At 45.0% G+C, this 71,802-nt stretch overlaps 1 protein-coding gene, 1 long non-coding RNA gene and 1 other non-coding gene across 4 annotated transcripts; 2 read left to right on the forward strand and 1 right to left on the reverse strand.

Moving 5' to 3' along the window:
* Positions 1–23,499: 23,499 nt before the first annotated feature.
* Positions 23,500–56,350, reverse strand: GATA6 (GATA binding protein 6). The gene is made up of 7 exons (XM_030810107.1): positions 56,088–56,350; positions 53,483–54,654; positions 48,622–48,788; positions 44,222–44,347; positions 42,945–43,032; positions 42,746–42,849; positions 23,500–24,825 (listed from the first exon to the last, which is right to left on the reverse strand). The coding sequence occupies exons 2-7, from the start codon at positions 54,615–54,617 to the stop codon at positions 24,658–24,660; spliced, it is 1,788 nt and encodes a 595-aa protein (XP_030665967.1). The 5' UTR covers positions 54,618–54,654; positions 56,088–56,350; the 3' UTR covers positions 23,500–24,657.
* LOC115834873 lies at positions 45,587–45,691 on the forward strand. Its single transcript, XR_004029874.1, has one exon. It is a non-coding gene; the product is annotated as a U6 spliceosomal RNA (small nuclear RNA).
* Positions 56,351–57,296: 946 nt separating the features above from the next.
* LOC105739637 lies at positions 57,297–58,838 on the forward strand. 2 transcript variants are annotated; one of them, XR_004029575.1, is made up of 3 exons: positions 57,391–57,454; positions 57,945–58,144; positions 58,440–58,838. It is a non-coding gene; the product is annotated as an uncharacterized LOC105739637 (long non-coding RNA). The 2 variants fall into 2 exon arrangements; XR_001115588.2 differs by having other exon boundaries at positions 57,297–58,144.
* Positions 58,839–71,802: the final 12,964 nt, after the last annotated feature.

A 71,802-nucleotide genomic window follows, 5' to 3' on the forward strand; every position in this document is an offset into this window, starting at 1 on the left:
CACAGCTCGCTGAGGGTACTGTGGTTTCACCAGGTTTCCTCATTATTTGGAAAAGACCTGAGCTTGCCCTTGCTAAGTTGAACTATTTCACTTGGCCTTATTTTTCTGGTTATTTTATTTCTTAAAACTTAGCACCAGCTGAGCTTGGTCGCTCACGCCTGTAATGCTAGCAACTTGAGAGACTAAAGCTGGCGGATAACTTGAGGCCAGGAGTTCAAGATCAGCCTAGGTGACACAGCAAGACCTCATCTCTAAATAAAAAAAAAGAAAAAAACAATTAGCCAGCTATGGTGGTGCGCACCTGTAATCCCAGCTGCTCTGGGGGCTGTAGCGAACCTGGAAAGTCAAGACTGCAGACCGCAGTGAGTAATGAGCACACCGTTGCACTCCAGCCTATGCAACACACCCAAAATCTAAAAAATAAATAAAATAAAAAACTTAGCACTTATTTTTATTATAGATAAAAACAAGAAAGCTTTATTGAGGTGCTTGGCAGAAACAGCACAGCCCAGAGGAAAAAATGGCCCTATTGGTTTCTACCACCCTGATCCTGAATCCCATGTGACACACAGGGTTAGTGTTCTCTCTTTATGGCTAACAAGTTTTGCTGACCTAGTCGTATTTAGGCAGGACAAGTAAGGCCTCAGGCTTAGGAAGCCAGATGCCTGGGGATTTGTAAGGGAGAGCCCCGGGAGCCTTCCCACGTTGCCCACCTGCACAGAGCTGTGTGCCCTTAATCAAGTCACTTCACTCACTGAATCCTTCTTTCTGCATTAACTGGAGGATGATTGACACCCAGCCTGTCTTCTTAATACCATCACCCATCCATTGACCAGACACTGTCTTGAGAATCAAATGAGATAGCAGAAAAGGTTTTTTTTAAAGCCTTTTACCTATGCTACAGAATAGTGTTAAATAAACCAAACACACACACACACACACACATTTAAGAGGAAGTGGAGGGCGTTTCAGGCATATTAACTGCCCCAGGGACTGACAATGAGAACATAAAGTCCCTATAAGCCAAGGTCCAGGGCTGTCCTGTGTTAGCAGAGCCCTTGAAAGAGCTACCACAGGTCCCAACCATCTATTTAAGAACAAAGGGGAAAACGCAACCCGGAAAACCAGAGAGAAGAGAAAAAATAAATAAATAAGAAACCAGGAGTACTGGTGCTTCTGAGGGCAGGCGGAAAGCACAGCCTTAGCCCTGGGGCTTTGATGACATCAGCACTGGCCAGAAAGGAGCTCAGAACATCTCCCTGCCCCTCCCACGGGTTCCAACCCCGCAGCTGCTCACCGCCAGCAGGGCCGGCACCTGAGTCACCCACTTGTCAACGCCCTGGGTTTCCCTTGGACTCCTCGCCCGCCGGGGCTGCCAGATGATGAGATCATAGCACTTGACAAAACCCTCCCTTTCAAAAGCACTTTTATCCAAATGATTTTTTAAAAAAAGAATGTAACAGGCATTATCTTACTAGCTGTCCCATCTTCGGCAAGGCCCACGGCCTGAATACATTAAGGTGTATTCAGGTTTGAATACATCTTATTTTTTAGCGCAGTCTTAGGTTCATAGCAAAATTGGGCAGAAAGTACGGAGCTCTCACAGACCCCTTGTTCCCCCAACACGCACAGCCCCACCCACTATCCGCATCCCCACATCCTGCACCAGAGTGCTACATTGGTTACAATCCAAAGTCCATAGTCCATATTAGGGCTCACCTTTGGTGTTGTACATCCTATGACATATTCAGTTTTCAAGGAGAGAAACAGGCAACAAGGGTTCAGAAATGCACACCCTCTCAGCAGAGCAAGGACTTCACTCTCCCCAACGAGGACAGCCTTCTCTCCATCCTTAGTGTGATGCTTTCCTTCTTCAACCATAAAGCAAGGGAACACTTGATAAGTATTAACGTGGGGAGAAAGTTTTTTCTAAAGCAGACTCATCTAAACTAATGCTTCTCAAACTTTTATTGAATACAAATCCCTTGAGAGTCTTGTTAAATCCAGATTTTGCTTGAATAGGTCTGGGACAGAGCCTGAGCTGCTCCAACAAGCTCCCAGAGGGTACCCACGCTGCAGGTGATCAGACCATATTTTGAGGAGCAAGGCTCTGTTTTAAAGGAGTGACCACAGGGAGTGGGAGCTTTCAAGTGAGTGGATTGGGCCAAATCATACCTCTGCCAATGGCTGAATCTAAAACAATGTGATGATCAAACCTACCTTGCAGGACTCAAGAGGGCAATGAATGCAAAGTTCAGTTCTGAGGTGGCACTCAATGACCTGAGCGTAACTACTGTTATTGTCCTTTTTGTTACTATTAGTATTATTATTATTTAGGCAGAGTCTCACTCTGTTGCCCAGGCTGGAGTGCAGTGGTATGATCTCAGCTCACTGCAGCCTCCACCTCCCAGGTTCCAGCAATTCTTATGCCTCAGCCTCCCCAGTGTCTGGGATTACAGGCATGTGCCACCACGCCCAGCTAATTTTTGTATTTTTAGTAGAGATGGGGTTTTGCCATGTTGGCCAGGCTGGTCTTGAACTCCTGACCTCAAGTGATCCACCCGCCTTGGCCTCCCAAAGTGCTGGTATTACAGGCATGAGCCACCACATCTGGCCTGTTACTATTATTATTATCACTATTCTTCACTCTTCTTCTTGTTTTTGTACTTGCCCAGGTGAGAGTACAGTGGCACAATCAAGGCTACTGAAGCCTCAACCTCCCAGGCTCAAGTGATCCTCCCACTTCAACCTCCTGAGGAGCTGGGACTACAGGTGTGTGCCACCATGCCTGGCTAGTTTTTTTAAATTTTTTATGGAGACAGGATCTCCCTATATTGCCCACTCTAGTCTCAAACTCCTGGCCTTAAGTGATCCTCCCACCTCAGCCTCCCAAAGTCCTGGGATTACAGGTGTGACCACCATGCCCAGCTTCATTATTCTTATATCTGATTTTGATCAGTTTTCCTTTACCCATCTTTGTCTCAAAAAGCATATTATCTACTTTTGGATAATTTTACATTAAATTTTACATTAATTTTACATAATCTTACAAAGAATACCTCATAAAACCAGATTAGCTTGTAAGGTCTAGGCTGTGAAATTTAAAAAAAAATAGATTAGCATATGAGTTCATTGAATCATGTAGACCAAAATTTTAAATACATCCAAAATCTTTTCTTTTACTCTGCTTTTGAGGAAAAGCAAAAGACAGGGTTCTCCTCCTGCCTCTGATCTCCTCCCTCAAGGCCCTGATCTGTACTTCAGCCTTTCCTGTCTGGCTTCACATGCATTCACTTCAGTAACTCATGTTAGATCTGGACAGAACCTTCAGAGCTCCCAGCCCATCTTCCTCATTTTAATAAGATATTTGAGGCCCAGGAAGATTAGATTATTTGCCCAAAGTGATAGTTATGTTTTTTGGAGCCAGGAAAAGTTATGTTTATATCAGTTTCTTTAAGAAAGGTTTGCACATAATAAAAGACAACCTTCATATACATGGGGGAGTGTGAGGGGAAGAATGATGTATAACTGCACACCCCTAAATCATGTGCAGATAGAAAGTCAACCTTCTAGATTAGTGGTTTCCAGAATGTGGGATTCCACAAGCCAGAAAAAAAGAAAGAACTTTTAGTTGAAGATTTTACCAACTTCTGGCTTTGTCAAGAGAGAAATTTTTTTTTGTAATTACAATTCACTAGACCATCATCCCATAAAAGAAAACCTAATAGCAAAAAGAGAGAGACAGTGAATGGGCATAATCCCAGAATAAAAGGCATTATTATCACTGTATCTTTATGAGAAGCTGAATTATATCTCCTTATTTTTCTCATTTTATTACAAACCAGCAATCAGAAGCAATTCCTTGTTCTTAACCTACTTTGCATTACATGTGCCTTTGAGAATCTGATGAAAGCAATGAATCTTTCCTCAGAAAAATGCACAGACCTACATACATACAAAATATTATCTCACACCAATCAGAATGATTATTAAAAAGTCAAAAAATAACAGACACTGGTGAGGTTGCAGAGAAAAGGGAACACTTATACACTGTTGGTGGGAGTGTAAATTAGTTCAGCCATTGTGGAAAACAGTATGGCAATTCCTGAAAGAGCAAAAAACAGAACTACCATTCAACCCAGTAATCCCATTATGGGGTATGTACCCAGAGGAACATAAACCATTCTACCATAAAGACACATGCATGCATATGTTCACTGCAGCACTATTCACAATAGCAAAGACATGGAATCAACCTAAATGCCCATCAATGACAGATTGGATAAAGGAAATGTGGTACATATACACCATGGAATACTATGCAGCCATAAAGAAGAACAAGATTATGTCCTTTGCACGGACATGAATGGAGTTGGAGGCCATTATCCTTAGCAAACTAATGTAGGAAGAGAAAAGCAAATACTGCATGTTCTGACTTGTAAGTGGAAGCCAAATGATGAGAACACATGAATATAAAGAGGGGAACAGCAGACACTGGGGCCTCTTTGAGGGTGGAGGGTGGGAGGAGGGAGAGGAGCAGAAAAAATAACTACTGGGTACTAGGCCTAGTACCCGAGTGACGAAATAATCTATGCAACGAACCCTCATGACATGAGTTTACCTATAAAACAAACCTGCACTGTACCCCTGAACCTAAAATAAAACTTTAAAAATGAAATGTAATAAAAATTTTACAAGTAAGTCCACACATTTGCAGGCCCAAGGTCAAGATCACCTGCTATTAGCTGATGACTTAGTCTCTGCCTGACTAGTGACTTCACCCTCTGGTCATCCTTAATGGTTCTGAGGTCCTGTGCAAGCTAGAAAAGACTCAGAATCTAGCTGAGCAACAGAGCAAGATCCCATCTCTGAAAAAAAAAAGTTAAAAATAAGAAAAATAAGCTAGGCATGAACCTGTGTCTCAACAACTCTGCAGGCTGAGATGAGGATAGATCACTTGAATCTAGGAGTTTCAGGTTTCAGTGAGCTATGATTGCGCCACTGTACTCCAGCCTGGGCGACAAAGCAGGACCTTGTCTCTAGGGGGAAAAAAGTAAAAAGACTCAGAAGATGGTCCCACATTCAGGGCCTGAAGCTCTCGGGATTAGTCTTCTGTAAAGTGGCATGAATCTTCATAAACGAGAATAAGAAGGAGCTTCTTCTCCTTTGCCCAGACCTTGACCATCAGTGATACTGCCAAATCCAAAAAGATCCTCCAAAGCCCCAAGCCCAGAAGCTCATCTGGGTTCAAGACCAAAAAGCTCCACCTGGTGGTGTCAGATCATGGGAATTCTGGGCAATAAGCCTGGGAAGAGGGAGGGGCTGCTGTGAAACCTGGCAAGGGAGACGGTTCATCGGATCTCACACAGTTCCTCTCCAGGCTCCGCCAAAGAGGCAGGAAAAGGTAGCCGAGATGAAAGTTGGCTCAGGTCCAGCTTAGTGAGCGATGATGTAAAAATGGGGTGGAAGGTACCTAAAAATCCTGGTCCAAAAAAAGCCTGGTGACATCCAGAAAATGATGAGTTGGCAGGTACACACAAACCATGATATATGTGCATGACAACATCATCACAGCTTGCTTCTGAGTAACAAGCAAAGATGTAAGATGCTTCTTGACTTTCAGCTGCCGGCAGACACTCAGGACAGCTCAGCAAGGCTTCTCAGCAGCATCTGTCTTAAGACAATCTCAGCCAGGAGAGGTGGCTCACCCCTGTAATCCCAGCATTTTGGGAGGCTGAGGCGGGCAGATCGCTTGAGCTCAGGAGTTTGAGACCAACCTGGGCAACATGGCAAAACCCCATCTCCACAAAAAAATACAAAAAAAAAAAAAAAAATTGGCCGGGGTGGTGGTGCATGCCTGTAGTCCCAACCACTTGGGGAGCTGAAGTGGGAAGATCACTTGAGCCCAGGAAGTCGAGGCCTCAGGGAGCCAAGATCACACCACTGCACCCCAGCCTGGGTGACAAAGTGAGACTGTCTCAGAAAAAAAAAAAAAAAAAAAAAAGACAATAAAGACAATCTCCATCTACGCCTACCTGTACCATCCAGCTACCCACCCCAGCTGTGGTTCCCAAGGTCATCATGCAGAACATAGGAAATCGTTCCACAATATCCCTCTGGAAGAGAGGCCAGAGAAAGAAGAAGGAAGATCTTCCTTGCCTTCAGTGCCTGTATATTAAAAAGAAGAAAATCAAATTTGCAACCTACCTATCCCTTCCTCATTCCCACCCCATAAAATACTGTAGAGTAGTTTATAGTATACCTTACTGTACATCTTAGCTGTGTTACAAATGGATGCAGTTGCTCTTTCCTTAAGTCTGTACCGATGCCTGGCTCTAATATCTACAGCATTTAGGAAGAATGGGGTAGGCTAAACAGATGTTATTAACAGGAACAGGTCTCCCTGGGTGCATTAACAACCCTTTTTTTGCAGACAAAAGCTGAGGAAAATCCTTAATAGTTTCAGGGCTGGGAAAAGGCAAATGATAGGGTGTTAGGGAAGTAGGGAATCCTTCAAGTCATTAAAACCAATTCTTTTCTCAAGAATGCCAAAAAAGGTGCTAATTTGCCATATTTAAATGTAGATGAATGGTAAATTCAGACATTTGGCAGTGGATTAGATAGCCATAGGTACCTGAAAATGGCCCCTTCAGCCCCACAGGGGTTTTAAGATTGTGGTAGTGCTTTATTTCTTAAACTGGGTGGTGAGGACCTGAGGATTTGTGTTCTTTTTGAGACACGGTCTCACTCTGTTGCCCAGGCTGGAGTGCAGTGGCACAATCATGGCTCACAGCAGCCTTGAACTCCTCGGCTCAAGCGATTCTCCCACCTCAGCCTCCCAAGTAGCAGGGACTACAGGCATATGCCACCATGCCCAGCTAATTTTTGTGTTTTTTTGTAGAGACAAGGTTTTGCCATGTTGGTCAGGCTGCATTATTATTCTTTAAACTGTACATATGTAAGATAAATCTTCTGCTTTGTTTGTGTGTCTCATTAAAATAAAAATATTTAATTTTAAAAGTCTCCATTCCCATTGCCAACTCTACTCCAAGTTAGTAGGACGAGACTTCTGGATCGGATTTGAAAGTGTCACTCTTTTGGCCAGGCACAGTGGCTCACGCCTGTAATCACAGCACTTTTGGAGGCCGAGGCGGGTGGATCACGATGTCAAGAGATAGAGACCATCCTGGCCAACATGGTGAAACCCCGTCCCTACTGAAAATACAAAAATTAGCCAAGCGTAGTGGCGCCCACCTGTAATCCCAGCTACTCTGGAGGCTGAGGCAGGAGAATTGCTTGAACCTGGGAGGTGGAGGTTGCAGTGAGCCAAGATCATGCCACTGCACTCCAGCCTGGGACAGAGCGAGACTCTGTCTCAAAAAAAAAAAAAGTACCTCTTCTTGTCTCTGTCCCTTTAGGTCTCTTCCTCTGTGTTTCTTTCCTTTGTTTGGCTTCCTGTTTCCTGACTCTGCTGGAATGTGAGCAGCAAACCTCCAAGAACACAATCTGTGAACAGCTCTCGCCTGCCACAGAACTTAGGCCCGCCTCAGCCTCCGTGTGTTCAGGAGTGAGACTGGCCAGAGACTCCCTTCCCTCCATGGCCCGAAGGGAGGGACAGACAAGATGAACAGAACAGAGCCCTCCCTCCTTGGGACCCACCACCAGAGGTCTGGGTCGCAGACATAAAGCTGTTTGACTCCGTTTCAAGAGCCCAAGGACAGTCAACAAATGACAATCTATTCCAGCCCTGCCCAGCACTAAGAGGGGTGACAGGGAGCAGGTTCTCCAGAAATAGCCTGCTCGAGTTCTCTGTAGTGCTTGCTCTTTTTTTTTTTTTTTGAGACAGAGCCTCGCTCTGTTGCCCAGACTGGAGTGCAGTGGCACGATCTCAGCTCAATGCAACCTCTGCCTCCTGGGTTCAAGCGATTTCCGGCTAATTTTTGTATTTTTAGTAGAGACAGGGTTTCACCGTGTTGGCCAGGCTGGTCTTGAATTCCTGACCTGAAGTGATCCGCCCGCCTCGGCCTCCCAAAGTGCTAGGATTACAGACATGAGCCACAACGCGCAGCCCGCTCTTTTTCATTCTCTCTTCTCTCAACACAAATGTCAGCAATCAGTTCTAAAAGCTGCTTGAGCTTGATAGGTAAGGAAGCATCCAGTGCAGGGAAAAGGCCCCGAGTAAGGCAAAAAACAAACTCACCTTCCACTCTGGAAAAGAAGAGCAGGAACCCGAGACCCCCAGCCCTTGGTTAAAATCAGCCCTGCTGGAAACAGCTTTGTTGAGTCCATGTGAAAGTGGAGCTGAGACAAGTGGCTGTGTGAGCTCAGCTGGTGTGGAGGAATCCACTTAGAGGAGATGAGGCTAAGGGCATGCATGCCACCAAGTGCCAGCTGCAGGTATTTGGGGAGTATCAATTAAAATAGCATGTAGAGGCCAGGCACGGTGGCTTATGTCTGTAATCTCAGCATCTTGGGAGGCTGAGGTGGGAGGGTCCCTTGAGTCCAGGAGTTTGAGACCAGCCTGGGCTACATAGCAAGATCCTGTCTCTACAAAAAAATTAAAAATTAGCTGGGCATCATAGTGCAAATCTGTAGTCCCAGTTACTTGGGAGGAGGCTGAGGTGGGAGGATGGTTTGTGTCAGGGAGGTCAAGGCTGCAGTGAGCCTTAATCACATCACTGCACTCCAGCCTGGATGACAGAACAAGACACTGTTTCACAAAGTAATAATAATAAAACAAAGAGGGGCACACATCCTCAGGACCTCCTGAGGCTATGTCATAGGCAAAAAAAAAATAGATAAAAAGAAAAAAGAATGTAGATGTTAGTAAAGTAACCTCCAGCCAGCCATAATTGAAGGAAAGAATAAGTTAGAGAACCCATCTTCTTTGAAATGCAAAGTAGTTTAAAGAAACTGGTTAATGGTGATTAACAGCCATTGAGGGTTTGAATGAAACCCAGTGAAATGACAGAGTGAGTATTTTCTGCTCCAGCACGAATGATGTAAAAAGGATGGTCAGACCCTCCCTTGGGCTCACTGCTGCTGGAGGGCAGGTGTGGGTCAGTCTCACCTCCTGAGCAACACAGCCACCTCCTCTGCTGTCTTCTCCTCTTTATTTATTCATTCATTCAAATCAGAGATGGGGTCTCTCTCCGATGCCCAGACTGGCCTTGAACTCCTGGGCTCAAACAACCCTCCTGCCTTAGCCTCCTTGGGATTATAGACGTGAGCCACCACACTCGGCTTGCATTTTTTTGTTTGTTTTGTTGTGGTGGTGGTGGTGGGTTTTTTTTGTTTGTTGTTGTTGTTTGTTTGTTTTGTTTTGTTTTGAGACAGAGTCTCGCTCTGTTGCCAAGGCTGGAGTACAATGGCGCGATCTCGGCTCACTGCAACCTCTGCCTCCTGGGTCCAAGCAATTGTCCTGCCTCAGCTTCCCGAGTAGCTGGGATTACAGGAGCCTGCCACCACGCCCGGCTAATTTTTTGTATTTTTAGTAGAGACAGGGTTTTTCACCATGCTGGCCAGGCTGGTCTCGAACTTTCAACCTCAGGCGATCCACCCGCCTCTGCCTCCCAAAGTGTTGGGATTACAGGCGTGAGCCACCACTACCGGCCTGCTTTTTTTTTTTAATTAAAAAATATTTAATTGACAAAGATTGACTAATTCAAGATGTACCACATGATGATTTGATGTATGTATACGTGGTATGATCACGGCCACAATCAAATCAGCGCCTCCGCCAGCACCCACGCTGCCGCATGCTGTCTTCCGCAGCTGGAAGAGCTTTTCTCAGCTACCAATAGAGGCCTATTTTGGTTACTTCCTTAGAAGTTACCATTATTTCTATCATTAGTGGTATTCTAAGTCTTTTGAAATCAAGTAGCATTTCAATTCATTTTTTTTCAAGATCCAAGATTTGAGGCCTTGGAGAGACAGTGACAGGGATTAAAACCCCAGATTAACTCACTCAAAGATGTTGACTTCAACCCTAGTAAATTCATCTCCACTCTGACTCCTCCGAAAGTTGTTCTCAACCGAAGTTTCTATTTTTAATAACTTCCGTTGGTAAGATACTTGAGGGGGGAAAAAAAACAATATTTCCCGTAATGATTCATCACTTCTTCCTGAAAGGGAAGAACTGTTGATTCCTAGAGTACAGAACTGTCTGTTTTAAAAGCAAAGCGAAGCACTTCACAGCCTAACCCCCTTCTGTTGGATGGGACACACTCAGATGGTAATCACATCCATCTGATGTGATTAAAAAAAAAAAAAAAGCAGTAAGTTTCTTGACATCACTGGAAGAGAGCCTCTTGCCTCAAACTTCCTAGTGGCATTACAGTGCTCCAGGACTCCACACACAGTCCAAAGGAAGAGAACAAAAAATACCTCATTTTTATTTCAAGTTTACTCTATTAAGCCTTATGCTTGGCAGTTCACATATATGTCATTTAACAACTCTGGGAGATATCCCATTACTCCAATTCTACAGATAAATAAACTGAGTCTCAGAGAAATTAAAAATTATGACCATGGTTGCACAGCTGACAAGTAGAAAAGCCAGGATTTAAGTCCAGGTCTGTATTATTGCAAAGCCTTGGTTCTTTCCAATATACTCTGGAGTCCTCTAAACTACAAGACAGTTAATGGAGAGGGTGGGTGTACCTATCGTCACCCAGGAGCTTCTGTAGTGCAAATGTCTTTTTAATGATATATAAATTTTTAAAATATGTTTTAATCCAAAAAAACATGTATTGAGCACTCACTAGATGAATGACATCGCAGTGATTAAAAGAAAAAAAAGCATCTGGTCAATAAACACATGATGTCAATTTCTTTTCTTTTCTTTTTTTTTTTTTTTTTTTTGAGACGGAGTCTCACTCTGTCTCCCAGGCTGGAGTGCAATGGCACAATCTCAGCTCACTGCAACCTCTGCCTCCTGAGTTCAAGTGATTCTCCTGCCTTGTCCTCCCCAGTAGCTGGCACTACAGGCATGTGCCACCATGCCCAGCTAATTTTTGTATTTTAGTAGAGACGGGGTTTCACCATGTTGGCCAGGCTGGTCTCGAACTCCTGACCTCAGGTGATCCACCTGCCTCAGCCTCCCAAAGTGCTGGGATTACAGGTGTCAGCCACCACACCCAGCATTGTCAATTTTTTAAAGTTAATGTTGTTTGAAACTATAAAGCCATTTCCAAAAAAGTGAAGCAATCATAAGCTGTAAATTCCTAACAAGTCTCTGCAAAGCTAGTGGTAAAACAAAAGGAGCTGAGAAGCTGTTTAAAAGCAAGAAGGGAACTTAAGGTACATCAAGTCCAAATGCTCCTCTTTATAGACAATAAACTGAGACCCAGAAGAGCCCATGACTTGCCCAGGGTCATACAATTCAACCATGACAGAGCTGAGCCCAGAGCCAAGCCAGTGGGAGTGGTCAGCTCCAGGACTTCAGCAGAGGCACCCTCTACGTAACTTCCCCAAGAACCCTCAGAGAGGCCTCCAGAAATAACATAGAATTCCGATCCTGAGGGAGTTCTAACAGAGATCCCTATGGCCCCCGGCAAGCTTCGTCATCACAATGTCCTTTTCAATTAAGCTCTCTAACTTTGGACTGAGGCCCAGCTGCTAAGGATCAGTGGCCAAGCGTGTGGAGAGTGATAGTTAATTTTATGTGTCAACTTAGCTAGGCTCTGGTTGCCTAGTTGTTTGATCAAACACCACCGCTTGGTGCAGTGGCTCAAGCCTGTAATCCCAGCACTTTGGGAGGCTGAGGTGGGAGAATGGCTTGAAGAATTAGATACCAGCCTGGGCAACATAACAAGACTGTGTCTCAAAACAAAACAAATTAGGCCGGACGTGGTGGCTCATGCCTGTAATCCCAGCACTTTGGGACACTGAGGTGGGCAGATCACTTCAGGCCAGGAGTTGGAGACCAGCCTGATCAACATGGTGAAACCCCGTCTCTACTAGAAATCCAAAAAAATTAGCCAGGTGTGCTAGCACACACCTGTAGTCCCAGCTACTTGGGAGGCTGAGGCAGGGGAATCGCTTGAATCTGGGAGGCAGAGGTTGCAGTGAGCCGAGATCCCACCACTGCACTCCAGCCTGGGTGACAGAGCAAGACTCCGTCTCAACAACAACAACAAAGAAAATTAGCTGAGCATGGCGGCACAGGCCTGTACTTAAGAGCTACTTAAGAGGCTGAAGCAGAAGATCCCTGAGCCCAGGAATTGAAGCTACATTGAATTATGATGGTACCACTGTACTCCAGCCTGGGCAACAGAGCAAGACCCCAACTTTAAACAAAAAAAATCGAACACCAGTCTGGATGTCACTGTGAAGGTATTTTTCAGATGGGACTAACACTGAAATCAGTGGACTTGAAGCTGATTGTCCTCCATCATGTGTGTGGGCCTCACCCAATCAATAGAAGTTCCTAAAAGAGTAAAGATTGAAGTTACCCCCAAAAGAAATTATTTTCCCAGCCTGGCCAACATGGTGAAACTCCGTGCAAAAATCACCCAGGCATGGTGGCAGGTACCTGTAATCCCAGCTACTCGGGAGGCTGAGGCAGGAGAATCACTTGAACCCAGGAGGCGGAGTTTGCAGTGAGCTGAGATCAAGCCACTGCACTCCAACCTGGGTGACAGAGTGAGACTCAGTCTCAAAAAAAAAAAAAAAAAAAGGAATTATTTTCAAGACTGCGTCATAAAAACCCTGCCTGCATTTCCAGACTCCTGCCCTGTGGAATTCAGACTCAAGACCAACATCAGCTCTCACCTGAGTCACCAGCTTACTGGCCTGCTCTACAGATTTCAGACTTGCCAGCCCTCACAATCACATCATGAGCCAATTCCTTAAAACAAATCTCTCTCTGTCTCTCTCACTCTCTCTCTCTCTCTCTGTCTCTCTCTGTCTTTCTCTCTCTTTCTCTCTATATATATACACACACATATATATGTATATATGCAAGGATATATATAAAATCCAAAATCCAATATATGGATTATATATTTATATATCCTATTGGTTCTGTTTCCCTGGAGAACCCTAACACGTGGAGCATGAATGGATGGTGTGACTTTAGGCTGAAAATGGGAAGTAGAAAGCAGATAAATTAGTGAGTGCCCATCTTGTGAAAGGCACTATGCTAGCATCATGTTCCAGGGTACAAACTCTGCCCCTACCCTCAAAAAGAAGAAGTTGAATAAGGCTTCAAGGCTGAAGACTGGCATACAAGGTGGATTATGTCACCCTCCTTTCTGAGATAAGAGCATTGCGGCCTTGAGTTTCCAGAACTTGTTCAAGCCTCAGAGCTGCTGTGTGGAGCCAAGATTCAAACCCCCATTTGCATGACTCTGAAGGCACAGTGTTTCCATTTCACCACAGCCCTGATTTATCTATGATGTCTCTGGAGTCAAAGGGGGAGAAGGCTTCAGGTAAGATGGAGAGGGCCACAATGTCAAATGCTTCTAAGAGGTCAAGGAAAGAAGGTTGGATGGTGCTGGGGACGGGGGAGAAGTCTTCAGGTAAGATGGAGAGGGCCACAATGTCAAATGCTTCTAAGAGGTCAAGGAAAGAAGGTTGGATGGTGCTGGGGACAGGGGAGAAAAGCTCCATCTGCTGCCCCAATTCAAGATATAAACAACTGAAGGCTTCCCATGGTCAGTTCCAAAATAAAGGTATCTCTGACCCATTTAGAAAGAAAAGGAGGCACCTTCTGAAATTTCTCTTGGAAGGACTCAACTGGAAATCATGCCTAGTGATATCAAAGAGTCAGAAATTTTTTTTGGAGACTCAAGTGATCGGCAAAATGTAAATGGAAGAATAGGGTAAACAAAGCCACAAAGAAGGAAGTCCTGGTAAAAGTACAAAGAATAATAAGAATATAAGAAACAATGGGCCGGGTGCGGTGGCTCACACCTGTAATCCCAACACTTTGGGAGGCCCAGGCGGGTGAATCACCTGAGGTCAGGAGTTCGAGACCAGCCTGGCCAATGTGATGAACCCCCATCTCTACTAAAAATACAAAAATTAGCCAGGCGTGATAGCGCATGCCTATAGTCCCAGGTACTCGGGAGGCTGAGGCAAGAGAATCACCTGAACCCGGGAGGTGGAGGTTGCAGTGAGCCGAGATAGCACCAGCCTGGGTGACACAGTGAGACTGCATGGCAAAAAAGAGAAAAAAAAGAATATAAGAAAGAATGAACAGAATGTTGAATTACAGAAATGTTAAATATTATTAAATCTATGCCAATGTATTCCACACAGACCAATTTGTATTTGGTATGCCATTATAAATTATAAGTAACATGCAACCGGTGTTCCCAGGATGATTTTCCATGGATAAGAAGCCATGTGTTCTTGGTATATGGGTCCTCTGAATTAGCTATAGTGGGTTCACAAAGTTTATTCAAATGGAGTCATCACTCTTTCCTGCCAGCCCAGCTACTGGTCATTGCCCAGCTGATTAGAGCCAGAGGTCTCCCCTCTGCCAGATTCAACAAGAGGGAGCATGAAGAATGCAGTCTCTTATTTAAAAGCTGTGAAGCCTGCAAAAACTTTGCCAAGTGTATCTGTCCATTTGGTGATAACTGATCTCCAGTGGCTCAGAAAGGGCGGTTGTTTGGGTTAGCAAGTGTAGGTGTCTGTCCTGATTTTCTGCTCTCGCGATGCTTCCATTTACTTCAGCAAATGTGGCCTGGTGATTCACTGGAGACCAATGGTCATGTGGGCTACTCCCTGGAGGGAACTCAGAGGTGGTGTTTGGAGACACATGCAATCTTTGAAAACCCATAGTGGCCCAAGTCTCAGTATCTTGTTAATTCCTAAACCAATTAATGAAGCATTACTCAGAGTAAAAAGAAGTTATGGCCTCTGCCAAAGTCCAAGCTTTTGCTTACAGTGTTTAGTTCTTGCATTTCCTTCAGTGACCTCTCAGCCTAGCCCACAGCACCAGGGTCATGGATCCCCGAGCCTGGAAACCTGAGCTCTATATTGACCAACCACAACCCAACCTCTCTGAGACTCAGTTTCCTCAGCTGGACCTCAGTCAAGTCTCTTCCATCTCTAAAGTTATATGAATCGATGATTTAAGTGAATAAATGCAGTGTGAGGTACCTAGATTTCCTTAATCAGACAACACCATGAAAAGTGTTTCCACCAACACCTGAACCACCAGCGGTACAAATAGAAACTGCATATTCTCTCAGAAAACACAAGAGAATCGACTGAAAAAAATATGGGAATTTTCAGTGGTTCTGGGAAAGAGGCTTACTATACTCTTAATGAACATGACAATCCATTAGAATAGTTAAACTAACATCAAAAAGTATTGAGCACCTGAGAATAAACAACCAGAAACATGCCCAAGATCTATAGGAAAAAAAGGTTAAAATGCTTATGAGAGACACAGAAAAAAAAATTTAACAAAACAAAAAGACATACTTCATCTTGGACAGGAAGACTTAACAAAATTAAGATATTAATTCTCCCTAAGCTAATCTAAAATTTTAATACTATTCCAATAAAAATACCAACAGGATTTTTTTGAAAAGGAACAAGATGATTCTTAAGTTTGTATGGAAAAACAAGTAAGCAAGAATAGTGATCAAATTCTTATTTAAAAAATAGGATTAATGAAAAGGAGCTGGCCTTCTAAACAGTAAAATACATGCAAAGTATAGTCATGCACCACACAATGACATTTTGGTCAGAAATGGACTGCATATATATGAAGGTGGTCCCAGAAAATGATAATACTGTATTTTTACTGTACGTTATCTAAGTCTGGATATGTTTAGATACATAAATACTTACGATTGTGTTACAATTGCATACAGTATTCAGTAGAGTCACATGCTGTACAAGTTTGTAGCCCAGGAGCCATAGGCTATATCATTATAGCCTAGGTATGTGGTAGGCTAAACCATCTAAATTTATGTAACCACACTCTATGATGTTCACACAATGATGAAATTGCCCGATGTAGTTTGCAGAAAGTATTCTTGTCATTAAGTGAGGCATGCTTATATAATAATCAAAGAAATATATATGAGATTGATACATATATAAACATATCATTAGTACAAAATAGAAAACCCAGAAATAGCCGGGCACGGTGGCTCACGCTTGTAATCCCAGCACTTTGGGAGGCCGAGGCGGGTGGATCATGAGGTCAGGAGATCGAGACCATGGTGAAACCCCGTCTCTATTAAAAATACAAAAAAAAAATTAGCCGGGCGTGGTGGCGGGCGCCTGTAGTCTCAGCTACTCGGAGAGGCTGAGGCAGGAGAATGGCATGAACCCAGGAGGCGGAGCTTGCAGTGAGCCGAGATCGCGCCACTGCACTCCAGCCTGGGTGACAGAGCCAGACTCCGTCTCAAAAAAAAAAAAAAAGAAAACCCAGAAATAGACCCAAATGTATAAGTAAATTTATATTAAATATATATCCACATAAGAATGTATAAAAGAATACATATACATATGAGAATTTATATAATTTTAACTTTCTATTTTCAATCAGTGGGAGGGAAATGGATTATTCAGGAAATGATGCTGTGACAATAAGGTTGCCATTTGGACAAATGTTGAATATATACTCTACATGTTACAACAACCAACAACAAAAGTTCCAGATTAAAAAACAATGCAAACCTCAAAAATAAAACCATAAAAATACTAGAAGAAAACGCGGGATTTTTAAAAAATCATCTTAATGGTGGGGAAGGCCTTCCTAATATTATACAAAACTCCAAAGTCATAAAAGAAAAGACCAATAATTTGAATTACTTTATAAAAGAAAAGATCATCATGACTTTTTAAAAAGTATAAACAAAGTAAAACAAAAAACCAGAATATATGTATATATTTCAAGTATATTTCAGACAAAGGGCTGCTTTCCTTAACGTGCAAAGAACTTCTCAAATCAATGAGACTGATAACCCAATAGAAAAAATAAGTAAAGAAAATGGACAGAGATGGGCAAAAAGTTCACATAAAAGGAATTACACATGGCTCCTAATCACAGGAAAAGATGTTCGACTTCACTCACAATAAGATAAATGCAAAACAAAACTCAGAGAATCAAGACTAACAAGATCAGAATGTTTGACACCAGACTTGTGTGACAAAGAAAAAACACTCTTGTCCATTGCTGGTGGGAGTACAAATTGGGGAAACCTCTGTGAGAGCAATTTGGCAATATCTTTCAAAATGAAAAGTAGATACACTTGAGTCAGTAATGCTACTTCCAGAAATTCATTTTACAGGTATATTTGCACCTGCGTGAAGTGACACAGATAAGGGATATTAATTGCAGCATTACTCAAAAAAACCAAAGGCTGGAAACAAATGTACTTAAATATGGCACTGATTAAATAATGACCTACCCAGATATGCTAAGTGAAAAAAGCAAAATGCAAAGCAATGTGTATAGTGTGCTACCCTATATGTCAAAAAACTGGAATATATTGTGTGTCCCTAGTCAATGCACACAATCTATGCAAGAAATAAGAAGTTATGGCTAGGTGCAGTGGCTCACGCCTGTAATCTCAGCACTTCGGGAGGCCTAGCTGGCAGATCACTTGCGGTCAGGAGTTCAAGACCAGCCTGACCAACATGGAGAAGCCCCATCTCTACTAAAAATACAAAAATTAGCTGGGTGTAGCGGTGCACGCCTGTAGTCCCAGCTACTGGGGAGGCTGAAGCAGGAGAATCACTGGAACCTGGCAGATGGAGGTTGCAGTGAGCCAAAATCATGCCACTGCACTCCAGTCTGGGCGACTGAGGGAGACTCTAGAAAAAAAAAAAAAAAAAGGAAGGAAGGAAAAGAAAGAAAGGAAAGAAATGAAGGAAAGGAAGATGAAGGAGGAGGAGGAGAAGGAGAAAAAGAAAAGAAAAAGAAAAGAAAAGAAAAGAAAGAAGGAAAGGAAAGAAAAGGAAAGGAAAGAAAGAAAGAGAAAAAGAAGGAAGTAACATCTGGGAGAGGAACTGACTGACTGAGGTAGAGGGGTGAAAAGGACAATTTTTTTTAGTGCATTCTAACTTGCAACTTTGTGATTTTGTACTAGCCAAGAAATTTTAATTAATGCAAAGGCCAAAATTGCAGCTTCCAAGACAAGACCTGCAGAATCCAGTTCTCTGGGGGAGTTATGGACTCTGTGATTTTCACAAGCCCTGTGTGTGATTCTCGTGCACATGGGAGTTGGAGAACCCCTGACACAGAGCATCCTTGGCAATGCACACTTATCAAAATAATAATAGCAACAATGATGTAAGCAGTAATGAACACTTATTTAAAAAGATAAAGCCCAAGACACCACTGCCAAGATCTTGTGCAAGTTTTCCTGAAAAAAACTCTTTGGCACAGCTAAGCACAGAGATTTTACACCACAACAAGGTATTCCTTGTTCCCTCTGGTGTTCAGTTTTAACCACTGTTCATCATTTCACCAGCTTTTTTACACTTTACAAAATTCTTTACCCTAATCTTTTGAGCTAGATAAGAGCATAATAAGCTGCACTTGAAGTTACAAGAAAAGGGGAAGGGACTCACTCCAAAAATAGAACGATACCTCTAAACTTTCCAGCTAACAACTAGGCACTCTCTTGTATGTTCTAAAGAAACAACTAACTGTGAGAAATATGCATGTTTACTCAGTTTCTTCAACCTAGGCATACCTGTGTTGCAAATGATACTTGTGTATTTCTGAGATGCGAGGGGAGAAAGAAAAAGCATAGCCTCTGCTCTCAGACAGTGATGGCTTCCCTCTGTGTTCTTCTATTTCTTCACCTTTATTTTTTATTTTATTTTATTTATTTTATTTTATTTTATTTTATTTTATTTTATTTTATATTTTATTTTTTGAGACAGAGTCTTACTCTGTTGCCCAGGCTGGAGTCGAGTGGCACGATCTTGGCTCACTGCAACCTCTGCCTCCCAGGTTCAAGTGATTCTCCTGCCCCAGCCTCCCAAGTAGCTGGGATTACAGGCATGCACTATAACGCCCGGCTAACTTTTGTATTTTTAGTAGAGACGGGGTTTCACCATGTTGGCCAGGCTGGTCTTGAACTCCTGACCTCAGGTGATCCACCCGCCTAAGCCTCCCAAAATGCTGGGATTACAGATGTGGGCCGCCGTGCCTGTCCTTTTTTTTTGCCTTTAAATCAAGATGAAAAGACAACATGATGTAGTGATTAGGAGCATGTGCTCTGGAGCCACATTGCAGGGGTTCAAATCCTAGCTCTGCCACAGTGCAAACTTGGGCAAGTGACTTAACTTCTCTGTGCCTCCGTAGACACATCCCTAAGATGGAATAGTACCACCCCATTTACTTGGTATGAGGATTAGATAAATGGGTATATGTGAAGCATTTTGCATAGAAAATGGCACATATTCCTATATAAATATGTGTTATTCCTATCTCAGACCAGTCTTGGAGCATTAAAGAAATCGAATTCACAAAAGTAAGGGTAAAAACCCTAGAAGAGAGTGATGAGACAGAGAGGAAAACTCTGTAGTAGCTAAAGAGAAGACACAGAAGGCAAACAACAATGAAATGTTGATTGTTTCCAAGAAATAGAAAACCAACTATAAGATATTGAAGCAATGGGCCAAGCAAAGCAAAGCTGTTTTTTCCTTGTTCTGTGGACTGCTCCAATGCCAGACTTTTCCATTTTCCGGTCTGGATTCGTATCGCTGTCTCAGTTTCATATGGGGGACGCAGACCAAAAAGTTTGGTGTTAGGGAGAAGTGGCAGCCCTTACTAAGCCCCTGGGTTCATGAATATGACTGCAACTCTCACCCTCTATGGCCTAAGGTTATGGGAGGACTTGGCCTCCAGAGATCAGATCTGAGGTGGGGAGGAGACAGGAAGAGAGGAGACTGTAAATCTACCAGCCTCCTTACTCACAGAGGGTCCCTGCGAGCCCCTCAAACTCAGCCACAGACCTGCCATCACCTCGCATACAGTCTGCCCATGGGACTGTGGGATGTAAACGCAGATGGAAGGGACCTTCTAGACCCCAAATGCCAGATGATCTCGCCATTTTTTGGCTACTGAGATCCAGAGAGAGCAAACAACTTGCCCCAAAGCTATAGGATATGTAGATGATTATTTTGACAGACAGACCACTGATAACTGAAATATAAGCACCTCTCCTCATTAAACATTTTTAATCACTATATCTTAGTCATTTTTTAAATGTTCTTTCTTTAAAAACAAAAAAGGTACCAAGCAAAATAAGTATCTCTTGAGCCAAAATACTGACATCAACTGTGTAATGGTTACTTCCCTGTGACAGCTACCAGGAGGCAAGAGCAGTGAAGCACCCGTCATCACGCTGGTTCCCTAGTGCAGACTTGGAATATGCTGGAGAATATTCGGAGGAGCACGGGTGCTTGCCCTGACATGAGTCTCAGAGGTGCAGACACGCACCTGCAACATCCTAACTTTCCTTAGAAGCAATTTGGAGCTATCAACCACAGTATATTTATCCAAAGTCCCTATAAACTAAGACTCTCTGGCATCCTTTATCTTGAAGTTGAAACAACCGAAAACACCCTTTGACTCCTCTTCTGCCTGTCCTACTGATGTCTGTCACCTTCTCTTGCCTGATGCCAGCCCCACCAGAAGGTCATAAGCGAAGTGGCCTTCTCAGAATGCAGCTGCTGAAGGCTCAGCCACACAGAATCCATCCAGGGACCTCACGCGGCCAGAGCTGTAGGTACCACGTTTTTTTCCCACAGACCCTGTTCTGAAAGATTTGGTCTAGCAAGTTTATTAATATGTTTCCCATTTAAAATAATCAAAGCATATCTGACTGCCAATTAAAGCTCCCAAGCAACAGAAGATAACTAGTATTGCCACACTGACTTGCTAGTATTTCAACCCAGAAACAAAATGCATTTTAGCCAGGTGCAGTGGCTCACGCCTATAATACTAGCACTTTGGGAGGCTGAAGTGGAAGGATCACTTGAGTCCAGAAAGTTGAGGCTGCAAGTGAGCTATGATTGTGCCACTGCTCTCCAGCCTGGGTGACACAGCCAGACTTTGTCTCAAAGAAAAAAAGAAAGAAAGGAGGGGCGGGGGGAGGGAGAGAGAGAAAGAAAGAGAAACAAGGAAGGAAGGAAGGAAGGAAGGAAGGAAGGAAGGAAGGAAGGAAGGAAGGAGGAGGAGGAAGAAGAAAGAAAGAAAGAAGAAAGAAAGAAAGAAGAAAGAAAGAAGAAAGAAAGAAGAAAGAAAGAAAGAAAGAAAGAGAAAGGAGACAGAAAGAGAAAGAGAAAAAAGAGGAAGGAAGGAAGGGGGAGAGAAAGAGAGAGAAAGAAGGAAAGAAAGAAAGAAGAAAGAAAGAAAGAAAGAAAGAAAGAAAGAAAGAAAGAAAGAAAGAAAGAAAGAAAGAGAAAGAAAAAAAAGCGTCTTAATAAGCCAGCACTGCCTGATTCTGAAAATATTTGCTTCTGCCTACCACCTTTCTCCCCACTACACTGCTCCAACCTGAACGCACCCTGGAATCTGGCACAGCACTGAAGACTCGCTGGGTTGCCCTCCCAGCAAAGCAGCCAATTTATCTATGATCTGAAATTACATCAAATTTCCAAGGACTGTGAAAAACATTTCCCATGAGCAAGAAGTTAATTTATTTGCACTGGGAAATGAATGGTTCCCTTTGCTTTCCTGACCCTCCCATAGGCACCAGGAAACAACATTAAGTGACCCTGAAGAGAGACCCCAGACAGAGCCTTCACTTATTTAAGATGGCCTCAAATCAGCCATGTGTGACAGAGGACATAAATTCTACAGCCCACGATATAAGATCTGGGGATTCTTTAAGCGGAGGTACAGCATCTATTTGAATGCAGTCCCTTTTGAGAAATGATTGGGTCATGTTCAGTTTCACATGTCATACTTTGGGAGAGGAGTGCTGAAACTGTATTTGGAGCAAATTTAACAAACTTCTTTATGCAATCATAGGTAAGAAAGTAATCATTTAAAAACAGATAGTGGAGTTCATTGTGTTAGGACAGGCTACAAGAAGCCCCCTCTGTCTTCTGCCCACTGTAATTTGTTTCATAAAAACTAGAATTCTTTTTAGAATTGGAAGGAGCAATATTTGAGATTATCCCAGAAAAAGGGTCACTTGGAAGCCCCAAAAAGAAAAATTCATTTTCCAATCAAACCATATTAATTTGAACAACTCCCAACCCACCAAAAAGCACTCAAAGTAATGAGAACCATAAAAGGAGGGAGGAAAACAGACATCAGTTCGTGGGGATAATAATTTTCTTCTGTTGTCAGAACAGGCTTGTTCTATTATAAAACAATCAGCTCTCATGCATCCTCCCTCCATTTCTGCAACCCCCTGGATTAGAGGGAGTCTCTCATTTCACTCTTCTTGGCCTTGTTGAAGTAGCACAGGTGACCCACAGGACATCAGACTCTTATAGACCATAAACTTCTGATATTCCAGGTAGTCAGACATTATTCAAAGGACCTATGTTGTCAATCTTGCCACTCTTTCAAAGTCAAGTTAGTACTTAATGTGTGCCAGGTATTGTGCTAAGCACTTGGCATGGACTATCTCACTTAATCCTGTGATTTATATACTATTTGCCTTTATTTTATATTAGAAAGATGAGAGCTGGATAACTTGCCCAAGGTCACAGGATAACTTATCCACGGCCAAGCAGGGACTTGAAGCCTAGCGATCTGCCTGTATACCCAACACTCTTAACCATTGTTCTGGCCCACCTTATGATATCAGGGTGCATGTAGGCCTTACTGAATTCCCCAGAAACACACACACACACACACACACTGGCTATGGACACTGTCCCTCAATAGAGCAGCATTCACCAGGACTAAGGAAGACATTCCTTCTCTTGAAAGATTCAGACTGAACCCCATAGAATGACTGTAATAAGTGCATGAAAAGTAAAAAATACTGTACACTCAGGGAGCCACAGTTAAAGGCCATCATTCTGTATTGTGAAACAGCCTCCTGATTTCCTGAAATCCACTCAACAATGAAGAAAATATAAAGAGGCCGTTGGAATCATTTCTACCTATCTTCTGATGGGGGTAACGTCTGCAACCTCGGGTGAGCTTTGAGACTTCAAGGCACGTTGCAAAAGGAAAAAAACTGAAAGGAAATCGCTCTGTTCGTGGGCCAGAATATATTTCATTTACAAAGAAAAAAAAATATGAACTTTCTAGAATGTTTTTAAGCATTGATACCAAAACAAAATGCTTATCATCTCAAATATAATACTGGGTTCTTCCCACTTATAAAAACTGTTCCCAATGCACATGGAGTGGTAACTAACCCCATATGTCAACTTCAAATAAGCCAAGGTATAAAAGATACAAAACAGCTCCAAAAGGACTATGCTTTGAAAGGAAGACCTTAAAGCATTTTGCAAACTTCACGTGCACTTGTTTTATATGAATATCTATAGTCACATACAGCATAAAAAGAAAGCTTTGAAAAGGGAAGGAACTCACTGTACAGAAGACAAAACAATACGCTTTTTATTTTTAAAACTCTGGTGAAATAGGTTTCCATAGGACATCCCATTCAAAAAAAAATTAATGTAAACCAACCTGCCTGTGGGTTAGTCACACTATACAGACTTCATCAGAGTGTTTACAGATACCTAGAGTATTTACAAATGCTGTCCGTTAGGTAGTAAAGTGTTGTTGCAATTTTTCCAGCACATATTCCACAGTAAAATAAAGGGGGTATATTGGTGTTCTTGTATAAAAATTCTTAACAAATAGAGAAAGGCAATTTTCCTGAGAGAAGATTTGTTCTTGAAATATTTTTCTTTAACAATTGGAAATATAGAAATGGGATGTAGTTGTAAAAGAAGCTTAAGAATGTCTAAGTTAACATTTTTCTTTTAAATTATTTTAAGTACCATTAAGTTAAAATGTTTACATTCATTATAAAAAATGCTGTTAAATCTTATGCAAATGATTTAACACTGATTGCTGCAACGCAAATTGCACTTTTTAAAAAAATTATTGTATACATGGAAGAAAAATATCTTGTTTGCTACCCTGTTTACAAATTCCGACTGACTTCAGATCAGCCACACAATATGAACTTTGAGAAACATCAGTCACAGTGTATGTTAAAGTTACAATGCAGTCTTGCAAACTGAGTAATATTTTTGACAAGAGACCCCATGAACCGACTCAGCCTCCAGAGATGTGTACCAAATGGCCTCAAGTGATCTTCTCCATGAATGCACATGAAATCTGGATGTGGAAAAGGTATGAAGAAATTCTGGAACAACCAAAATTGATCAGAAGAAGCACATGATTTTGGAAAAAATGCAAAATCTTTTTTAAAAAATCTCTCTCAATATTCCTTAGCAGGCAAGTCCCGGGTCCTAGTCCTGGCTTCTGGAAGTGGAGCAGGGTCCGCCCCGGAGACGGGCTGGCTGGAGTGGCCCAACGCGCCCAGTTGCACTGGCCCTTCCCTTCCATCTTCTCTCACTCTTCAGCAAGCCTCTTGGGAAAAACATCTCTTTCAAAATAAAGGCACGAGAATCACGTTCTGTCAGCGCAGTCGCCACTGTCTGGACTGCTGCACAAAAGCAGACACGAGTGGAGTGAGGCCCGCGGCGGAGCCCTCCCTGCCTCCTGGCGGCGTGGGCTCAGGCCAGGGCCAGGGCGCACCAGGAATCCTGTCGCACGGAGGATGTGACTTCGGCCGGCGAGGCCAGACTGACGCCTATGTAGAGCCCATCTTGACCCGAATACTTGAGCTCGCTGTTTTCGGGATTGGTGCTCTCTCCCGCGCCAGTCATCACTGGGGCACCCGCCTGGCAGAAGAGGGCGACACAGAGGAGAGACGAGAAGGTAAGAGGAGGTTACAATCCTGCTAGTGAAATACATGGGAGCTAATGAACGGGTCTGTGCAGCCAGGGCCAGAGCTGCTTCTGGGCAGACCCAGGGCAGGGGAAATGAGGCCGGCATTACTATACCCTGCCCCCAGCAAGTGGGGGCTTTTCTCTGCATTGCACACAGTGCCACTGACCTGACCCTGGCCACTGAAGCCTTGGAAACTTTAGAACTCAGGGCAGGAGCCACTGGCAAGATGCAAAGCTGTACAAAAGGAAGGGGAACTGAAGAAATCCTATTTGTAAAAAGTGCCAAGCTCTAAGACCTCTGACTGTGAAACAAACCTCACTGTGTGGGTGAATAGGCATTAATGATGCACACACAACCTCATCATTTCCAAAGAGAAAATGCAGAGCACAGCACGCACGCGCGCACACACACACACACACACACACACACACACCTCTAACAAGGCTTAACCAGTGATGGTAGTCTTTTTAGAAAAGCTGCACAGTTCAACATTCCCTGATAAGCGAAATCTTTGAGCACTGACTTCATGGAAAATAAACCTATGCATATACAGGTTTTAAAATCTACCTCATTTACCTTAATTCTCTACAAGAACAGTTATAACGTGGTCTGAAGCAGACCACGCTATAAAGAAAATGCTAACATCCTCTAGCTGCCATGATCATGGCAATGATTTCTTTCTTTCTTTTTTTTTTTGAAACAGAGTCTCACTGTCTCCCAGGCTGGAGTACAGTGGCGTGATCTCAGCTCAGCGCAACCTCCATCTCCTGGGTTCAAGTGATTCTCCTGCCTCAGCCTCCCGAGTAGCTGGGACTACAGGCACCTGCCACCAAGCCCGACTAATTTTTGTATTTTTAGTAGAGAGGGGTTTCAGTATGTTGGCCGGGCTGGTCTCAAATTCCTGACCTTAAGTGATCCGCCTGCCTGGGCCTCCCAGAGTGCTGGGATTACAGGCGTGAGCCACTGTGCCCGGCCACAATGATTTCTTGAAGCACAAGTTCACCTTTCCCCTGTTCCACCCATTCCTCCCATTCACATGAAAAAGGCCAAATAGGAAACATCATATAATTTAGCAAAATCAAACCAAAATAACTAAAATCTGTTTAGACAACAGTTTGAATAAATTTGCTTTTGAGAAGCTTTTGGAAAAATTTCGCCATAATCATGTACTTTTTAATATCACCTTTTTCCTTCTAAAAGTTCAGGAGCTCTCATTCCTTCCAAGCTTTCAGGGCTCCATTCTATAAATTACCAGATACTTGTTATTTGACAGAGGTAGGACATTGTGTACTTTTCAAAGAATTTCTTTTTTACATACATAATCCCATTAAATCCTTAAAATGGCCATTTCTCTGGCACCTGACACAGGCGGAACAGAAAGTGTGCCGAGCCTCCACGGCCTGCAAGTGAATGAGGTCCAACTCTACTTGTTTTCCAACAAGATCTGGTTTGCTCTCAACCCTCACCATAAGGGTAATGAGGCTGGGAGGCAGGACTGCAGGCGAGCAAGCCCTCTGAGTCTAAGCACCCAAACTTCCTTCCTCCCAACCAGACAGACCAAACCCAACCCCTCCACAGTTAACCACTCCTTCCCTTTCCCAGCAGAAATGAGGTTTTATGAAAATCCAGCAACAACACTGGCCCCACACCCAAACTTTTGTTTACATAACACAAATGTAAAGACTTAAACTGAGGGTTTAGGTGCATTAAAAAGCAAATTTCACAAAATCAGTGAGATGTCTAAAGCTTCAGATGGATTCTTGTGGCAATTCTGAAAGAGCTAAAATAATCCTGTCCAACGAACTGAATGCCATAAACTTGGTTATACTTATAAACATAGTGATTAACTTTAGCCCTTAATTCCAGAGACTCCACTAGAAGCAAATCCAGTGTGGATCCAGATTGAACCCTCAAAGAAATAAGCAAAAAGATGATATTCAATTACAAAAGAATTATTTATTTAAAAAGGAACTATTAGAGTGAGCTTCCTTATAATGATATATGTCACATCCGACTTTGCATGGATTTTCTTATTCGAAAACAGGCACATCAGCATATGCCTCTGACTAAATCTGACTTCACCGCAACAAGTGTTATTTTCTGAAATGGACAGGGTTCCTGAACTGGCCCAGGAAATAGCCCATCTCAAATGGCAGGGAAGTGCCAAGACAGCAGAGGGGTCTGTCATCACCACCACCACAGCCAGCAACAAGAAACATAAGCAGGCTGGGTACGGTGGCTCATGCCTTTAATCCCAACACTTTGGGAAGCCGAGGAGGGAGGATCACTTAAGCCCAGGAGTTTGAGACCAGCCTGGGCAACATAGGGAGACCCCATCTCTACAAAAAATACAAAAGCTAGCTGGGCATGTAGTCCCAGCTATTTGGGGAGCTGAGGTGGAAGAATTGCTTGAGTCCAGGTGATGAAGGCTGCAGTGAGCTATGATTGCATCACTGCACTTCAGCCTAAGGGACAGAGCAAGACCCTGTCTCTAAAAAGTAAAAATTAAAAAAAAAAAGAAAAGAAAAAAAGAAATATTGGCAAAGCAACAACTGACAGCCAGACACTAGACCAGGAGCCTGAAAGATAGTCAACTGCCCCAGGAGCTCCCAGGCTTTGTGAGGAGCCAAGATCCATACACATTAGAAAGTCGACTGTTGGCTGCTTATCATGAATGACAAATGAGTGGCTGAGACAGGAAGGTAGACCAAGAGTCAGAAAAGGAATAGCAGAGGGCAAGGACTCCTGGGCAAGGAACCAAAGGCAGCCCGCACAGGAGTATGAGGAGGAGGGGAAGCAGCTTGGACTCTCAAGTCCTGTCCTGATTCAGTCCCCTGCTGAGTGCAGTCCCCCCCGAGCCTCCTCTGTGCCCGGGTCCTCACATTTCCCACCTCAGGGATGGTTGTGACAATTAAATGAGCTATTGTTTGTAAAAGGGAAGGCAAGGTGCCTTGCCATGTTAAACATTCCACAAAGGGAAGCTATTGTTATTGGCGAGAGAAGGATGTTCAAAATGGGAGTCAGGACGGATGAAGAGAGGCGGTCACCTGGCCTGTTCAGAAGAAAAGCCAGCTGAAAAACAGAAGGATGAAGCAAAAGAGTGAACAGACTATGTGGGAGAGGTAAACCAGAAGCCTGACATACAGCTTTGTGTGCCTCAGTTTCCACACCTATAAAGTGGGATAAAAAGAGGCACCTATGTCATAAGGTTATTGCAAGAATTAAATTGGCTAGGCCAGGCGCGGTGGCCCACGCCTGTAATCTCAGCACTTTGGGAGGCAGGTGGATCACCTTAGGTCAGGAGTTTGAGACCAGCCTGACCAACATGGTGAAACCTCGTCTCTACTGATACAAAAAAATTAGCCGAGCAAGGTGGAGGGAGCATGCTTGTAATCCCAGCTACTCAGAAGGCTGAGGCAGGTTGCAGTGAGCCGAGATTACATCGTTGCACTCCAGTCTGGGCAACAAGACTGAAACTCCATCTCAAAAAAAAAAAAAAAAAAAAAAAAAAAAAAAAAAAGAATTAAATTGGCTAATATATGTAAAGCCCTTGTAACAGTTGTCTGAGAACAGTAAAGATTATGTCAGTATAAGCTACTCTTGTTATCTAATTATTACTGTTAAGGTTAAGAGGCTTGGATCTAATTTATTCTCCTCATTCTATCCTTCAGCCCAAGCAAGTTACCCCATCACCAGGCAGGGGCAGAAGCAGTGGGAACACAGTCAGAGCTCAAAGGGAAACACCTCCAGAATGACCCTATTCAAACTGTCATTGACAGTTCTTCACAAAAATAAATCAAAGTGTTCTGTAGCCATTCAAAAGTCTCATGACTCTTTCTCTTTTTTCCTTTTTTTTTTTTTTTTTTTTTTTGAGATAGGGCCTTGCTCTGTCATCCAGGCTGGAGTGCACTGGGTGTGATCTCGGCTCACTACACCCTCCGCCTCCTGGGCTGAAGAGATCCTCCTATCTCAGCCTCTCGAATAGCTGGGACCACAAGCATGTGCCACCATGCCCAGCTAATTTTTGTATTTTTTGTAGAGATGGGGTTTCACCATGTTGCCCAGGCTGTTCTCAAACTCCTGAGCTCAAGGGATCCACCTGCCTCAGCCTCCCAAAGTGCTGGGATCACAGGCATGAGCTACCACACCTGGTGACTCATTGACTCTTTTTTCAACAACCCACATTAAAGAAACATTAACACCCTGAATGTTATTCTTACACCTGCATAACAACCCCAAAAGCAATTGGCGAAAATAACCTGTCTTTTTTTCAGACAAAATGTTAAGCTATTTGGCAGGCCAAGAGTCCTGCTATCAAAGGGCAGACAGACCTCAAATCCCACGAGTGATGCACTCCTAAAAATAAATCTGCTCATTTGCAATTAAAAGCAATAGCTGAGCCTGTCAGAAAAAAAAATGGGGCAAGTACTTGTGCCCAATGCTTGGTAGCCTTATTTTATGTGTAGATATAATAATATTTAAACATGAAACACTGCAAAGAAAGGCCCATGTTACATACATGATAACACCAGTGCCTTCACTCATGCCTGGCGGGGCTAAATTCTGGTACACCCACCTTACAGAAGGCAGTTAGCTGCAATGTCAAGAGCCAGCCAGAAGTTTAGGCCCTACTTCGCCCTGTAATTTCACTTCTGGAAATGTATTATAAGGAAATAATTCAAAAGAAGGGAAAGGCTCTGCAAAGGAAGCCAACCGTTGCAAGGTTACTTCTAATAGTAGAAACTATAGAAACAATCTAATGTCTAATAATATGGGAACGGTTTAGAAAAGCAGGGCACATCCGCTCAGTGAACTATTATGCAATTATTAAAAATAATAAGATCATGTAGCAAAATGGAAAAAATCCCGTAATACCATGTTAAGTGAAAAACAGCAAGATATGAATTACACGTCATAACTGCAATTTATCCATGCACATGTGTAAGTATTATAAAGGTCCCCTGGGAGGAGGGGAGAAACAGGGGACTAGCTGAGAGGGCCAAGTCTATTAGCCATCTATACCTTTCTTTGAATATTTTTCTTTGAATACTTAAATTGAATTGCATAGTAAATCTATTTAGGTTGGTGCCAAAGTAAGTGCAGTTTTTGGCATTGAAAGTAATGACAAAACCCACAATTACTTTTGCACCAACCTAATAACTTTGGGGATGAATAGAAGACATGAGTACCAGAAACACAAGGCACTTGAGGGACAAGCCAACTTTGATTGGGATCAGAAAGTGGCTTGAAAAAATAGGAGGGAACCAGAGTTGGGGCACTAACAGGAGGGCAGGTCAGAAGGGCCCAATCTGCCCCTGAAATCATCTCCCTGCCACCTGGCATAGGCCAGGGCCTGGCCAGCCACGCACATGTGAATCTCACAGTTCTATACAAGTTAAAACAACCAACACTTCAGCTCCATGCATTAGTGTAACTTCAGCTCTCAAAACCAATATTCTCTCACTCTGTCGCCCAGGCTGGAGTGCAGTGGCGTGATCTTGGCTCACTGCAACCTCCGCCTCCTGAGTTCAAGTGATTCTCCTGCCTCAGTCTCCAGAGTAGCTGGGATTACAGGTGCCCACCACTACACCCTGCTAATTTTTGTATTTTTAGTAGAGTTAGGGTTTCACCATATTGGCCAGGCTGGTCTCAAACTCCTGACCTCAAGTGATCCGCCCGCCTCGACCTCCCAAAGTACTGGGATTACAGGCATGAGCCACCGTGCCCGGCCTCTAAACCAATATTCTAAAAGCAGAAGGCGTTCAGAGTTGGCACAGCGACTCTTCTTAAGAAGCCTGGCTTTGTCCTGTTATTGTTCATCTTTTAAGTCCCTTTCCCTCACTGATGATAGTCAAGAGCTGCCTACTGAGAATCAATACAATGTGTGTGTGTGGGGCGGGGTGGGGGGAGAACAGGTGGTGGGGGGGGAAATCAGAGAAAAATGTACTATGATCCTGGACCTAATACACACACATACAAACACACGTATAAATTTCAATTGGTTAATATATTTTCCCACTAATAATTCAACCCTTCAAAGGACTTTAGTTCAGATAGCAGACATCACAACCCAGCAAAAGCAGGCACTTCACTAACCTAGAGCAACCTAAACAAACGTTCCTGAACAAAAGGGAGGGAGAGCTCCGGAATGCCCACAGCTCAACCATCCTCCCTCCTTTCGGCAGGCAGCACAGGCCAGGCGGAGGTCCCTGTTCCCTCCCTGATCAAAGTGCAAGGAGGGTGGAGCAGAAATCGGCTCTGTGTTTCCATTCAAGGCTTATCTGCTCTCCACCCTCCCACAGACAACTGAAAATGGAGGCACTTCCTGTTGAAAGAATGTGTTATCAGGGCCAGACCCAGCCTGGGCTTAGCACTGAAAGCTGGCCGGGTTAAGGTGGGAGACAGGCAGAGCAGCTGGGCTGGAAAACTCCCTCTAAAAGGAGTAAATGACTTCAGGGAGACCTTGGGCTGCTACAGACTGGGACATGGAAAATATCCGCTAGCCTGAGAAGTAGCCACAGTTCATCTTTAGATCACCTGGAATTTTTTTTTTTTTTTTCCTGTGAGGAGCCTTCACTCATTTTTGGGCACATATCTGAAAAGTCAAAGATTTCTGATTGGATCAACTCATGGAAACAAATGCCCAGCAGTGTCTCTCTTTGTTTGCCTTCATTTCGCACATCCCATAATGGGGAGGGCAAGAGACAGCTTCTGATGGGAAGGCAACACAGCCGAGAAAAGGAAACCCTGAAAGGGCGTGCCTTTTCCAAAGAAAAACATGGGTTCTTCGGCTTGTGGATTATGTGCATAAATTTCCTTTGAGGAAGAAAACCAGAGAGGAGTGTACAGGGCATGCTCTATCTTCCTTGCTGGAATCTCTCTTCATGCAGTCTCGGTCTGAAGAAAGAAAACACTGCACCCCAGGCAGGCTGAAGGACGACTGTGTGATCCTTCCCAGAGCAGAAGACTTTGATGGTGATCACATGCCTCCTTCACTGCAAGGCAGACTTTCGGCTCCCCCAGCCTCTGATCCGTCCTTCCTACACATCTGAGTGAGATTGTGCTTACGGCTTTTTCTTGTGTGAGGGGAAGCCAGCCGTCCCTCACTGCCAAAGCTCTTCTCTGCTTTTGTAACCTCTAGGTTAGACTCCTGTGGTGCTTTATAGCTGCCTTCCTCAAAAGAGGAATTAAAAACTTTGTATAAATTCCAACAAAGGAGAAATGCTTTCCTGCAAATCGTAACTTCCACTATATAAACTACGATCATTTCAGTTTGGCTGGACGTAACAGAGGACCAGATACAAAGTGACAATAATAGTTTAGAAGGTGACACATGAAAGACACATGAACACACACAGGTTCTGTCTCCACCAGGACATGTGAAAACCAATCACAATGAAACTCTTGAATTCTTAACAGCTTAATAAAACAAAAGAACATGGACACCTTTTCTCTAGAGAGAGAGTCACCATCACCTCAACTGATGACCTAACTATTCAGCAGAATAGTTTTGTATATTTAATTCAGCAAACAAATTCCTTACTGGAAATTTCACCGGCTGCTCCCCCACTCTGCCCCAACCCCTACCCCTCTCGCCCCTTCTAGGCCTGAGTAGGCAAGGTTATAGCCACACCAGGGGATGCTGCCCTTTGCAAGAAGACGAAAGCAATTCTATGCACATAATCTATTCTGGACAAAAGAGCAAATTGCTTTATGTATCTGTGCACACTCAATAGCAAGCATGTTGTGGTGAAGAAAGGCGCCAAACTTTATAAGTACTCTGGGATTATCACCAAAATACTGATGTACAAATATAAATTGCAAGGGAGAGGGTTTGTCCGACAACTTGAAGTCAATGAGGACCCTAAAGAAAAAGCTTATCTTCTAAATGAATCAGAATGAATTACACTATTCTCATCTTCAAATTAAGTGGGACAGAATCCTGAGGCAAGATTTAAAACCTGGTGAATTATGATCTTAATTTTTTATAACAAAACTGACTTTTCAGGAGATGGATGAGCATCTTAATCTCTCCATCTTAATTACAGAAAACATACCAAGAAGCATTTACAATGCACTTAAACCACCAAAAGCATTAGGAAAGTACTAAGTATCAGAAGGAATAAAAAATTTGCTATCAGTGAAATACAAATCTCTAAAATGTGGTTACTTTCTTAACACAATAACTCTACATCTCTAAATTTCCCCATTAAGAAAGTGAGGATCTTATTCTAATATCTTGGGATGAAAAAAAATGCCACACAAATAAAGCTGATCACTATTAACTTCCAAGATCCGTATTTAAGTAGTGCTATTCTTCTTAAACTTCAAAGAGGTCTCCAGGCATCTCCCACTCACTCTACACAATACTCCTAAGGACCAGATGGTAGGAATTACTTTTCCCCTTTAGTGGAAGGAGGAAAACAGAGGCTTTACAGAACCTTGGCAGCTTGCTATACTCACACAGACAGAGCTGGAGCTAGCGCCTGGCTGCTGGAATCTGTTTCCTCCCAGCTGCTAATCCGTGAACCCCCAGAATAAACTTTTGACCATATTCAGGCTTCACCACGAATCAAGCAACTAAATTTAATGAGAGCTTTAAATGTAAAATACTTGTGTTTAATAAAATAAAAATATGGTTCTGCAGCATGTGGCTCAGCTCTGGTGAAACCGTGCCAGGCCAACAACCAAAACAGGCAGCACACCATCAAGTTGGATCATGATTTAAGCATCGTCAGATGTTGACTTGGAACCATTTACTCATAAGACCCCAACAGGACATTAAAATCAATGCCTAGTTATGTATTTGCTCAAATCATTCTTAAAATATGAGGTCAATAAAATAATGTCTTTGTGCTCAGTCTCACAAATTCTGAGTACTGGGCCTTTAAAAAAGCCTGATGTGATGGGTAGCTGAGTGGTAAATTGTCGCATTGCCAACACCTGTCTTTGGAGATGCTTTTTTAAATTATTAAAATTTCAGAGAAAATTAACAGGTAGGTCTAAACATGAACAGAACTAACAGACTGTACTTAATGCATATCCACTGGATCTTCATACTGCTAGTAACTCTTCTGGCAGACACCCATGAAATGCATAATAAATTACTTTTGTTCCAGTAAAGGAATTCGTTTTCTTCGAAGATTCATTTAGCAATAACCTTTCAGAGCAATCTAAGCCAGATTTCTTAAATTTGGCCATGTTTTCCCGTAACATTATTTCATGTTTTCTGACAATTTTGTATATTCTTATAGAGGCGTGCAGAGGGGGTGGGAGAAAACTGCAAAGAATCTGTAATTTGCAAAGAAAAGCTGTGTTCTGGGATGAGGCTATAAGAAATGGTGAATAACTTCTGCCCACACTTATTCTTTATCCAGTATTCTGGCTATCAGACAGTGATAATGAGTCACTTATTAAATAAACCACAATTCTGTGATAAATTATGTGGACATATGTTACAAACTTAAAGCTTTACTGTTTCCTAATGTACAAAGCCATTGGATATTGATGTGGCACACAACGCATTTTTAAACCACTTCTTACGATCCTCCCTGTCATACACACACACACACACACACACACACGAGATTTAAAAAAAAAAAAAAAAGGAAGTCTAGAAAAAGCCTTGAGATCAGAAAGAAAGTATGCAAATCCGCATGCTTGAACATTCCCTGCCGGGGTGACGTGTGACTTTCACGCGAAGGCCAATGTGGTCAGACAAGAACGTGAGTTATTAGAAGGGGCTGTGAACGTAGAAAGAAAGGGAGCCTGGCACATAGGGAGCACGAAGATAAAATGCCAACAAAATATTTATGTTCATGGCTTGTAGCATGTGGCAAGTGGGATATTAATAACTGTGATGATTGGTCAACTCCCTGGGAGTGGTAACAGCCCTGGACTGGGAGGCAGGAGACGTCGGTTCCAGTCCCGGCTTCAACACTGGCTTGTTTTGTGACCTTAAGGAGTCACTCTGGATCTTGGTTTATAAATGAGGCAATAATAATACCTAACCACACAACTCTCTCACAGACCCTTTGGGAGATTAATGATTTTTTAACTCCTTTGCTACTCATTTAGAAAAGAGTGCTTTGGACGACAGACTCTGAAAAAAAAATAGGCAATTGACTATTAAGAAATGCTTTTTCAGTAATTTCTTCATAAACATTCACTGAAGACAATTTTAACATTCTGAAAAGTTCCAAAACTTAGCATTTGCTTATGTATGGATTTAAATCGCAGCATTAGAAGGATTTCAGTACGGCAATCTTGTGTTTCTCTTAAAAGAACCTTGTTATAACCACATTAGGTATGTCAACAAAAGTAATTTTTACTACTTTTTTTTAACTTAATGTTACCCAACTGCCATATTCTTAGTACCATTATACATTTGATTTCTAAGTATAACATTGATAAGAAAATTTGCATTAAGTGCCTTAAATACATTCTTGGTCAAGAGCAAATAACTTCTCTCACACTGTTTTCCCACCTGTTTCAGTGGGAGGATATGTGATGCTAAAATTATTAATCAAAGTTAGTCAAATTTCTTTAAGTAAACATTCTTTCTTCTCTCTAAAGATTTCAAAAAACTGGACTAATATCGCATATTAATCTAAGACGCTGTAGTGGCAACATTAACCGCATCAGCCAGACCTGCGGCCAACGGGAAACCATGCTTCTCAATTTGACACGTGACCTTGGAACTGTTCTTTACCTTCTGCGTCTCACTTAGAAGGAGGAGTAAAAAATAAAATGTATCTAAAGCACCTGGCACATAAAAGGTACCTGATAGAAACTAATTTCCTGCCTCCCTATGTTCACTATCTTATAAGTGAGCAGTATAGGAAAGGGAAAAACTTCCTCAAAGCAAGAGCACTATGAGAAAATCGAAGACCAATCCACCACGTTTGGCTCTCGAGTTCTCTAGAAGCTCTGTGGCATATTCAAGTTAAAAATGAAGCACTAATTTTCTGCTCCAGCCCCAGCAGGCTCTTGCATCAGAGCTCGCCTTCACAGGTTCCGCTGAGCAACTTAACAGTATAAGCACAACATAAGTCCTTCACAAATGTTCCTTTCAGCTCTTTCACAGGAAACTATAATTTTGTGACCAACCATAGTGCATAGTAAATCAAAAATAATTCCATTACTTGAAGAAAAAGACGGTGGAGTGTAAATCTGCTAATAAAGAATCCCCCCTCCACTGGAAAATGCATAGTAAGCTACAGGACCTACTAAGGTGTTTTTCTATTTCCACCACAGGATGCAAATATTATATATGAAATAAAATCTATGAAAACAATTTAAGATATTTACCTGCCTAAGCTTTCTTCAGAGGCCTTATAGAGCACATCAAATAATCTTAACTTGAGTCAGTCCCTAGATCACTGCTGTTGGCCACAAGCACTTATGGGTGCTTAACTCCTTCAAATGACCACGCAGCTCAGGAGTGACTACAGTAGGGAAATAGGTCTAGCTAAGCACACAGCGTCCCAGAAGCACACAGGGGACAGGAATGATGACGCCTATTTACTAGCAAGAAACAGACCAAAAGAGTGGTTAAGGCCCACCCATCCAGGCCCAGATGCAGCCGGCGAGGAACCTAAGTCTCTATCTCTCAGTCTATTGTCCACCTCTCTTTGTGGAAGTTGTATATCACCAGCAATGCCCCACAAAGGGGAGGAAACACATTTCCTATCCCTAATACACCATGTCTAATATGTTTCCATTAGAAGAGGTAACCAGGCAGCCACTCCAACCATCCTGCCTCCAGAATCCCTGGAGGCAGAGAAATTACAGTGCAGGCCTAAAGAAGGTCAGCGCATAGAATCAGCTGGCAGGAGATGTTTTTCCTCCCTAATTGTGAGGAGGAAACTCTGCTTGTAAACTTGACAAGCAGGAGCATGCTACATTTGTTTACATCAATTACCAAAATACAGAACCCTTCAGTAAGAAGGTACTAATTGTTGGACTCCAGTGTACAGACAGAAAACACATTTGTCACCGAAGCAGGATTTAAATAAAGTTCATCACATCATTTGGGCCCTGACGTTGATCTGAAATATTTTCAAGTATCTACTTTCTACCCGTTCTACCAGCCTCACTTCCTGCCTTTGGCTTCTTACACCTTACACTCCAGCCACAGTGAACTATTTCCCTTCCGCTCCAAAGATTCCTATGCCTTCTTCTTTCCTGGATACCTCTATCCCAATTTTTCCCCTGCAAAAATCCCAACTAATTTTAATTTCCTCTACTCTGTGAAGCCATCTCCAACTCTAGTTATCACTCCTTTAAAGCACATCCAAATCTGAGCAGTAGTAAGATCTACGTCTATACCTGTCTCTCTCCACCCACCCCTACCACCTCCATGTTTTAAACAATTCCAGATGTGGCACTTTGTTGTACTCAAATGGAACAAAGACCAGTAAAGCAAGGGCTGGCCATATATATTTCTCTCTCCATTTAACTTCAACACTTTAAGTTTAATGATGATTTCAATATTATATTGGTAGTTTTAATATTAACTTAAATAGGGTTTACATTTTTTTCATTTTATTTTAAAAATAGAAATAGAGACAGGAATCTTGCTATGTTGCCCAGGCTGATCTCAAACTCTTGGTCTCAAATGATCCTCCAGCCTCAGCCTCCCAAAGAACTGGGATTACAGGCGTGAGCCACTGCACCTGGCCCAATTTTTTTTTTTTTTTTTTTTTTTTGAGACGGAGTCTCGCTCTGTCGCCCAGGCTGGAGTGCAGTGGCGCAATCTCGGCTCACTGCAGGCTCCGCCTCCCGGGTTCACGCCATTCTCCTGCCTCAGCCTCTCTGAGTAGCTGGGACTACAGGCGCCCACCACCACGCCCGGCTAATTTTTTTTTTTTTGTAGTTTTAGTAGAGACGGAGTTTCACCGTGGTCTCCTGACCTCGTGATCCGCCCACCTCGGCCTCCCAAAGTGCTGGGATTACAAGCGTGAGCCACCGCGCCCGGCCGACTGGCCCAATTTTTAAAGTAATTATTTACAGAAACTATTGTTAGGCAGGCAAAATATGTTCAGTGACTCCTTGTTCTCAGACATTGTCTTATTGCTAATTTCTTTTTTTTCTGCAGCTGCCATTTTCAGATATTATTGCTAATTTCATCTCCAAATTAATCCCTCCTATTACAAAAGAAATTAAGAAAAAATATTTTTATCTACAAGATTTGGGGATTGAGCTCCAGTTTTACAAATTTTGAGTTATAGGAGGAGAAATAGGAGGAGTAGGACCATATGTGGACTACTTATTAAATCTTATTGCAGAAATAGAACATTACCATGTTTCTTTCCTAAATAACAACCAAAAAAAAAAAAAACTATAAAATACAATTCAGTCAATAAACAGAATTCAAGAAAAAAAAGATTTTAGTATTCTTACAATCCATAGAGAATTAAAGCCAAAGAAAATCTTTTTTTTTTTCTCCTGAGACAGTTTCGTTCTTGTTGCCCAGACTGGGGTGCAATGGTGCAGTCTCAGCTTACTGCGACCTGCAACTCCCCGGTTCAGGAGATTCTCTTGCCTCAGCCTCCAGAGTAGCTGGGGTTACAGGCATGCGCCACCGTGCCTGGCTAAGTTTGTATTTTTAGTAGAGACCGGGTTTCTCCATGTTGGTCAGGCTGGTCTCAAACTCCTGACCTCAGGTGATCAACCCGCCTCGGCCTCCCAAAGTGCTGGGATTAATGGGGTGAGCCACCGCACCCAGCCCAAAAAAAATCTGATATCTATTTAGATCAACTAAATATACATTTTTTAGCAAATCTGCATGGATAAGAAAATTCTTAGCCAGAAAGGAAGACTATTTTTGCCACAGAAAGTAACCATCTATCAAAAATTAAGTTTAACATACATTTTTAATAAACAAAAAAGTAATTTCAAAAGAAAAAAATAGGCAATATTTTAAGCAGGGCTGCATGACCGTGAGTCCTCCTGATCTCAGACAGAAACACACTGCCCTCCCTGTGCCTCCAGCACACGCACAGCCTATAACCAAGAGAAACTGAGACATAAGGTGGCGAGGTCATCGACTTGCTGACTCTTATCTGAAGGAATGTCTCCTTTTTGCCCAGACACAGGTCTCATGAAAGCACAGATTAACAAGTATATAAAGCTAAGACATGAGGCTTCAGAGCAGCACAAAAATTTTCGTGGCATTAGGACAACTTATCCTGGAAGAATGCCGTGCACTAGGAATTATGCCCACACCTTCATTCCTGCTCAGGGAGGGGAGCCCTGGAGCCCCTTCTCCCAGAAGCAGACAACCGCGATAGACCCCTTCCACAATACTCAGCTCCTGTGGCTCCTTTCGCCCTGGCCAAGAGAGCTCAGGACTCTGTGTCATGCTAAGGTCCTGGTGCCATCACTTAAATGGCCACATGAAAGGCAGGTCAGAACCCTGTTCCTGTCATGTCCCAGGACTTAAAATAAGCCCGCTGGAAATGCCTACCGGTGATCTTCTACAACTGATTTTTCAATGGGGAATTAAAGTAAACAGCATGTTTCATATGGGCCTCTGGAACAGTTTTTTACTTCCTTGCTATAACTCACAGTCGTTAAAGAAAGGCAGTGATAGTGCTACTTACATCTCTAAATGGAGGGATATGTGGCCCCCAGTTCCATCTTCTGCTGGGAGTGTGCCTGAGATCACCCTTTGCTTTGTAGCTCCGTGGCCCCATCAAACTAGGGTCACCCTGCACCACTAATTTCTACTAGTCAGTCACAGGGAGCACTGGAGATCCGTGGGGTATGCATTACCTTAGGAGGCTTAAACTCCAAGCCAACCTCGGTGCTGTGTATGTAATACATATACTTTGTAAACACCAGATACAACCTTGCTATGTGGATCTGATATTTTCTTCACCCACAGCATTTCACAAAATCCTACAGGCAATCAGTCACAAAGCCAGCTGCCCTCTAACATCATGCACTGTGACCAAAATGGGAAAATGACACACCTTTGTCAACACAGCCATCTTTTAAAAATGCTTCTACCAGCTGCTCACAGATGGCTCCTCCAGCAGACTCTTCACAGCTACTCGGCTGCCACATGGGCCATGCCGTACACATGAAGGCTCAGCCCACCCAGAGAGAACATCAAGAAGTGCTAAGGGATCCACGGTCATACGCGGGCACGCCATGAAAACAACCTGGGGAAACCACTCAAGCCTACTACAGGTATTCTTATAGGGGGACAGCTTCCAAAGGCAGCCAGCAGACGAGTAGCTGTTTCCCCACAATGGCCACAGCAGGTAGAGGCTTCTGGAGACATCCATGAAATAAAACCCTGCAAGCCCAGGCACCAGCCGTGTGCCCTCGGAACAAGGGCAGGAGTCAGTCCCTGGGGAACTGGGGAGGTCGGTAGGCAGGCCGGCACCCCTACCCTCTGCCCTGGTAATTGCAGTCAGCGTTTCTGCAGTGCAGCCCAGAGGCTGGAGAGCTGGGAAAGATGCCCCCTGTTGCACCTCACACCAGCCACTCCCAGCTTCTCAGTCCCCGTGGAGGCTGCCTAGACTACCGCAGGGATGGAAGCTTGCAGCTGAAGACCTGGTGTGCAACTAGTACTCTCAAACTCCATCCTTAACATCCTTGTTGCTTTGCCTCCTGGCCTCTGGTGGGGAACTGATCTTTCCTCTGAAGGGCATTGATCAGCAAGCCACCTCCATTTGCTCTGTCCCTGGTGAGAGATTCTGGGACAATAAGCCTAGGACCAGAGATGGAACTCCCAAGGCCCTTCTTCTAGCCAGACCATGGCCCTTTTCACTGCCTTTTCACTCCTTTCCCTGGACGGCAACTGATAGGACTTGCTAATAGCCAATTTTGAAATTTTACGTCACTAAATCACAAGACTTCACCCACAATGGTTCCAAGTCCCCGAAGCCCATTGTTGGGTATATATCGACTTCAGTGCAATTTATTATTCAAATGAGTCTTTTTGCCACATTTAAGCTGGACTGTACCACCAACAAAAGTGACTTGGAGCTGGCAGCAGTCCTTAAGCTAGGAGAGACGCAGCTCCCTCCCTGCTTTAGAAAACCAAATTGTTTTGCCTCTAGCTACATAATTGCTCCTGAGGACTAGGGCATAATGAAGGATATTTTTAGGCCAGGCACGGTGACTCATGCCTGTAATCCTAGCACTTTGGGAGGCTGAGGTAGGTGGATCACTTGAGGTCAGGAGTTGGAGACCACCCTAGCCAACATGGTGAAACCCCATCTCTACTAACAATACAAAAAAAAATTAGCCACGTGAGTTGGTGTATGCCTGTAATTCTAGCTTCTCGGGAGGCTGAGGTGGGAGGATTGCTTGAATCCGGGAGGTGGAGGTTGCAGTGAGCCGAGATTGCACCACTGCACACTCCAGCCTCAGTGACAGCAAGACTCGGCCTCAAAAAAAAAAAAATTGTTTTTAAATAATCTTTTCATTTCCCAAGAAATATGTTCTATTTACCACTTTCAATCCTCAGTTACATCTAACCTGCCTGTAAAACACAACACCGTAGCATGGAGTCCACCTTTATAAAGCCTAGAAACATTCTTTACCATGAGTCTGCAACAAAAAACAACTAAAAGTCTTCTTCCCTTGTGAAACTCTGAAAAGACGTTTTGTTTCATTACAGAAAAGGCTCAAAAGAATTTGGGTCGGAGGACAAAGAAAAATATCAAATATAATTTTAAGCATAGTTTAAACATTTTGTTTTAAATATTTAATTTTTGTTTGTTAAAGCAAGTAAAATACAGTGGAAAGAAACCAGGTCTGTGGTTCCCAAACACCTCCGGGGCAGTAGTTCCAATTTCACCTGGGGCACTTGTTCAAAAACAGATATCCAAGCCCCACACCCAGAGACTGACTTGGAAAATCCAGGGTGGGGCCCAGGAATCTGTAGTATTTTAAAATACCCCAAATAATTTCAGGAGAAAACTAAATGTAGAAAACAATTACTAAGTAAATAGGCATTTCAATGCTGGTGTTTAGTCCTAATCTAGTCTCAGTGTAGTCCCAAGGGTCACAAGGACACATTTTAAAGTCCTGCTTGCCGGAGGCCCTGCCTTGGAGCTCACTGAGGTCTGAGGGAAGGCCCAGTATTTTTTAGAAGGGCATTCCAGGTAAATTTGGGAAACATTAGGGTGGGAAAATGCTCTTTACTTGAGGCAAACTGAGTTTTGGTCACAGCTTTACAAGAAACTAAGTCTGTGATCCTCAAGAAGACCCAGGCATCTCCTGTCCACAGTGGCACAAATCACTCCTAGGTTTTGTCGTAGCTGAAATAAACCCTGGTACAATTAAGGTGCATTAGAAGAAGGCAAGCTCTCCCAGCAAGAACACAATTGGGCAAAGGAAATCAGTGAATATAGCAGCACATAACACTTTATGATGAGCTTTGCTTTGGGTGGATGATAAAAAAAGAAAAAGAGGCTGGAATTGATAGGATAAACACAAGCTACTTAACTGTTATGGGCACTGTAATCTATGAAACCACTGGCCTCATAGTTCTCATGATCTACATTGGAAATACATAAATATATACATATAATATATATAGCAACTCTGATACAAACCTGGAAATAAAACAATTTAAAACGCTTTAAACCAAAACTTCTTGCTTTTACTTGGGTTAATTTAACCATAAAAAAAATGATACCGATCTTAATTAAGAGGTTTGTAAAGTACTTAAGTTTGTCATTTTGTTGACATTTAAATGTAATTTCCTCTAAAAACTATTCTTAGGTATCAACTAACTAAACTGAACTGTTGGTTTAGATTATTGTACTACCAGATAAGATAAAATTTGAGATAATGTACTAGAGAGCAGCCCAGCAATTTAGGAGTCTATGCTGTTTTAACACTTACCCCTGAGGCTGTAGGTTGTGTTGTGGGGGAAGTATTTTTGCTGCAATCATCTGAGTTAGAAGAGGTGGAAGTTGGAGTCATGGGAATGGAATTATTGCTATTACCTGCAACAGTCAAAATTAACCTTATAAATATACATATGCTCTACTGTTAAGGTTGGCAAATACTTTACAGTCAAATGTCATTTTAGTATATTTACCAGAGCAAGTCTTTGATTTATTTATGTTCTTAGGTTTTCGTTTCCTGGTTTGAATTCCCTCTTTTTTCATAGCAAGTGGTCTGGGCACCTAAAAAATTTTCACATAGGACATAAATTTAATATTATATTGAAGAAAAACCAAAGACCCAACATTGGCACTAAAAGCTCTCATTTAAAAGAATTTGGCGGCCGGGTGCAGTGGCTCACGCCTGTAATCCCAGCACTTTCAGAGGCCGAGGCAGGCGGAACACCTGAGGTCAGGAGTTCGAAACCAGCCTGGCCAACATGACGAAACCCCGTCTCTACTAAATATACAAAAAAAATTAGCCAGGCCTGGTGGCGCACGCCTGTAATCCCAGCTACTTGGGAGGCTGAGGCAGGAAAATCGCTTGAACCCAGGAGGTGGAGGTTGCAGTGAGCCGAGATAGCACCACTGCACTCCAGCCTGGGCAACAAGAGTTAGACTCTGTCTCAAAACAAGAAAAAGAAAAAAAAAAAAAAAAAAAGAACTTGGCATAAATTTCAATCCAATTTTTATACACTCAAAAGATCCCAAGTGCACAAAGACTACACTTTCCTCATCAAATGCAGAGATTCCTTCAGAAAGAATGAGATGATTTGCCATGGAGAATTTAATTCCTTCAACTTAATGTTTATTGTTTGAAATGAGTAGCTATTCATTGAATAAGTATTATTTCAAAGAGATCATGTATTACCTTCCTCCTACAGATGCAAGGTTATTTTTCTTTTTAAGATTGAGGTGTTTATTATATTTTGTGCAATCCTTTAAAATGAACTATGAAATAGTTCAAACTATAACTATTAAATGCATTACTCTTTTGCACAAATGCCTGATTACATTCAAAATTTTTAAGAGATATAGACTAGTGATTGTGCATTTTTGATTGATTTCCTTAATTGTGCATTTTTAAAAACAGTTACTACCATATTACCAATTCTAAAATACACACTTTTCACATTTTCACATTTCTAAAACTGGAATGTGTCTTACACGAATGTTTGCGATAGTTCAACTGGTGGCATTTTTTGTTTCCTACTGGTGCATAAGGTAATATTTCATATTATAATTAAAAGCACCTTCAATTCAATAAATATATCCAGTATGTACACTGAATATATTAAACATATTCAGTAATAAATTATACGCATTCAAATTTTTCACTTGAGTATCTTTCATTTGCTGATTTTTTGTAACTGATATCACATACAAACCAGATACTAAATGTACATACAAGTGAGCAGAATACATGGCATACCCCATGGAGTTTCATGTAGAGTCCACAAGCATTGCACACGGGTTCACCCTCGGCGTTTCTGCGCCATAAGGTGGTAGTTGTGGTGTGACAGTTGGCACAGGACAATCCAAGCCGCCGTGATGAAGGCTAGAAACAGTACAAGAACATAAGTGGAAAAATATAAGTGACATATATATATATATATAACATACATACATTAAGGTATTTTGTCCCTGTCATCAACAAGCATGTATCTGTTTTATTATAAATGAAATGGTCCTTGAGAAAAAAAATTGCAGTGTACTTAGACTGACTTTTCTGGACCAAGAAATTTGAGGTTTGCATATTGTGCTGGACCCTATAGATTTGATTTACTCCTCCAGCTAGCCTGTCTCCATGAATTCAAGAATACCCGGGAGCAGTCATATAGTTGGCCAATAACTTCATGCAAAGCTTTTACCAGCATCATAACAAGGAAAGTTTCACCCATGGTTTCTTCTCCAATTTAGAGTTTCCCAGATACTACTGGTATCTTTTTTAGGGGAATTAAAAGATTTTCTAAAAGTTGGCCAAATAGAGTTATATTCAAAACACACCAGAAGTAACAACACAAGTAGACATGAGAATGCCCCACCTCCCCGCCGCCACCCGCCCCCACACACCGTGGACAGTAGTTGGCCGTGCACTATAGCCACAGGTCTAAGATTTAGGTCGTGAAATGCAATCACAAGCCACTTGCCAATGTGCTAAATGGCTCTGGGCAGTCTCCACTTCCCCTGAAAACTGGAGATCATCAGGTCTATTTCTCAAATATATGTAAAGGAGTAAATCGGAAACTTTGAAAGTACGTTAATGGAAACTTTGAAAGTACATTAATAGAAATGGATTTCAGAAGAGGGGTAAAAGTTTTGTAAAAAAAAAAAAAAAAGAAATATATTTGAATACATTCCATGATTACCATCATGATTGCCTGCTGCCTGCATTTTTGTTTTATTTATTTTACAAAAGATACAAGCAAATTTTATGGCATCATCTTAATGCTGCCGTTGTCTTAGATGCAGTGATACTAATATATTTGCCCTATCAGTATTATTCTCAACTTTTGTTCATACAAAGGGTTAATTGTTATTACCAGGAAAGGTAAAAGGCCACCTGTCTGCCACTGCCACTCCCATTTCCATGTTTTCTTTATGCCCATAACAGCCTTAAAGGGAATTTATTACCTCTAGATTACTACATGTTAATTATAATAAGCTAATATAATTTCTTACCCAGAATGGCAAAATATAAAACTTGTTTTTAAGTTGACAAGCTTAAATTTCCTTTTAAATGCTGTAAATTACTTTAAAAATTGTGACATAGCTTCAGTTAAAAAAAAAAATGGATGCTTGCTTCAGCAACACATATACTAAAATTGGAAGGATACAGAGAAGATTAGCATGGCCCCAGCGCAAGAATGACACCCAAGTTCGTGAAGCTTTCCATATTTAAAAAAAAATTAGAGAAACATTCGGGACCAAATCAAGGGAAGTTAAGAAGATCAATTGTAAAGAATGAAGAAGAGAAATGTAAATTGAGTATGTATCGAATATTTGCAGATTACAGGACAGAGACTTCCAAAACGTTTGCTGGCAAATTTAAAAGATGAAATTAAAATCTGCATTTATGGTTTACATCCTGTTGCATTACTTAGCATCACTCTTTACAGAGAAGTTGTAAACAGAGACACTGGCAAACCTTTTAGCACTACAACATTTCTAGGAAGTCAGTGCTAAGAATCAATTTGCCTTTAGTTGAAATGAGTATGCTTGGCTCACAGGAGAGCTACTTGGGAAACTGCTTTGCTAAAATGACGACAACATATTAACAAAACTTTAAACATCCAGGCTTTTCTTTTTTCTTTCTTTGTGGTTAAAGGAAAATAATTTTTTAGGAAAAGATTCCTTTCTCTTCATAAATGTGAAATCAGTAAACGAGGGACAGGAAGGTTCACTTTATAAACCAGCCATTTATGACAGTTTCCAGTGGAATCTGGAGCCAATGTGAAGCAAACTTGTTATCAGAATTTGCCATTATAACAAAGGACTTTATGACTGTCAACTGCAGATCATAAGTGAAGCCAGTCCTCATAAACATGTGAAATGCAGGTGAATTGGGTTATAAAAGTTCCTTGTAACAAGTGATCTCAGTCATATTCCTCACTGACAAGGAATTCAAGTTACACCATAAATCTCTTATTTTGCAATGTATTGCAAGTTCAAATTCACAGTGATTGGTTCTATACTGCTGGCTAAACAAACTTGAGTTCAACATTCTCCTTCTGAGAACTAAGCCAGACCCATCAAAACCATAAATAAGAAGCCCACAAGGAGACCTAATTGATAGTGACACACCCTTCAATTGGTATCATTTATACTCCATTTACAAAGCATATTTGCTGACCTTGGTTATGGCCAAGACACCTGCTAAGCACAAAGAAAACTAATGATTCAGAAATGCTAAAAACTGTTCTTCTTTTTCCTTCTAAGTTATTTTTACTGGTACATGCACAAAACAAATGGCACTATCTAAATGTTACTAATCAAATGTATAATGCAACTGGAACCTAAATGACTACTATTCCACCAAATTTTTGCTCAATCTCTAGAAAATGTTACCTTTGAAAGTTCAGTTAGTACTCAGCTCAATGTGCCTTTCCAGAAAAATAAATAAGTTTCATTGTTCATGTATTGTCTATTATATGAAAACAAGGAACTTCTTGTTTTTCTTCTTTAATATGATGCATTTAAGAAAAAATGAAACCCACAGTCACACACTGCAGTTAAAGGTACTCTTTAAAGAAAATTTTAAGCTGTGGGAGGTTGTAACGAGTTTAAGGCACATACACTCATTAAATTAACCTCGGCCACTTTATTTTAAATGCATTAAAACAAAACCAACCATAAAACTAATTGCTTCTCTTTAAGGTGTCAGACTTACATTGTGATGCAATTTCACTCTAATCTATTTAACACAAACAACATGTGTAGCATTTGTTCCTGCTAATTAGAGTATAACAAATGAATGACTGGGATACTTAAGACGTCTGGCATCTAACTGTAACATATTTAGCTTTAAAGAGTTATTAGATTATGAGTACTTCGCTAAACAAATGTTAACCTTACAGTGGGGCTGGTGAAAGCTTTCCTTTATTTTCTCTAACCATTACAGCGGTAAATACTCTCTCCGGCTAGGAAGCACACATAACAATGACAATACGAGATTAATCCCTGAAATCAGGATTCTCTTACTTTAAAACATGGTGGCCGGGCGCGGTGGCTCACGCCTGTAATCCTAGCACTTCGGTAGGCCGAGACGGGCGGATCACCTGAGATCGGGAGTTCGAGACCAGCCTGACCTACATGGAGAAACCCCGTCTCTACTAAAAATACAAAAAAATTAGCCGGGCGTGGTGGCGCATGCCTGTAATCCCAGCTACTTGGGAGGCTGAGGCAGGAGAATCACTTGAACCCTGGAGGCGGAGGCTGTGGTGAGCCGAGATCGCGCCATTGCACTCCAGCCTGGGCAACAAGAGTGAAACTCCGTCTCAAAAAAAAGTAAAACCTGTGCGAATTGGGGAAAATGCTCAACTTAAGAACATACAAACCACACGTTTACTCAAGTTCTACGAAGTTCTCTGATTTCGAAATAACAAAACTTAGAGCAAATAAATTTTCACCAGGCTCAAGGGCAATGCAAGATATGGTATTTGGGGATACACCTGAGGATAAGAGGTAGAAGTGACCAAGAAGGTGGAAAGGACAAAGTAAACGACACCCAAAAGAATGTGGCTGTGAGGAGGCGTGAGTGGGTGGATTTCTGGCATATTCTATTTGGGGGATGAATGGTATAAGTGAGCATGGTTTTTCAAGGATAAAATCTAAACCATACACAGTGAAAAAAGTCTTCCTTCGCCCGGCCTCGGTGGGTCTACTGCTTTTCTCCACGGGTTACCATCACCGATTTCTTGCCTATCTTACCAGAATTATTACAGTGCTTTGGCAAGCACACCTAGAGATATATAGTTTTTTTTTCTTTTTTTGCTTAAAACATGGTAACATTTTGCACCTTCCTTTTTTGTTTGTTTGTTTTTGTTTTTGTCATTTACGGACGTCATCCCCTGCGCGTAAATATGGGGAAAGACTATCTTGGCTTCCCAGACGCCAGTTTCGGGGTAACCTCCGCTTGGGCGCCAGCGGGTGGGCGTTGGAACAGCCGGGACAGGATGGTACCGCTGGGTCCCCGCTAGGGTGGGACCGCGGCGGCCGCACCTGTCCCCGGGGAGGGGGACGCCCGAGGCAGGCCGAGCCAGGGCGGGGCGGGCCGGGCCAGGAGAGCCCGGGGCCCGGCCGCGAGCCAGGGGCAGGGCGGGTCACACTCACCACGCGCTTCTGCGGCTTGATGAGGGGCCGGCTGAGGCCGTTCATCTTGCTGTAGAGCCCGCAGGCGTTGCACAGGTAGTGGCCGGTGCCGTCCCGCCGCCACAGCGGCGTCTGGATGGAGCCGCAGTTCACGCACTCGCGGCTCTCGGACAGGTCCTCCAGCAGGTCTGCGGCGACAGCGGGGCGAGAGGGCGGGTGAGGCTACGCCGGACCCGTCCCTCCCCGCGTCACCCCGGGGATCCCGGCCCCCAGCCCCAGTGCCCGGCTTCCCTTCCCGTGCCCTTCCCGGCTGCGCTTTTCTCCTTGGCCGCAAAGCCAGGAGGCAGGGTTATTTCGTCCCTATTGATCCACTGACCATTTGTCCAATATTTCTGCACACCCGGGGCGCCCCAGTAGAGACCCCGGGAAAGAGACAGTGCTGGAAGCAGAGGACGTCAGAGTCCGAGATGAGCGGTGGGGAGGTCGGCTTGAGTCCCCTGACCCATACTCTCAGGCTGTCCCCGAGCTTTTAAAGACTGAAATCCATCATCATTACAGTACGTCGTTGCCAAATCCGAGCAAGCCACACAGCAATACTGACCACTGGGCCCCGCTGCAACCCACAAATATCCGGGGACACAGCGAGGCTGCCGCATTAACTTTTATCTCAAGTAATTTTAAAAAGTATTTTCTACATCTGCCACCCATCCATATGTGCCTCTTCTCCAATTAAAGATACACAAGTAAAATTAAAAGTACTATTCTTAGGCACCTACGTTAGTTAGAAACCAGAAATAAGATTACTCTCATCTTTTCAGGGGAAAAATGCACTAACATTAAGCACAGAGTTTTATTTTCATGCCACAAAGATCAAATGCTAAAATCCCGATTTAGAAGCGGGTCCAACTGCTTCTATCTGCAAAATTTTTATAAAAGGTTGATACCTTACTGATTGAGAAAATTACCAAGACCTTCCCAGTGATCATTTTGAGTTATGCAATCTATTTAAAATGTGTTTATTTTACATAATTTTATTATTATTATTCTTTGGTTAGTTTTCAGAATTCACAATAATCTAAACCTGCTAATAAAAACAAATCCTAATTAAGAGTAAATGTAACATTTATTACTTCTCAAGAAGGTTAAATATGGAAGAATAAATGTCTCTAAAAATGAGAAAAGTACTTATTATAAGTATAGACCAAAAAAAGTATAGATCACCATTTAAGGTTCTTTAGATTATAGAAGGTTTAAATGTTCTAGTTTTGCATTATTGAAGAAGCATTCCTGAATCACTTTTTAAAGTAAATAAACATTACACTTTAGAGTTTTAGCTGAAGACCATGTGCTAGTGAACCTTTTTGTTCTTTCTCATCCCCTTGCAGTTTATTGCTTGGGTCTACCATCAACTGTGTGGTAACGATATTTAGATATGACTTTAGCATAAAAACTCTTTAATTCCATTAATACCATTTACAAAACAAGTCTCTTTTCTCATTTCTTATTAAGTTTTAAAGAAACTAGCATCCTACACAACCCGAGTTCAAAGTTGTCATGGGGATACTGCAACTTACAACACATCACAAAGATTTATTCTTCTCCGCCCTAAAAGCCACTATTGACTACGGTAATCAGTAAAATGCTCAGGACTTCAAGGACACTGAAGTTAAACAAGGTATTTGTCTTTGTTGTTGACTTTAAAATGTTACCTATCAGAGCCCCCTCTGGATAGAGGAGTGGGGCATTCCCTGGAAAACCCAGCCCTATGACTGGGAACAATAAGAATCCTATTAGAAGACAGTGTGAACTCCCCAGGTAGAACTATTTAGTCATCTGAAAACCCAAAGGCAAAATTTAATTAAAAGTCCACTTTGGATAAATACAACCTAGGAAGCTTGCTTATTTTTAGTTGAATAAAATCTCATTTCCTCCCTACCTCTTTCCCAAACCCACCAGGCAGCTGTAATCCTGAAAGTGACTAAAAAGAAAAAAAAAAAAATGCTGTCTCTATAAAAGCTATAAGACATAAAAGCTGGGGGCTTGCTCACCAAGTTCCCCCTTTTTAAACTCACCATTTCTCTCCTAACATGGCTGTTTGCGGTGCCCTTGGGGAGTGATAGATTCAGGGGAGAAGGGCACCACCACCTGTCTTTCTGTGTGTGGTACCAAGACACAGGGACTCAAACACAGTTCTGCAGGAGCTTAGGAGGGTGTAGGACCCAGGAAATAAAGGAGTGTGAGGACTCTGAGCTCACTCCAGAGTAAGCTCACCCCATCTACCCAGTCAGTGAGAGGTGCATAGCATGGGTTTCCAGAAGCCTCCAAATTGTGCGGGTTGATCAAGTTCAGCACTCAGGTTTTAGCTCTGGTGTTTAAAAGTGTCTGCCTCCAAAAACGGTTTGTTTAAAAAAAAAATCTAAGAAACAGGAAATCTAGCTAGGAAGCTGGCCTCAGAATACCTGTGAGGACAAGCAAAGTTAGGGTCACTCACTCCCCACCCTTTACCCCAATACTGGCTTGGTCCCAGTCACTTCCTGATTTCCTAACAGACTCTATGCAAAAGCTGGCTGTTCCCAAATCCCTTCCCATTTTTTTAAACATACTTAAAAAAATACTTAAAAAAATAACAAATCTTCTGGGTCTACAGAAAATTTGTCTAACTGTGGTGTGCCCAGAAGATGAAAAAATTAGGAAAAGTATAGGCTAAATTTAAAACAAAAAGAAACATATTAACTTGCCCACAACCGCCCCATACTGCCTCTAAAAGGATTTCTCATACAGGACCAGTTACTGTAAACATCAAAAGACTCTCTCAGCCATATGAAATGCTGGAAGATTGGAGGAAAGGAGCCTGGAGATCAGGCTAAGGTGTGTCAAGAAATAGACAGAGCTGCAGGCGCTGGCTCAAGCTGCAGCTACTACCCCTCACCCAACTCACAACACCCTTGCACATTCCCTACGGAACTTCCCGACTGACAAAAGAAGCTTCACACACAACCATTGCCTCCTTAGAGATTCCCAGCCTCTCCATCTCTCTGCTCGTGGGAGCCAAACATGGGTTCCTATGCAGTGGTAAGGATGAGAGCTCTCGACTCTCAAGTCCTAAGCCAACAGTGCAAATCTCAACAGGGTCCCCCAATCTCATTCCACACACACATGGGAAAAATGGTCTCCAGGGCCAGCTTTGCAGCAGAAGCAAAAAGAGGGAATTTCGCTGGGCGCGGTGGCTCACGCCTATAATCCCAGTACTTTGGGAGGCAGGTGGATCACCTGAAGTCAAGAGTTCAAAAACAGCCTGACCAACATGGCAAAAACTACTAAAAATAGAAAAATTAGCTAGGTGTGGCGGCGCGCCTGTAATCCCAGCTACACGGGAGGCTGAGGCAGGAGAATCGCTTGAACCCGGGAGACGGAGGTTACAGTGAGCCACCGCACTCCAGACTGGGCGACAGAGCAAAACTAAAAACAAAACAAAACAAAAAAAAAAAAAACAGGGAATTTTGAGACCAAGTCTTGCAGCGCTTGGAAGAAGACAGAAAGAAAGAACTCAGGTTATCAGGGAGCTGTTCAAATTGGTTCCTTCTCTTTCAGACCACTTGCATTTCCAGCGTGTCTTTTGCGGACAAGGTTGGGAATGTCCCATTTTATCCTAAGGAATCCTGGCCCCTAGGACTGACTTGCTGTCCCTAAAGGTAGCATCGAGGCTCCCACGAGAAGCACAGACCTGGGATACACAAGACACGGGGGTAGGACTGTTTGGAGTAATGTGCCTTCCTCCACTCTGCCACCTCTGTGACTCAAGGGGCCTCCCCCACACCTCCCCTCAAACAAACAACAATAAAAAAAGATGTTGTTTCCTTAGAAAGATTATCAAACAGGTGAAATATAAAGTAAGAGAAGCCAGTTAAAAGCACCAAGGACGCAGAATGTTGCATCTGAGAAAAACAGCCTAACAGGGCTCACACACTCCTGGGCTGGAGTAAACAAAACACTTTTCAAAACGAGGTATTTCCAGGTATTTTTGACAATAGCGTTTTCACGGTTTACCCCCTAACAGCTCCCAGACACAGGAATTAGAGTGTGAGTCAAATTGGAAACTGAAAAATTGGCGGGCTAGGCTTCGAAGGGAGAATAGGTGCCCCAGCTCCAGGATCCCTGAGTTGCAGCCTGGCCATGTGAGCAGCAGCCCCAGACCAAGGCCCAGCTGATGCCAAGCCCAAGGGCCTATCCACCAGCTCTCCTTCAGCATGAAGTCACAAGTCTGACCACTCCAGGTGCCCTCTCATCTTTTCTTTCCCTCTCTCTCTCTCGTGGGAGAGGAGACGCCAACTAGCTTCCCTAGGAACATCTAGGTTCTTCTGTTGTGCTCTTCTAAATACCCTTCTCTAGGAAAACACAAACACACACCCTTTGGAGAGTTAAACTGGGTGAGCCTGCATGTCCTTGTGTGTCTGTTTGGGGGTGGCTCAAGTGCCCGCCACTCTCCCAAACTTACCCCCATCGTGGAATTTCTTCCACTCACCCAAAGTAGGGCCTGCGATGGGGCTCAAGCGCTGTTAGTTCCCTCCCAGCCTCGTTTTTCCCCAATAGCAGATGCCATTCACTACTCATCAAGGCCCTGAGCTTCTCCAAGGCACGAAGGTACAGATGTGCATTTAGTCTCATCCGTGGAAAGGAACTTGGCACAACAGAATCGCCTCAGCGCTACCGGACTCTGGTCACCCAGCCACAGGCCTGCAAATCCTTCCTGGGACCAGGCCGACCTCCGCGCACCCGGACGAGAAAGTCCTGAAAACAGGGCCCGAGTGGAGTAGCTGCTCCACGTCCCCCGTGCGCCCCAGCGCTTTGGACCCGCACCCCGAACCTAAGGCGCGACCCTTACCTGCACTGGGGCCCCGGGGCACCGGGAGCGGGGCTCCGGCGCGGCTCTGCAGGCTGTGCAGCACCGGGGTCTCGAAGGGTCCGGCGGGCCAGGCAGGCGTCAGTGGCGCCCCCACGTAGGGCGAGTAGGGGCTCGGATGGTGGTGGTGGTGGTGGTGGTGGTGGTGGTACGTCCCGTTCAGCGGCCGCGCCGCCGACAGCGAGCTGTACTGGGGCTCGCGGCCGCCCATGGCCGCCAGGCTGTTGCCGCCGCCGCTCACGCCTCCCGCGCCCCCACTGCCCGCTGCCGCGTAGCCTCCCGGCTCCCGCGCGGCGCCGTTGGCCATCGGCGGACTGGGCGAGTAGGGGAAGCGCGCTGAGACGTGCGCCGCGGCCGAGCCAGCGCCGCCAGGCCCCGCGGCCCCGCCGCCAGCCGCGCCGCCTCCGCCGCCGTACGGAGGGCTGTCGGCCGAGGCCTGGGGCCAGCCGGGATGCGCGCCCGCGCCGCCCGCGTGGTTGGCTGGCCCACTGCCCGACCCCTGCAGGTGGTACGGTAGGCCGGGCAGCATGGAACCCACCCGAGTGGTGGGCACGTAGACCGGGGAGCTGGCCGCCGCCGCGGCTGCTGCCGCCGCGGCCGCAGAGTGCACGAAGCCGCCGGGCGCGCCGTCGTAGGCGGCCGGACCCTGGCTGGAGAGAGCGGCGAGGGTCTGGTACATCTCCTCCGGCTGCTCGGGTGCGAAGGGGCTCAGCTTGGCGCCGCGGCTGGACCACAGCAGCTTGCTGGCGGTCGCGGCTTGGTCGAGGTCAGTGAACAGCAGCAGGTCCTCCCAGCTCGACAGGTTGCCCCCGGGGCCCGCGACCCCAGGCGCCGAAGGTCCGTGGGGAGCCCCGAAGGGATGCGAAGCGTAGGAACTGAGCAGCAGCGAGCGGGCCGGGGGTCCGGCCGCCGCCTCCGTGTCGAGCTGAGGCGTCCCGCAGTTGCTGGCGCCGCCGGGGCCCCGCTCTCCGCCCCGAGAGCAGGAGGAGGACGAGGAAGAGATGGGGGAAGGCGGCGTGGAGGGCTCCCGCGCTGGAAAGGCTCTGGAGTCGCTGGCGTCCGCACCCGCGGCTCCGAAGCGCTTCGGTAAGCACCAGCCGCCGTCAGTCAAGGCCATCCACGGTCCGGCGCCGCTCCAAGCTGACGTCTAGCTCCTGAGGTGGGGTGGGGGAGACGGGTATGGTAGGAGATAGACGGGTTACCAACAGCGTAGGCTGCACACTACCTCGCCTCCACTCCTTTTTCTAGTTCAAATGGGATCTACCTCATGAGATCTTTGACTTCTCAAAGATCCCATTTGAGACTTCTCAAAGATTTCTGCCCAGGGCGTGGGGATGAATAAGGGAGGAGAATGGAGCCTGCGCAGCCGCCACAGGGCCCTGGAAGGGCTGGGATACCAGCCCTCCCTCAAAGGCACCGCTCCGGTCCCCGCGTCCTCCCCGCCCACCCGCTCGGCCGCATCCTTTCTCTGTGCGCGCGCCAGATCCCAGGGGTGATCTGCAGAAGCTGGCTGAGGCTTTCCTTCCGCCCTAAAGTGTCTCCCCCGGGCTGATGACACAAAAGAATTTAAGTAGCTGTGCGTGTCGGCACCGCCGCATCCCGCCTCTCTGCGGATGCCCCTCTCCCGAAATGCCTCGGGGTGAGGGTTCCCCACGGGAAAACCGTTCGCGTAAGCAAGGCAACCTGTCCCCGAAAACGAAACCGCCGCGTTCTCCTATATTGGCTCTCCCAGAGCTTCCCGGACTGCGCTGACCAGCCCGAACGCGAGCCCCAGAGAGAAATGCAACTCGGCCCAGGCAAAGTGGGACGCCAGGGCGGGGGCAGCGGTCCGGGTCCTTCCCAGCAGAGGCAGTGCAGGGAGCTCGTGGGGCGGGAATCGCCAGCCCCACCGGCGTCCCCGCGGCGTCGCACACCTTAGACATGGCCCGCGCCTGCAGCCACCAGCGTGCGCGCTCACGCCGGCCGGGCCACCCGGCCCACCCCGAGATCATTCCCCAGCAGCAGAAACGCCGGACCGTTCCGGAATCGGACGTAGCGGGGTGGAGCGGAGAGCAGAGAAAAGGAGGGGGAACGCAAGGGGCTGGGAGGGGGGCGTGAGACCGCCCCAGAGCCGAGGCGACCCCAAATAGGAGAGCAGGAAGAATGACAGGGAGACTCGGAGGGAGTGGGGGAGGGAGGCGAAATGCAGCCGGGCTGGCCTCCTCCAGGCTGCTCTTCCAAATCGCCTCGGCTCATCGGAGATTACCACACTAAAATTAATGCCCACACACAGACCTGGCTAGATAGCAAGAAAGAAGTTTCTCTGCCGGCCTAACTACCGGCTCCCGCCCCTTTGCGCCGAGATAACTCGGAGATAAGGCTGCGCGCAGATAAGCGCTTCGAGGAGAGGAAAAGAGACTAGAAGTTGGTCCGCGGTGTCCCGGGAGCCTGGGAGCCGCCTCAGCCCGCACGGAGGGGAGGAGGGAAACACCCTCGGAGCCGACCGCGGCCTGGAGAGGGCCGGAGAGCCGGAGGCCCAGGGGCCCGCGACGAGTAGGGGTGGAGGGAAGTAAAGCGGGGAGATCGCGCGAGGAGGAAGCAGCCGAACCTCGGGCGGGCGCTGCGCATGGAGAACGGCCGCGGCGGAGGGTGCTTCCAGGCGCGGAGAGAAGCCGAGGGCGCCAGCGGGCGAGCGCGAGTCCGGGGTCTGCGCCGCGCGGCTGGTGAATAAAAAGGAGAGAGGAGGCGCCTCTTACTGCTCTGCCGGAAAACTGCAGCCTGCGCTCCTGATTGGACTCACCAAGCCGTAAACAAACAGCGCTCGCCGAAGGGTGCCAGGCTGTGGGTCGGAACTGCGCTCAGCGAGCAGCTGGGCGCTGGAGGTGAAGAAGAGGAGGAGGGATCGAGGGGAGGAGAGAAAAGAGGGTGGGGAGGGGACGGCGAGGGGGGAGGGGAGCGCGCCGCCCAGGCAGACAATGAGCGCCGCGCTGCCTGCGGGCGTGGGCTGAGCCGCGAGCCCTGTCCCCGGAGTGGGGGCGAGTCCACCGGGGGGCACCGAGCCCAGAGACGCCGGGGGAGGGGCGGAGGCCACAGAACGCCTGACCTGGCTGGCGACCCGCACCCATCCAGCGACGGTGCACCCTCCCGCTCCCGCAGTCGCACACACACCCACACGAGGGAGGAGGGAGCCTTGGCACGGGAGGAGTTGGCAGTGCACAGCCCCGCGCCGCCGCTGCGGCGGGAGGGGCGCTCCAGACCCTGGGTCAGCACGCCCCCAGAAGGAGGGAGGAACGTGCTCTGCGCCCCCCCGTCCCCCAACCCCCGCCTAGCCCCTTCACAGCAAATGCACTTTTTGCCCTGAGGTTGTGTGAGACCGACCTTAAACTTTCTCCGACCCTATCTCGGGATGCTACGGCTCAGGTCGTGGTGGTTTCGGGAACCTCAAGACAACATTCCCCAGCTGACCTTTGGGAACTTTAACTCGGGTCGTCAGGTACGGAAAGGTAGTCTATTGGGTGTGCAGAATGGAAAAGGGCTTCCACATCAGTCGTGTCCGAGGACGCTCTCCAACTTTTGATGTCCCGTTTGCTCTAATATTTCCCTGGAGAGTTTCAGGTAAGTCACAGATAAGTCACTGCGAAGACGGGGTGTCACCTTCCCTGGACCCAGCGCTAAATGCTGCTTCCCCACCCCCACGTTCATATACACACCCCCTCTTCGCTCCCTCCAAACAGTTATCACAATTCTGTACAAACTGATACGGTCCCTAGCGGGCAAAAGGTACTGGAAATGAACGTCGCGGGGTTATCAGCGCCGATCTGTCAGCGGCAACTCGCGCGGCCGCAGGCTCGTCCGCTGCAGGAGCCGTGATATATGTCTCGCTCCCTTTCGCTCACAGAAAGGATTTCTTCCGACAGACGTGACCCCAGAAGGCTGCCGAGGGAGACTTTAACTAGGACAAGAGGAGTTGCTTTTGTGAGAATGCAATTTTATACTTTTCCCCGCCCCCAGGTAAATCCAAGTAAATGATTTTCTGAAGGTCGGTCTCCCAGAAAGCGTTTAGGCTCTGGTTTTTTGTTTTGTTTTTATTTTCGTGTTTTCCCAGTTAGGGGAGGGAGAGGAGCCTGTGTAGAGTTGAACTGGGGTGGGGAGGTGCCTTGTAAAGTATGGTTTCCAGAGATGGTGAGACCTCGTAGCTAAGCGTTGTTTCCTCTGCACGTAACTGTGAGCTGTGAACTTGTGGCTCCTGGGGGAGCGGGGACAGGGCCTGACAGTGCGGGGGAGGGGGCGAGGAATTCAGGAAGTTGGCGAGAATTCTTCTTTTTTCATTCTTCGTTGTAAATTGCTTCTAAACACTTCTGAATTTTAAATTGCTACCGAGAAGGTCCAGAAACCGTTCTCGTCCAATTTAGTCACTTTTATTACATTCCACTTTGCCTCCCCCAATCACTGCGGCGGCTCCCAGTTTCAGTGTGGCCGCATTTTGAAAAGGCTGAAGGTAGAAAACTCTGGAATGGAGAGGCTGGCGACTGGAGCAGGATCCAGGGGCTTTAAATTTTAACCTGAGTGCGATCGAATGCGCGACTCTCAGAAGAGATAGCCAGGCGTCCGCCCGGCCGCTCAACCCCCGCCAGGACTCGGAATGCCTTGCTTTTGGTTCTTTTCGTGAGTTCTGACCAAATGTTTAAGCGGACTGGGTTTTGCAGAAGCTCATTTGTAAGCACTGACGGAAATGGGTTGTGGGCATTTGATTTCCTTTGATTCCAACGTTTTGAAATAATGTTTCTCAGATTTGCTATTAAAAGCAATTTTCTAAAAACTCATATCTTATTTGCTAAAAATAAACTCTTTGACTCAGTTTGTGTCCAGGCTGTGAATGGCCTCCAACCCTGAGCCCCGAGGAGATCGAGCCCTGGCGCGAGCCTGATCTCTGTCCTGTGTGTTTCTTTGTATTTGCAAGTACAAGGATGTCTGCGTGGATATCCCTGGACACTCGATACCCCCCGGGGACCTGCTTTTCCCGCAGCTCCGCAGACGCGGCGGGAGGGAGCGCTGGCCCCGGCGCTGCTGGGACAGAGGTGAGCGGCGGGGTGGACATTGACCGATTCGACAACGTTCGGGCTCTAAGGGCTCGGGAAGGGACCCGGCATTTTACCCTCCAGATTCCCAATCTATTTTTTAAAATAATGTTCAAAACATATGGGAAAAATAAGTGATTGCTCCTTTTCATGGTCACAGATTGTATTTATTTTTTCAGACTGGTTTTCCAACCTAACGAGGGAATGGGTAGTGAATGTTGTTGTTGTTGTTGTTTATGTTGGTTAATTTCAAAATAAAACTGTTTAACTCGTACAGTTGATTCAGACAGAAAACAGGCTGCCTGACGTCTCCAATGTGCCTTTTCCCCAATGCATCTTTGGCGCTAGGGACCACTCTGGGGAAGACAAGCATGTTTTCAAAGCCACTCCCACGGGCCCCAGACCCGCGCGTGGAGCTTCCTGGGCGCGCCCCAGCTGGTCTGGAAGGCGGGCAAATTAGGAAGTTCGGAGGGAAGAGGTGCACCCCAAACTAGGGAGAAACCCAAGGGCTGGGGAGAAGGCCCCCCTAGTGTCCAAAATACGCGGACAGCTCTTAAAAGTTATTGTTTTCTTCGTGGGTATATATATTTTTTCTTTTCCTTCCTTCCCTTTTTTTTTTTTCTTTCACCCCGGCCCGTCTCCTCTTTCGGGATTTGCTAATCTTGAACGAAACTGTTTCTCTCTGGACTGTTTAGCCCCAATGGGAGGCCCCTCCTGGGCGAGTCGTCCCCCTTACCCTTACAGAGGGCTGGCTCTCGGGTGCAGCCTGTCCCCAGGGTTGATTTATTTGGGCCGCGCAACACCACTATTCGCGATTCGCATCCACCCGGAACACTGCAGCCAATTGGGCAGGGGGCGGGGGCTTGGCTGCCAAACGGGAAGGGTGTTTGGGGACCCAGTCTTGCGCCGCTTTCAGAGGAGCGGCGAGACCCAGCAAGGACCCGCGTCCCCGTGCACCTCCACCCCCGCGAACTCACGCTCATTTTACGATCCTGTCACAAAACTGGCTGCTTCGGCGATGTTTCATAAAGAAAAAGAATGCATTGCTGACTTAAAACATATTTTTAACTTAGATTTTTAACAGCCCAGATTTATGAGGCCTTCTCGCTTATACCATATTTCTTCCCGTCTCGGGGACGCTTTTACCCAAGGACCCGGGGTCACCTCAGAGCCCCCCACCCCTGCCAGCGTCTGGGGCCAGTGGTGGGTTCCGGGTGGCGTGTCCCCCACTCAGCGGCCGCACTGCACGGTAGGCCGTCGACCAGAGTCCTGGCGGTGATTTTCTTTATGTTTAAATCTCGGGAAACCAAAAATACTCTTTAGAAACGTCAGGTGGTGGCGGCGGAAACTCGCAGGTCGCCCCCACCCCCAGCGCCGGCTCCCGCCGCCGGCCACTTCGGGGAAGGACCGCGCGGAGCCAGCGTCGGGGTCCCCGGGCGGTCGGAATCGAGGCCCGGCGCGTAGCGCAGGCCAGGCCCGGCCCGGAGGCCCCTCGCCCGGCCCAGCCCCTGGCCGACCCCCGCGCGCCGCCGGCGGCCGCCAGCACGGCGCGGAGGTGGGCTAGCGGCGGCGGCGCACGAAAGGTCACCGCGGTGGCATTCCTCTCCGCGCTGTTTACGTGACTTAATGTACTCGCTGCGCCGCGGGTAAGTTCGGGCCGCGATAAGGGGGCGGCCGGGGGAGGGTCGCCGTAAAAGCCCCACGCCGGGCGCCTCCAGCCCGCCCCTCATCCATTAACCTTTTTACTTTCTTCTCCGCTCTCTCTCCAAGCCTGTTATCTAGGCCACCCAATGACCGACGAAAGATTTTCCCTCCCTGCTTCTCCCGTGGCCGCTTTAAACCAAATAAATTTAGCTATTAAGGGCCAAGATGTCTGACAAAAGATCGAAAGGTGTCTTTCCGTGATCGCTTAAAGAAGCGAAGGAGAAGCTTGCGGCTCTCAAATCCCGATAAAGAAATTCCGCGCCGGCGCCGGCCTCCCTCCCCGCGGCCTGGTTGCTCCCTGACGCCCTGAGACCCCGACTTCGGCGGCCGCAGACCTCGGACGGGCCCGGCGGGACCTGTGGCTGCCGCCTGGGGAAGGTGGAGATCCCCGGGCTGCGGGGCCAGGGAGTGCCAGGCCCTAGGAGACGGGGCGGACACGGGGGTCCCCGGGAGCTCTGGAGCTCCAGGTGGGAGCTGGGTATCCTAAAACGGCCCCCCTGCACTTCGCGGAAAAACTAAGCCAAGCTCAGGGGGCCGAAATTACCACCCCGTTTTGATTATTTTCTGATACTAAAGAATAAAGATAAAACCAAACCGTCCCCGCCTACCATCCCACTCCCTGTGGGTCTGCTAAGGGGCAGTGTGCTGGTCCACGTCGCTGGTCCTGGGGCAGCGCTCCCTTTTAACCCCAGGCTGAAGGTGGTGGGTGGAACTGAGACTGCCAGGGAGGGTGTGGATTCGCAGAGGAACCGCACGCAGGTGGGAGGCAGAGGTCCAATCATTCAGTCATCCTCGGCTTGGGTTTGGTTTGAAGTGTGGTATTTATTATCACTATTAATTGCTACTGGCATCACTACATAAAGCCTAGGGCTGCCAGTTGGGCTGAGGCTCTGCCCCTGGAGTGATCGCCTCCTTTTCACCAACGGGTGACGGCAGGGAAGATCCAGTTTCCTGATCCTGGATACTAAAAAGTGGGCTTGGGGAGTCAGTTGTGATGTTTTTGAAGTTTTCTCCTCCCCTTAAGTAAAAGGAGTCCATATTCCAGACCAGCATAAACCTTTTCTACCTCTTTGAAATAGGACAAGGAGGTGATGGGGGTGGGGTAAGTTTCAGATGAGACCCCTTGGCTTCCCTGCAGATGGCTTTCCCAAGTCTTCTGCCTCCCCCAGTGTGTTCTCTGGCAGATGTTGAGAGCAGGACTCTCAGTTCCAAAAGGCAGCCCAGGGTCTGCTGTCTGTCCCCTCACACTAGGCTGGGAAGTGGAAGATGCCTCTCTTTTTTTGTTATCCCTTCCAAATAAGGTGAATGCCAAAAATCATACGTCCTATCTAATCCTTACCTCACCAGCCTCTGGGGAGGGGAAAAATTAGAACATCAGAGGAAAGGGGAACATTTCTGCTCCCAAGAGGAAGGGTGAAAGAGATGGAGAAATGTCCAACCCACTAGACAGGCAGGACCTAGGCTATTCCTGGATTTTGCTGGTATCACAAGGTGTGCAGGCCATGCCAGTTCTAGGGCCAGGGTCCAGATACCACTGTCCCTGGGCTGTCTCAGCTCACAGACCTTCCTGACTGTTCAGTAGTTTTTTGGTTTTGTTTTTTCAAAACCAAAAAATGTGGGACAGGGATTGATAAAGGGAAGCAAGGAAAAGAAGAAATCAGCTTTTGGAGACTTGCTAAATTACAAATGCCCCGCTTTGAGTCAATTAAAGGGGCAAAAAGTGCCCAAGAAACATACAAAAAAAATTACCCAGAAATATGACCTCTCCATACAGCTATGTCGCAAATATGCAGAGAATTAGGACCAAAGGCTTGTCTACCAAGATGCAGTCCTCCAGTTCCCTGCCACTTGCCCAACGCATACTGAGTATGCACTGCACGAGGAAGAAAGAGAAGAGTTAGCTCCTAGTTTTGAAGTGTTTACAGTCTAGAAGGTTGGCACCTCTGTAAAGCCGGTTAGGCAAAATCCTACTTTCCAAGATGGAAGATGACTGAGTCTTTTTCCCTTCTCTAGAAAAGTACTCAAGTCCAGATTGCCCTCTAGGCAACCCAGCGGGTTTGAAAAGAAGGGAGTGGCTCATACACTGAGGGAATTTCTAGAAGCCATTGGGCCTGCGCAGGACCCTGGGCCAGCCTGCCTGGGTTTCAATCCTGATGCCACCATTTACTAGCTATGTGATCATGGCAAATAGCCCAACCTCTCTGTGCCACAGTTTCTTCATCTGCAAAATGGGGATAATAAAAGTACTCCCCTTACAGGATTGCTAAGAGGATGAAAATATTTCTCACATGTAAACTGCTAATAGTACCTGGCACATAGTAAGTGCTATATAAATCTTATTACTAATATCTATTGTAATAGATTTTCATATACTACACCAAATTTCGATTTCTTGTTTGGCCCAACTGTCCCCAGGAGCAAGATTAATTCCCAGTAAATAACTTCTTTGAGCACTCATTCAGTTGGGACCTGTGATTCACCAGAGGTCTCAAGCCTTTTCTGTGTACCAGCAGTGAGGACTTTTATTTATTGCATTATGGTAGGAAAGGAGGTGAAGGGTGAGACAAACATAGGTTCTTTACTTGTCTTTGGTTCCTTTGAAGAGGAGACATCCCTTGTTGCTGCCCTTGCAAATGCCAGCAACAGATCTTCTGCAATATCTTCTACAGGACAAAGACAATAATCTTGAGGCTCCTCCTCTGCTCCAACAAAAGAATCCCTGTCCCAGCAGCACCCCTTCCTGGGAACCTCTTTCTGGCAGTAGACGGGAGTGAACTAACAGACCACTAAGAAGGGCAACCTTGAGGATTGACATTAGATCTTAGCGGGGGCGGGGGGTGGGGGAAGAACTAATTAAAGTGACCTGATCATCTAACTTCAGACTTCTCTTATGCCTTTTACTCTTCAATTTGGTGTTGCTATATATGCAGATTTATTATACTTTAATCACATTTTTTTTGAAGGAAGAAAAAAAGAAAGATCTCTGAGAAGCTAGGGAACACATTATTGATAGGGAAAAAATCTAGGCCATTTCAGTCATTTTTCAACTGATTTTCTGTTTTTTTTTTTTTTTCTTATTAGCACTCTATCTTCTAAAAGAAGATCTAAACCTTCATAATGAAAACTTTAAAAAGGAATTTATGGGATATAACAAAGAATACTCTTCTCTAGATAAAATGACAGGGAAATAGATTTGTTTTTCAGAAGGCAAAGTCTGGAGGGAACATAAAAGTCTTCCCGTCCCTGCAGCTTTTCTGCCGGGTTTGTGCCCAGCGCCTGTTTTTCTCTTGTCTTTGACAGTTCTGATCTTCTCTACATTTGATTTACTGAGTGCTGTCATTTCTCTGCTCTTTACTTTCACAATCACACATTCAAACCTGATAAAGTTCAAGACCCTGAATACTTGCAGCTCTCCCAGATTTACAGCACTCCTGCCCCCCAGCCCAGCCAGCCGTCCCGAGGCTGATTGAATCCTCATGGACAGAAGCCTTTGGGGATCAGCGGAGAGCCAGAGGGTCCAAGAGGGCCAGGCCCAGGGGGAACGTCAGCCCCTGTGTCAACTCTGCTATCCATAGCAAGCCTGGGTAGGTCTCTTCCCCTTGAAAGCGATTGTCAACATCCTCTTGTTTTAGTTCTCACTTCCAGCCTGTAACTTGCCTTTGGGCGAGTACAGGAACCGTAACTCACAAAACAGAATTGGTGAGGATTCAAGAGGCTGAGATGGGAGTATCACTTGAGCCCAGGAGTTCGGGGCAGCAGTGAGCTATGATCACATCACTGCACCACTGCACTCCAGCCTGGGCAACAGAGCAAAACCCGCTGTCAAAAAAAAAAAAAAAAAAGGCCAGGTGCAGTGGCTCATGCCTGTAATCCCAACACTTTGGTAGGCTGAGGTGGGCAGATCACCTGAGGTCAGGAGTTCAAGACCAGCCTGGCCAACATGGTGAAACCCTGTCTCTATAAAAACAGCAAAAATTAGCCAGGCATGGTGGCGTGTGCCTTTAGTCCCAGCTAGTTGGGAGGCTGAGGTGGGAGAATCACTTGAACCCAGGAGGTGGAGGTTGCAGTGAGCTGAGATCACTGCACTCCAGCCTGGGTGATGGAGTGCGACCTTGTCTCAATTAAAAAAAAGAAAAGAGAGAGAGACAGAATTGGATGTAAAATTATGGTCAATGTGCATGCATGAGTGCTAGATTTTCCCGGACTACTAAACAGCCTTGTAATCAAGGGCAAGACACTTAACCTCTTCGTGACTCAGTTGCTCCATACATAAAATGGTAAAAATATTACTTTCTACAAACATTAATCACGAACTAATGACTTGGGTCCCCTTTCCTGCATGTACATCCATCAGGACCCCAGAAAGACTGCTAGCATGTGGCTGATCTGGCTGTTTGGTTTCTGTCAGGTTAAACACAAACTCACACATTAATCTAAATACTACACCAGTGAGCTAAAGAAAAGGGATGATCCATTTCCAAAGGCTGAACAGTTAACTTAGAGTCAAATTTTCAAACCACTGAAATGTCTTCTGATAGAAGATGCTATCTAAATTATTTATTCTTTGCCTGTGAATATAAACCCACTCAACCACAGAACGCTGACCAAAAGCAATCACTGAGGATGGACACCCTTATTCTCAATGATTACTCTAAAGGGACTTCATACTTACCAAATAAGCAATTCTTCTGCATGAACTAATGTTTTCATTTATCTTGAACTATCAGAGTTTTTTGACTAAGGTAAACATTTTAGGTGGCAGCAGTTTAAGTAGGTATTTTTTTTTAATCACTATCCTAAGTTTATGGACTAAGAAAGGTATGATTCTCCTCCCCCCATTTAATGTTCATGTCCTGCAGAGAGCCAAATTGTCATAATACCTAAGGGGAAAACTGTATTAACCTATTAGGGAAGGAAGCAGAGTAGTTGCCTACCTTCTTCAGAAGGGATTTTTATTTTTAATCTATCCACTCAAGAGACACCCTTTATAGTATATTACAATGTTGCTTTTTCCTGGCCATAATAATATTCACCTCTACAGAGGTGGATAAAGATAGAAACCTGACTTAATGGATATCAAATAACTTTTTCTGGCTACTCTTAAGCTAGATTACTGCTGTTTATAATACCACAAATTAAAGGTATGAAATTATCCAACAAAAAAGTGTGACTATTATACCACTTTTAAAGTGACTACCAGTGCCCAGCAAACTCTAGCCAAAAACCACAGTGTGAATCCACAAAGCTGTCAACCTTTACATTTCAAAGTCATCTTTCTGTCCAGAGCTCAGCATGCTTTGGGCAGACGTGCAAAAAGGCTAGGTGCGTAGGGAAAAGTCTATCCAGTGCAACCACTGCAGCAGCTGGCTGCACGTCTGCACCTAGAGCTAGATTAAGCACCAGTATGGAGGCATGGGTTCAAATCCCAGATATGCATCTTGCTGTTTCTCTTTAGTTGTGTGATCTTGGGCATGTTCCTTAATATCTCTACTCCTGGTCAGGCACGGTGGCTCACGCCTGTAATACCAGCACTTTCGGAGGCCGAGGCAGGTGGATCACCTGAGGTCAGGAGTTCGAGACCTCTGTGGCCAACATGGTGAAACCCCATCTCTACTAAAAATTCAAAAATTAGCTGGACATGGTGGCAGGCACCTGTAATCCCAGCTACTCAGGAGGCTGATACATAAGAATCCCTTGAACCTAGGAGGTGGAGGTTGCAGTGAGCTGAGATTGCACCACTGCACTCCAGCCTGGGCAACAGAGCAAGATCCTTCTCAAAAATATATATATATATGATTTTCATGAAGATTAAATGAATTAATATTTATAAAATGCTTAGAAGAGTGTTTGGCTTACCATACAGGCTTTTTGAAATGTTTGATAAATAAGCAAAAACACAAACTTCTATTTCAGGCCACTTTTTAAGGGGAAGAGAGGAGGTACCAAGGCCTCAAAGAAGTGAGGTAGGAGGATGATCAAAACTGAAAAGAGAAGACGAGAAAAAGCTTTCGAGAATATCAGACATTTCCTATAGGGAATTATTTGCAATCATCAACTCACCCTGTCTGTCCCTAGCTGATAGTGTAAGTAAGTTTGTGTTTGTTTTATTTGGTCATTCAAACTCCTTGATCCTGCTGAGACAAGCACTATGGTGGGTACTAGGGATGCAAAGATGCGTCACAATGCCCTGCCCTCAAGCTGCTCCCAGATAAGCAGGAGAGACAGACAAGATTACAGAAAATTGTCACACCAGGTGGCAAGTGCCACTGTAGAGAGAAATCATGGGACTGTTGAGTTGCAACCAGGGAAGGCTTCCTGGAGTGGTCTTAAAAGTCACCTGACTGAGTTTTGAGAAATGACTTAATCAGACAAGGTTTAGGAAGTGAGAAGAAGCAAAGATAATTAACTGGAGCCTTAGTGTGAAGTGCCAGCAAGAAAGCAGAGAGGTTGGCAGGATTCTAATGCAGCCAAAGATCTTTTAACTATAAAATTATACTAAAAATGTAGATGCAAAAATATGCCTTTTAGAACAAAAGATAAGGAGTGTCAATGAGAAAGAAATGATCAAACCTCCAAGTGTATTCACTGGAAAATTGACCTCAAGGATGAAAACCTCTTCAGACAGAGAGATCACTCTTGCATGCTATGAGGGCCAAGTCATGACTGAATCTCCTAAAGTAAATTGTAATTAGATTTGGGGCATTAAAGTGGAACCCAAAATAATAAAATGAGGCTGGAACACTAGAATGTAAGCTCAACACGGCCGGGCACGGTGGCTCATGCCTGCAATCCCAGCACTCTGGGAGGCCAAGGCAGGCAGACCATGAGGTCAGGAGATCGAGACCATCATGGCTAGCATGGTGAAGCCCCATCTCTACTAAAAATACAAAAAATTAGCCTGGCGTGGTGACGGGCACCTGTGGTCCCAGCTGCTTGGGAGGCTGAGGCAGGAGAATGGCGTGAACCCGGGAGGCAGAAGTTGCAGTGAGCCGAGATCATGCCACTGCACTCCAGCCTGGGCGACAGAGCAATACTCCGTCTCAAAAAAAAAAAAAAAAAAAAAAGAACATAAGCTCAAGAAAACTGGGATATTTGTCTGTTCTGTTCACCACGGTTTCCCCAAAGCCCAAAACAGAGCCTGGCCCATAGCAGGCATGTCATACATATTTGTTGAATGAATGGTACATGAAAATATATAGCACACTCCCCATAACCTTGCCACTCACTTCTCTGATGTCGAGACATGATATCACCAGCCTCCTTGATATGCCATCAAATAGTAATTCCCACTCACCAGCATCACAACCTATTGCCACATCCCAGGGCATTGTTGATTGCTTTCACTTACAATAATACCCTCACTGTCTTTGGGCCTGTGGCACACTCTCCCCAGGCCCTGGCAACCTTTTACTTTGACTCCTGTAGGCCTCTTGGGAAGCAGGTATTTGAGGGCTGTCCCCTCACGTTGGAACTGTAAATGAATTCTCTAGCTGGCATCAGACTTTCTACTTACTATTTAATAGTCTTCATTCTCTACTTTCAAAATCCTGGCACCTGCACCTCACCTGACCCTCCTTCCTGTCCCACCTATAGCTTCTCTTCTCCCTCAAGTCTTCTCTCACGCACTGCTCTAGGGCTGAATAGAAATTCAAGCTCCCAGCTGGGCGCAATGGCTCATGCCTGTAATCCCAGCACTTTGGGAGGCCGAGGCAGGTGGATCACCTGAGGTCAGGAGTTCAAGACCAGCCTGGCCAACATGGTGAAACCCTCTCTTGCTAAAAATGTAAAAATTAGCCAGGCATGGTGGCACACACCTGTAATCCCAGCTACTCAGGAGGCTGAGGCAGGAGAATCGCTTGAACCCAGGGGGCGGAGGTTGCAGTGAGCCGAGATCACACCACTTCACTCCAGCCTGGGTGAAAGAGCAAAACTCCATCTCAAAAAAAGAGAAAAAGAAAGAAATTCAAACTCAAACTTCCTCCTTTCCTATTCCACCAGTCCCTGAGATTCTACCTCCTCCACGAGATCTCACCTGACGAATTAGAAGAGGAACAGTGGGTTTTGTTCCTACATAATCACCTCATGTCCATGGCACCAATACTCATGAATAGTCCAGAACCAATTTAACTTCTACATACAAGAGGTCTCCCATGCTTTAAGTGCTAGTTATGTTTCTGAAGGGTTGTGGGCATGTAGCATTTTAAAAATTCAAATTATTCAAGGCCACCCTGAGTGAAGAAAAAAAATCAAATCACTTTGTGGTTGATTTGCACTACAGCTTTTAATTCTTCATTTCAAACTAGTTATCAATTAGCAGTAACTTCCAATGCTTATAGTTTGTTTCTTTGTTCCCTATTGACTGTCCTTTAAAACTATAAATTTTTTTGGTTTTTGTTTGTTTGTTTGTTTGTTTTTTTGAAATGGGGTCTTGCTCTGTCACCCAGGCTGGAGTGCAATGGTGGGATCTCGGCTCAATGAAACCCCTGCCTCCCGGGTTCAAACGATTCTCACGCCTCAGTCTCCAGAGTAGCTGGGATTACAAGCATGCACCTCCCTGCCCAGCTAGTTTTTTTTGTATTTTTAGTAGAAATGGGGTTTCACCATGTTGCCCAAGTTGGTCTTGAATTCCTGACCTCAGGTGATCCATCTGCCTTGACCTCCCAAAGTGCTGGGATTACAGGTGTGAGCCACTGTGCCCGGGCAAGACTATAATGATTTTTAAATAAATAAGTTCATAGTTAATGCACTGGTTAGTATAGTTTTTACTTTCAGCTCTTTAAATTAATCACCTATATATTTTTATTTTATTTTATTTATTTATTTATTTTTTTTGAGACGGAGTCTCGCTTTGTCGCCCAGGCTGGAGTGCAGTGGCGCGATCTCGGCTCACTGCAAGCTCCGCCTCCCGGGTTCAGGCCATTCTCCCGCCTCAGCCTCTCCGAGTAGCTGGGACTACAGGTGCCCACCACCACGCCCGGCTAATTTTTTTGTATTTTTAGAGAGATGGGGTTTCACCGTGGTCTCGAACTCCTGACCTCGTGATCCACCCGCCTCGGCCTCCCAAAGTGCTGGGATTACAGGCATGAGCCACCACGCCCGGCCCCTCCTTTCTTATACAGGAAAAGACGTTTTAGCTCTATCAATTGTTGCCCAGCTAAAATCTACATTTCTCAGATTTTTTTGCAATTAAGGGGGGCTAAGAGACCAGGTTCTAGACAGTGGGATGTGAGATAGAATTGTAATTTCTGGGCCGGGTGCGGTCGCTCACGACTGCAATCCCGCACTTTGGGAGGCCGAGGCCAGTGGATCACTTGAAGCCAGGAGTTCGATATCAGCCTGGCCAACGTGAAGAAACCCGTCTCTACTAAAAATACAAAAATTAGCTGCGCATGGTGGCATGCACCTGTAATCCCAGCTACTCCAGAGGCTGAGGCACGAGAATCACTTGAAACTGGGAGGCGGAGATTGCAGTGAGCTGAAATCATACCACTGCACTCTAGCCTGGGTGACGGAGTGAGACTCTTGCCTCCAAAAAAATAAAAAATAAAAAAAAATAACTTCTGGGTCATTCTCTTAAAAGCAAAGAAACATGCTTTTCCCCTAACCTTTGCTCAAACTACTGGCTGGAATTTAGACGTGATGGCAGGCACTGGATCAGCCACAATGAGACAGAAGCCGCATATTGCACAAAGTTGCAGTAGAGGGTGTCAGTCTGTGACATCATAGAGCTTTAGAAAAATATCACTTAGTCTCAGACTGTTCCATGAAAAATAAATCACTTTTAACTTTTTAACTTGTTTAAGTCACTGTAATTTTGGTATTTATCTTTGCAGCCAAAACATACACTTACAAATATGTACACTTATAAGGGTATATCTAATATATATGTGTGTGGGCTATAAGAATACTGAAACAAAACCCAGTGTTGGTGTTATCTAGCTTAAGAAATAAAACATTATCGGCCGGGCGCGGTGGCTCACGCTTGTAATCCCAGCACTTTGGGAGGCCGAGGCGGGCGGATCACGAGGTCAGGAGATCGAGACCACGGTGAAACCCCGTCCCTACTAAAAATACAAAAATTTAGCCGGGCGTGGTGGCGGGCACCTGTAGTCCCAGCTACTCGGAGAGGCTGAGGCAGGAGAATGGCGTGAACCCGGGAGGCGGAGCTTGCAGTGAGCCGAGATCGCGCCACTGCACTCCAGCCTGGGCGACAGAGCGAGACTCCATCTCAAAAAAAAAAAAAAAAGAAATAAATAAATAAAACATTATCAATATCAGCTAGGCATGGTGGCTCACGCCTACAATCCTAGCACTTTGGGAGGCCAAGGCAGGCAGATGGCTTGAGCTCGGGAGTTCAAGACCAGCCTGGGCAACATAGCAAGACCCCTTCTCTATTTCAGAAACTTTAAAAATAATAGTAATAATTTAAAAAAGACATCAATATCTCCGAAGCCCTTGTGTGAACCTCTTTGGTCATTTCCCCCTCGCTGTCTCCACAGCCAGCAGCAATCAATACCATGAAGGTTTTTGCAGATAGATAGCTCAGATTTCTGATAGGCAGCACCTGGCACCGGGCCCTGTGCATGTCAGCATTTAGCAAGAGTTAGTTCTGATGGAGATGGTAATATTATGGTGGTCTCTTGAGGTTTCAGGCTGCCCTTCAGTCCAGGGCTCAGAACCTCCCAGGCTCCCCAGGAGATACTCTTGCTGCTCCTGCACAGAATCCCTGGTGCCTTGCATTCCATTGCTGGGTGCCTCCTACTGGATCTCTGCTGGCCAGAGTTTCCTTCAACCACACAGCAGGTGGTATGTCTGCCTTCACCAATGGCACTCCCCTCTGGCTCCCTGGCCAAAGCAAAAAATGAGAAACTATATCATCCATTGTTGACAGTCTCTTCCTTGGAATAACTGCATGGGAGAGTTTAAAATATCTATATATCCACAGATCCACAAAATTATCTACATATATCTATAGTCAGCTATTAGCTTACCAAGTTGTTAAGACATAGAACATGATCAGTCAGTGTCTAGTGAGTGAATTCATGGTCCTATGATTGAGATTGAGGGAAGCTTTGAAGATTAGTAATGTTAATAAGAGTTAATATTGGACTAGCACATGCCTCGTACCAGACATTGTTCTAAGAGCTTTTGCATTTTGTCTTCCTAACTCTATGAGGTAGGTACACATTTTACAGGGGAGGCACAGAGAGGCTAAGAAAATTCCCCAAGGTCACTCGGCTAGTTAAATGACAGAGATTAACTTCAAATACAAGCAACCTGGTTCTAGAGTCCAGGTACTGTCATATCTTTTATGCCTAAGACTTTCAAAGTTATGCTATGGATTCTTCTTTTTATCCAATCCATCTGTTAAATCTAGGATTTTCCTTGCAGCAATGAGAGGCTTTACAGACCAATCTCTCAAAATAGGGACTAGGACAAGATCAATTTCCTCTTCTTGCCACCACTCAGCAGCTAGTATTAAAATTATTTATTGAATGGACAACTTAAAATAATCTCTTTATAAATGTGATTCCCGGCCCC

The sequence above is a fragment of the Nomascus leucogenys genome, chromosome 4 (genome assembly GCF_006542625.1).
Source record: "Nomascus leucogenys isolate Asia chromosome 4, Asia_NLE_v1, whole genome shotgun sequence".
Classification (NCBI taxonomy): domain Eukaryota; kingdom Metazoa; phylum Chordata; class Mammalia; order Primates; family Hylobatidae; genus Nomascus; species Nomascus leucogenys.

Excerpts from the sequence above, each read along its gene's own strand:
- GATA6 (XM_030810107.1), bottom strand. The coding sequence starts at position 54,617 with ATGGCCTTGACTGACGGCGGCTGGTGCTTACCGAAGCGCTTCGGAGCC. Across the intron at positions 48,789-53,482 it reads GCCCCGGGGCCCCAGTGCAG|ACCTGCTGGAGGACCTGTCC; the intron begins GTAAGGGTCGCG and ends CTGTCGCCGCAG. Across the intron at positions 24,826-42,745 it reads CACAACCTACAGCCTCAGGG|GCGGGTGCCCCAGTGATGAC; the intron begins GTAAGTGTTAAA and ends CTCTTCTGCCAG.